The sequence below is a fragment of the Tenrec ecaudatus genome, chromosome 6 (genome assembly GCF_050624435.1).
Source record: "Tenrec ecaudatus isolate mTenEca1 chromosome 6, mTenEca1.hap1, whole genome shotgun sequence".
NCBI classification, from domain to species: Eukaryota; Metazoa; Chordata; class Mammalia; order Afrosoricida; family Tenrecidae; genus Tenrec; species Tenrec ecaudatus.
The window spans coordinates 61,127,889-61,199,977 of NC_134535.1; the positions used below are offsets into that span (position 1 = coordinate 61,127,889).

Below are 72,089 nucleotides of genomic sequence, written 5' to 3' on the forward strand. Positions count from 1 at the left end.
CCAAGGTGTCACAGATCACGTCCTTTGCCTTTGTGAAGCCATGGAGAGCGGAACTGCTCCCTTAGGGGTTCCATCACCTTTCAGGGGTCCTCAAACTTTTAAAACAGGGGCCAGTTCACTGTCCTTCAGACCGTTGGAGGGCCGGCCTATAGTTAAAAAAAGAACATGAACAAATTCCTATGCACACTGCACATACCTTATTTTGAAGTAAAAAAAACGGCAAAAACACCTGGCGGGCCGGATAAATGTCCTCCGTGGGCTGCGTGTGGCCCGCAGGTGGTTTGAGGACACCTGTTAGTTACCCCTGAGGAGTGGCTGGTGGGGCTGGGGAGGAGGGTTCGAACCACTGGCCTTAGGTTAATGCATCAGAACTCCTGGTTTTCGTTATCAGTGCTGTAATAAATTAATGTTCTCCAATTTAACTGTAATCCTGGCTGTCGAGCAGAGCAGCAGCTCTGGTGTTTGGTTTTAAAGAGTTACAGTCTTGGGAACTCACAAGGGCAGTTCTACTCTGTCTTACAGGGTCTCTCACAAATGGTTGTCTATTTTGTTTTGTTTTTAAAACGTTTTATTAGGGGCTCATACAACTCATCACAATCCATACATACATCAATTGTGTAAAGCACATCTGTACATTCATTGCCCTCATCATTTTCAAAGCATTTACTCTCCACTTAAGCCCCTGGCATCAGCTGCTCATTTTCCCCTCTCCCTCCCCACTCCCCCCTTCCTTATGAGCCCTTGATAATTTATAAATTATTATTTTGTCATATCTTGCCCTGTCCGACGTCTCCCTTCACCCCCTTTTCTGTTGTCCGTCCCCCAGGGTGGAGGTCACATGTAGATCCTTGTAATCGGTTCCCTCTTTCCAAACCACTCACCCTCTATCCTCCCAGTATCGCCACTCACACCCCTGGTCCTGAAGGTATTACCCACCCTGGATTCCCTGTGCCTCCAGCTCCTCTCTGCACCAGTGTACATCCTCTGGTCTAGCCAGACTTAAAAGGTAGAATTCGGATCATGATAGTAGGTGACAGGTGTGTGTGGGGGGAAGCATTTAGGAACTGGAGGAAAGTTGTATTTTTCATCGGTGCTATATTGCACCTTGACTGACTCATCTCCCCCCGCCCCCACCCAGACCCCTCTGCAAGGGGATCTCCAGTGGCAGACAAATGGGCTTTGGGTCTCCACTCTGCACTTCCCCCTTCATTCACTATGGTAAGATTTTTTTGTTCTGATGATGCCTGATACCTGATCCCTTCAACACCTCGTGATCACACAGGCTGCTGTACTTCTTCCACGTGGGCTTTGTTGCTTCTGAGCTAGATGGCCGCTTGTTTACCTTCAAGCCTTTAAGACCCCAGATGCTATATACCTTTTGATAGGCGGGCACCATCAGCTTCCTTTGCCACGTTTGCTTATGCACCTACAGGGTCTCTTATGAGTCAGATTAGACTTGATGACAGTGAGTTTGGTTTGGTATTGATATTGACATAATTCATATATCAGACAATAGTTTAAACATTTAGAAGAGTTTTGCAATCAATTTTAGAATAGTCTTTCTTGAACTCGTTACTAGCTCCCCATTTCCCTGCCTCCCCCAACTCTGAGAAACTATTGGTTCTCACTTTTCTCTTTAGTAATTATTTAAAATTCCTTTCTACTCCCGAACCTCTGACATCAGCTCCTTCATTCTTATAACTTTGCAGCTTACTTGGCAAAGAAAAGTCCCATGCCATAAGGCAGATGAGCCACACTCCCTCTCTTCTTTTTCTCTTGAAGAGTCTTTCAGGTTTACAGTCCTCCGACTGTTCTTCAAAACAAAGCAAAACAGCTTTCTTATCACATAATTTACCTATCATAGAATTCACTGGATCACTCAATCATATCAAGGAAAATTGTACAATTATTTCCACCTCAATTATTGAACACCCCCTCCCCCAATGGATAAATTGCCTTTAAAATGAGTTGTGTAGTCACAATCAGTTCTAGTGTTCTCTCCCTCTACCCTGCCTTCATTTTTTTATTCCTGAAATCCCCTTTCCTCCTCTTCACACCCCACTCCTGTATCCCCTAGCAACCCTTGTATGGGTTATTATCCCGATTTATCTACTCCTCCTGTGCTTCATAGAATGGGAAAACAAACAGTAACAAAAAAAAATAGAAATAAGGTGGTAAGATAAAATAACAATAATATAAAGACAAAAATACAAATAGTGAATAAGAAAGAAAAGAACCCAATCAACATTCAAACATCCAGGGAAGAAATTTCTGTTATGGAACAAGAGATACTTGAACCCAGAACAAATTCAGGTCGGGTCTATAGGGAGGTCAGCTGGCCAATAATCAATCCAACATAATCAAGATGCCAGTGGTCTTTGCCTGATAGTGAGGCTGTGTGAAACTCGCTTGTGGCTAGCGTGGATCTGGCTGTGGCTCAGTCTGACTGAATACTCTGAAGATGGCTTTCCCCTCTGTCCTCCAGAGCCTTCTACAAATTGGGTGTTCGTAATTTTAGCTCTGATACTTTTCCCTTCACCATATGCTAGTTTTGTAGTTGTCATCTTTGGATCACACAAGCTGAAGTGCTTCTTCTGTGTGAATAGTTGACTCCTCTGGTAGATGGCTGCTTGTTTGAAGACAAGGAAGGCTTTAAGACTCCAGACATTATTCTGATTGATAGCTGGGCACCATCTACTTTATTCACAACACTTTGCTGTAGCACCCTTATCTCCAGTGATCATTTCATGAAAGTGAGTTTCCAGCAGGGCCATGTTATCAGAACTAACAACAAATGTAAACTATTTTTGCTACTCCAATAAAGGAAGATGCAGCGAACAGAACACAAGAACAGGGGGGAAAAAGAACCTCCAGAAAATGGGGGTGGGGGTGGAAGGGTTGTTTGAAATTCAAATGATGGCAGCAGAAGTAAAAAACCTTAGAAGATAAAATTAAGGAACTATCCTGGAAACTAGAACAAAAGTCAAAGAGATGGAAAGCAGGACACAAGGTCAGTGGACCAATCCAGGGGTTCTAGAAAGAGAGAAGGAGGACAACAGAAGGAAGCAACTCCTCAGTAAAGGATTGTGGAAAGCTTTCCAGAACTCACAGATAAGCTTCCAGACGGAAAGGCCCCACCATGTGTCAAGACAACGATGAAAACAAACATACCCCGAGCACAGCATTGAGAAGTGCCTTCCAGGTTATAAAGATTTAGAAACCCTACATCAGCATAGGCAAAGGGAACACCATCTTCTTGCTCTGAATGCAATTTCAAAGTACAAGTATGTAAAGGGTGAAGAGTCTTAAAACTAGAAATCCCTGAAATAAATTGATGAGGCAGAGAGTAAGCTTCTGAGTTAGTTAAGGTCTTCTAGATTTGAAGCAGATTCTTGGAATGCCAGAAGCTGTAGTGAGGGAATGATGTGGGCTTGGGGAGCATGAAAGCTATCTGAAGGAGCAACAGGGAGAAATAATACTCTAAAGAAGCCATAAGTGGTTCATTCAGCCAGCTTGTGTTTTATGAGGAGGGAACACTTTCAAAGCACTATGATAAGGTTTAGGATGTCTCCTTGGCTGCTGTCAGCCCTGACTCATGGTGCCCCCATGCGTTACAAAGGCGTGCTGCTCCATTGGGCTTTCTTTTTTTAATGATTTGATTGGGGGTTTATACAACTCATCAGATTTCATGCATCCATCCACTGTGTCAAGCACATTTGTACATATGTTGCCATCATCCTTTTCAAAACATTTTCTTTCTACTTGAGCCCTTGGTATCAGCTCCTCATTTTAAAAAATTCTTTCCCTCTTCTCCCTCCCTTCCTCATGAACCCTTGATAATTTATCAATTGTTTTTATTTTTTCATGTCTTACACTGACAAATGTCTCCCTTCACTCACTTTTCTGTTGTCCATCCCCCTAGGAGGGAGTTATAGATCCTTATGATCGGTTCTCCCTACTTTCCTCCACTTTCCCCTTACCCTCCTGGTATCAATACTCTCAATATTGGTCCTGAGGAGTTTATCTGTGTTGGATTCCATGTCCCTCCAGCTCTTATCTGTACCTGTGTACATGCTCTGGTCTAGCCAGATTTGTAAGGTAGAATTGGAGTCATGATAGTGGGGTAGGGGGGGAGAAGCATTAAAGAATTACAAGAAAGTTGTATGTTTAATTGGTGCTATATTGCACCCTGGCTGGCTCATCTCCTTCCAACTACCTTTCTGTAAGGGGATGTCCAGTTGTCTACAGATGGGCTTTGGGTCTCCACTCCCTACTCTCCCTGATTCACAAAGATATGATTTTTTTGTTCTGGGCCTTTGATGCCTGATACCTGATCCTATTGACACTTCGTGATCACAGAGGCTGATGTGCTTCTTCCATGTGGACTTTGTTGCTTCTCGGTTAGATGGCCACTTGTTTATCTTCAAGACCCCAGATACTATACCTTTTGATATCCAGGCACCATCAGCTTTCTTCACCATATTTGCTTATGCACCTGCTTTTTCTTCAGCGATCATGTCGGGAAGGTGAGCATCAAGTATTCGTGTGTTGAGGGAGTACTTGAGTAGAGGCCCAATGTCCTTCTACTAAACCTATAAATATATGCACATAGATCGATTTCCCCATCAGCATATATATATATATATATATATATATATATATTTACCTATGTACATGCCTGTATTTAGTCCTCTGTAGGTGCTGAGTCAGAATGGACTTGATGAGAGTTCAGTGTTATTGTTTCTAAAAATATATTTACTGAGGTGAAGCTATTCCCAGGTTTTTCTTGCACAGATCTACTAGGTGAATTTACCTTTGTATTAGTCTGGGTACTTTAAATAAACAAATCCACAGAAACTCACATATAAGAGAGAGTTTAAGCTTCAAGAAAACATCCCAACCCAGTACTGCCCAAGCCCACAAGTCCAACATTAACCCATTAGTCCAACACCAATCCACAAAGTCCTTCTCCATCTCCCAAAACACACACTCGGATGCCAACTGCAGGAGGAAAGCCAAGTCAGTGAATGTGTAATCATCTCAGTGCTGTCAGGGGTCTCCACACTGGTGCTCCAGCACCCAGGGCTGCATCAGGGTAGGTCCATGTGGCTTCTCCTCAGGGGTGTCTTGCAGGAAGTGAGCCTTGCCAGCTGACGCAGAGAACTGGCTAAGGCAGCTGCACCCTTGTCCAAACATCGGAAAGCAAGAGACCAGAGAGCTAGAAAGGCGAGGCTCGCCGAGCCATTTATCCTCCCCTGCCCTTCAGTTAACCCCACATGTATTTATCGGCCAGGTTGGCACAATAAACTAACCTCAGCCTTGCGAGCCTTTAAGTTAGGAGCCCTGGAGGCTCATTGCATTGCTTACTGCAAGGTCAGCAGTTTGAAACCACCAGCTGCTCCCCAGGAGAAAGACGAGGCTTTCTCCTCCCGAAAGGAGTTACAGTCACAAACCCACAAGGGCAGTTGTGTCCTGCGCTACAGGTTCACTGGGAGTTGGCACCGACTCACCGCTGGCAGTGAGTGAGCTTTTTGTAACCTCTCAGGCAGCATATTCCGTATGCTACCCAGGTGACAGTGAGCAAAAGGCTAAAACTCATTCCTGCCCTGCTCCTAAGGGAACAGTGGTTCAGCATGGTGCACCGGAGCTGTAACAGTGATAGTGCTGGTGGAGAGGGGCTGCGGCAGTCGAAAGAGAAGTACTGGAGTCTGAATGGGTGAACAAGCTATCTAGGCTCCCAGGGCAATGCCAGGCTGGAGGGGGCATGGGAGACTGGAGGTGTGAGGGGAAAGCACAGGGACGCTGAAGGAGAAGGAGGAGGAGAAGTAGCTAGTCAAAGCTGCATTGGAGAGTGAGAACGCCAAAGGAAGCAGTGCAGCGACATGACCGGGGTGGCCGGGCAACTGTGAGTGTTGGTTTGAGATTTGCACTTTTGCATTTAAAGTGAGCACTGCTGGCAGGCAGGCAGGCAGCCTGTGGATTCTTCCGCAGCCATACCCAGGTGCTTTGGGGCAAGTGAGGATACAGGAAATATATTCACAAGGTCAATTTTTAAACATTTTTCCTTCAGAGACTTTAGAGAGGTCTTAAAGAGACACACGTGTGATTTGCAAAGTCTTTATTCATCATCCTTCATTTCTTAACGACAGCATAATTTCACACTTGGGGCTAACTAGCAATAACCTCAGTACTTGCAAACTCATCTGCCTCCTGAATTTAGACTTGATGCTTGAATCTACACAATCAAAGTTAAAGAGTGGCAACACTGTCTACTCTTTCCGATTGTTCTTCGTGATCAGTGGGATGCATGTGAGGATTTTTTAAAGGACTGTGGTAGACTGAAGTATAAGTCGTGGGTCTGCTTGTGAAGCTGCATTATTTTTGGGAAAATCTAAACCAGAGGCAACACGCTCCGTGGAAACAGCCTTCTTCATGCAGGCAGCCTTCCCCTCTGCTACCTGGCTGCCAACGGTGGAAGGTAGCACAGTACTGCATGACGGGGTCCTGTCTGAGGTCAGTCTGTCTTAATGCACTTTTATTACATTTTCATCTCGTATTGTGGCTTAAGGATCCTACTCAAGATTTAGCCTGGGTTGAAGAACCGAATCTACCGAAGATGTGTTTGTTAACCAAGATTTTAGGTTCATTTTTATCAGCATGAGTTCTTTGACGCAAACTGGAAAAGGCTGTGGGCCTCATATCAATGAATACACTCATTATGAATCATTAAGCGGCTTAGGGTGACGCACTGCTTCCTTGTTTGATGAGGAGAGAATAGTGGTGTGGCCTTTTAGTTATTATTCACGACTTCCTTCACTGGAAAAGGAGGCAGCGTGCAGGGTAGCAACAATGAAACATACAACTTTCCTCTAGTTCTTAAATGCTTCCTCCCCCCCCCCCCCACTATCATGATCCCCATTCCACCTTACAAATCCAGCTAGACCAGAATAGGAACCAGAAACACAGGGAATCCAGGACAGATGATCCCTTCAGGACCAGTGGTGAGAGTGGCAATACAGGAGAATAGAGGGAAGGTGGGGTAGAAAAGGGGAATCGATTATAAGGATCAACGTATAACCTTTTCCTTGGGGGATGGACAACAGAAAGATAGGTGAAGGGAGTCGTCAGACAATGTAAGACATGACAAAATATTAATAATTTATAAATTATCAAAGGTTCATGAGGGAGGGGTGAGCGGGGAGGGAGGGGGGAAAGGAGTTGTTGATACTAAGGGCTTATGTGGAGAGCAAATATTTTGAGAATGATGAGGGCAATGAATATACAAATGTGCTTTACACAATTGATGTGTGTATGTATTGTGATAAGAGTTGTATGAGCTGTCAATAAAATGATTTAAAAGAGTTAGAAACCCACAGGGGCAGCTATAAGTTGGAAATGAGCCAATGGCAGTGAGTTTTTATGTACTATTTTTAAAAGTTCAGGAAAATTTGTTCTCTAAACCATGTAATTGCAAAGCTAACTTTTGTGTAAGAGAGGGACAATGATTTGCTTTGGAATTTTCACTCATACATCAGTTCAAATAGGTGTGCTTCTGTATTTGAGAAAATGATAGCCAATAAAATGAACATTCTGTTAAAAAGAAAGAAAAGAAAGGAGGCGAGGATGAACTGAAGTTGGAGAAGTGCACAGTTAAACTCCACAGCCTTCTACATATTGAGTGAGATCCCGGTTCTCACAACGGTTTCTCCATGCCACCCTGTAACAAAAGGGAAGACAAGCCGTGAAAGGGTTAAGGTCCCTTCATCATAGTACACACTCTTCAAATTTTGTCATTGAAAAAAGTACTTTTTTCCAATAAATAAAATATAGTCCATGCACAGAATCAGGTATTACTGTCTATTAGAGGTAGCTATGCATAGAAAGCACTCCAATCCCTCCCTGTCCCTCCCCAGAGCACGAGAATGTGGAATTCCCAGGTAGAGTTAGTTAAGGTGGATTATCTCTTCAAATATTGAGGTATTCAATTGTTCAGCATAAACCTAAAGGTGCAATTTTAATTCTCACTAGCATAGTTTGGCCTTTGAAATACAGCTCTATACCCACCCCACCCCCCAGAAAAACAACCCAAGCATCCATCCACTCCCTGGAGTCTTTTCGACTCATGGAGATCATACATAGAGTGTCTGAGGCTTTAATCTTTACAGGAGCAGACGGCCACATCTTCTCCCTTGGAGCGGCTCGGTGGGCATGCACAGCCCGCTTGTGCTTAGTAGTCCAATGCTTACCCGACATCATTCACCCCGTTAACACTTGAAAACATACCATGATTTAATGCCCTTTGGACGAATCACAACCTCCTTCGCACATGCTACAGCTTGAGTGATATCATCTTGTAACAAAACTGAAAAAGAAGAGATGAGACATAAAAACAACTTTGATAGAAATCTTGTTATATATGTATGTGTAGATAGCTTACTCTACTGGACCGAGGAAAGAACACCATATAGGTATAATTTGTCTGAGAATAGGGGAAAGATTTCTCTTCATACCATCCCATTTGACATAAACAAACAATTTTGTTGATTATTCACCAAAATTTTTAAAAGTTCTGAATTAATCATTAATTCAATTGTAGGTCCTGTGTAATAAAAAACACACACAAAACAAAACAATCCGGTAATTTTTTATTTAGAAATACAACTTCTAGGAAATCACTGAAGAAATAGTAGGGCCCCAAAGGCTCAAATAGAAAGTAAATGTCTAGAAAATGATTATGGCAACAAATGTACAAATATGCTTGATATAATTGATCGATGGAATGTTATAAAAGCTGTAATATTCCCCAAGAATGATTAAAAAAAAAAAAGAAAGAAATAGCAGACATAATCCTAAAGGTTTGGAGAAGGATTTTCATAGTAATTTACAAAAAGGAAATTATTTAAGTATCTCCAGGCTTTGAATGAGTAAATAGTGGATTATCTGTGTGATGAAATTCTATTCATCTTTCAAAAATGGTAATATGTGTTACCACAGAGATCACTTTAAACAATAGAAAGAGAAAAAGAAGCAAAACCATAGGCATCAAGTCCATTCAGACTCATAGCAACACCATCAAATGGAGCAGCCCTGCTCCACAGGGTCTGAGAGACTGTGAGTCTGCACTGTGCAGACAGTTCTTTGGGGTAGCAGCTCAGCACTCAACTCACGGTGCTACCACAGCTCGATAAACAATAAAAAGAATATTGTAAAGCAGTAGACAATTTCAAAAATTGTTGACATGTGTGTAACCATGTACATGATACAGCTTTGCCTTAATATACATGGATGGTACATAGTACAGAAAATTGCATACCCAAAGTAAATCATGTTTGACTATGCAGTTTTGTTTCTTACTATTTCCTAATATTTATTCAATGTCCACAGATGATTATATAATTCTAAAAGGTTAAAACTAGATTTAAAAGACTATTCTAAAAGAAATCCTCTCTAGTAGATATTTAAGATTTAAAAATATAATCATAACATTTTGTAGTACTTATTCACAATACTATGCATTAAACATCTGTATATTATTTTACATGAGATCAACCAAATATTTGTTAATCCACAAAAATCAGTAAATTCACTTGAATTTGAGCTGGAGTTCTTCTATGTCCCTGATTAGCCCTTCGAGTCTCTCGCATTGGCACTGAGTCTCTGGGAAGTGTAGCCAGATGTGTCCTGTGCCACCACTCACACCTTAATTTGTCTTACCATTGCAGGATATGCGGCAGGCATTATGTGCTTTTGGGGTTTTGCCATCATCGCAGAAGCGGCTATTGATCTGAAAAATTCCATAGTTTGAGCTTTTGCCTCGAGAATGTTTTATAATATGGGTGTTATAACCACTCTCCCATTTGATCAAGCACATCCCTGAAAAGTAATAAGGAAGCAATACCAAATCACTCACACTGTATGTATAAAGATGTATTCAACTTGCAAAATATCTTAATACTTCAGCATTTTTATTCTTTTAAATCATTTTATCAGGGGCTCATATAACTCTTATCACAACCCATACACACATCAATTGTGTAAAGCACATCTGTACATTGATTGCCTTCATCATTCTCAAAACATTTGCCCTCCACTTAAGCCCCTGGCACCAGGTCCTCATTTTTTCCCCTTTCCCCTCGCCCCCTCCCTCATGAGCCCTTGATAATTTATAAATTATTATTTTGTCATATCTTGCAAATACTTCAGCATTTTTCAAAGAGACTAACCCCAAATCCCCAATACAGGGTGGATTCTGTCCCATAATGACTCAGTGTAGGGGTTTCTGAGACTGTAATCTTTATCAGATAGCCTCATATTTCCCCTCCGCTTGGCTGGTTTATTTGAACCGATGAGTTTATTTTTCACAGTGTCACACTCAACACACGAAGACACCCCTGTTCCTCTTACTGTTAAATGGTCCTCTATCAAGATTCTTTATTGTCATTCAAGTAATTTTATAAGACTAATGGAACAAGAAAACATACTTTTAAAATGATAAAAGTTCTTCCATTATTTTTCTCCTCTGCAAAGTCCTCAGGCACCCTAGTGGTGCCATGGGTCAAGTGCCCGGCAGGGAACTCCAAAGTTTGCAGTTGGCACACACCAGATTCTCCTTGGGAGAAAGGCGAGGCTGTCTGCTCCTTGCAGGTTTACAGTCTCAGGAGCCCTGCGATGCACTACTACTTGGTCCTTATTGAGTCTCTCTGAGTTCGAATGGACTTGATCGCAGTGTATCCGGATCCCTCAGGCAATGGTCAGCCTAGAACAGAAGAGTCTAGGACAGAGTTGCTTAGGGGATTTCCTAAAATCTCCACTTCATGGTCACCCTGTGCATATCAGAGTCCAACTGTGTTCCGCAGGGCTCTGAACAACTGTGTTTTCTTCCAAGATACCTCTGAGCTGACCCCCACCGCCACCCTTTCAGTTAGCAGCTGAGGCCGTGACCCACGTGCACCACCCACGGATTCTTCAGTTGATGGAAAGATGCTTTAGAGTAAAGAAATGAAGTGTTTTCTGAGAGACAGACAGTTCCATAAAACACCAAAGGGATGTGAATGGCAAGTCAGACGATAGAAGAGGAATATTTCATTGATGAATTATTAATTCACTTAGTTAGTAAAAACTCATCACTGAGGGGAAATATGTGAATTCCAACTGAAAAGTATAAACTAACTTATTTTAGGGCATCTTTTGAAGTATCTGGAAGAAAATTAAAATTCATTAATCAGGTGAATAAGAAGAATAAAAAATAATATTAATGCTGGGTCCAGGGATTGTTATGTAATATAGTTCCTAAGGACAAATGGAATCAGCCTTTGTATTGAAGCTGAACATCATTTTTTAATGTTGTTATTATTAAAAATACTGTATCATGACTCACTCAAACTTGTAACATCGAGTCAATATTGAGTAATAGTGACCCTCTGTGTGTTTCTGAGTCTGTGGCTGAATAGGAAAGCCCAGTCTTTCTCCTTTAGAGGTGCTGGTGGTTTTGAACTGCCGACCATGTGGATCACAGCCCAACGAGTAACCAGAATACCACCAGGGCTCCTCATGTCAAAGCAGGGGAGTTATAACAATGTAATCCATCACTCCAGGCTCTCAGGAAGTAAATTACAAAATGGAAATGGCTAGAATCCATTGAGGGGTTGGCAGAGATGTTCCAGGTTCTCCACTGTCACTTTTAAGTCAGCTTGCCTGTGCTATGGAGCCTGAAGGAATGGGCAAATTCAGTGGAACTAATACAATGGGTGCTCTTACACAAAGCAAGGAAGGGATTTTGTCCTCTCAGACCCTTATTCCGGAATCTGCTGTCTCTCATTTTAAAGTAGCCAGTTTCTGTTTCAAGCCACTGGAAGTATATGAAAAGAAAAAAATCCATTTCACTAACAGCCCCTTGGTCATTGATTGAGTTACCCCGCCCCCTTCCGCAGTGTGTGTGTGTGTGTGTGTGTGTGTGTGTGTGTGTGTGTGTGTGTGTGTGTGTTAGCCTGGCCAGGCCATGGTTCCAAGTGTCATGTCCCACCTTTCCTCAAGTTAGCCCTTACTTGAGTCACACTTTTGAACTTATAAATGAGAATAGGAGAGAGAGAAGCCAAGTGGGGATTAGGGAGCTCTAAGAACCTAACAGCGTATCGAGAAACAAAGGTGGGAGAGTAGAGCGTGTCCTTTGGCCCCTAGGATCCCTGCACGGAGACTATGCTAGACTTTGAGGGCCACTGATGCCAAGACACATGGGGAGCTCCAAGGAATGCTGGCCCACAGATATCGAAAGGAGACAAAGACCTGTCCCTGGAGATGACACTTCAACTTGTCTTTGAAGCCTCCTAATCTGTGTTTTTCTTTTTTTTTTTTAATGCCCTTCCACATGTGGTATTTCTTTTATAGCAGCATTAGACATCTAAGACACTTTCTTCAGATACATCCTCTCCTACTGTTCTTCTCCCCACATATAACTACCGTATGTGGAAGTACAAAGGACAGCCAACTTACAGTTTGCCAAACTAATTCCCTCGTAGCCATCCATTCTAAGTTGTTTCAACTCTTTGGCCAGTTCACATCTTTTAAAGACCTTTCCCTGGACGGTGACTGAAAGGAAGAGAAACCCCAGAATAAGCAGAACCTTCATGATGACTGGAAAGTCAAACTGCTCAACTGAGCAGGAAGACCTAATTCCAGTGTTAAACATCTTTTAACTTCCTTCCTTGCCTTTGAGGGCCCCACCCTTTGACATATGCTGAAAACAGGATGGTTTATTGGTCAATAGACTTTAAAGGATTTCTTTTTGTGTTGGAATAAAGAGACCTAGTGTCCTAAGTATTACAGGCAAAAATGATGAAATAACTGTGTTTAAACACTTGGCTCAGGAATAATTGGGAGTTAAAATGTTTCCAAACTAGAAATGTTTCCTTTACTTTGAATTTGACCAATGCTAATGGGACAACAAACAAACAAACATTTATGCAACATAAAGTGAGCCCATTACATGAATAATAATGATTACTAGGAAGAAGACTACATTCCAGAATGGATTGTGTCATAATTGTACAACTCTTCTTGATATCATTGAATTATTGACTTGTATGACATATGGATGAATGCTAATAAAATGGTCAAAAATAATAAAAAATTGAGATGGTGGGAGAGGAGATGGTGCCCTGCTATTAAACGATGCAGTGTCTGGGGTCTTAGAAGCTTGAAGCCAAACAAGTGGCCATCTAGGAGGAAAGCAACAAAGCCCACAACAAAGACGCACACCAGCCTGTGTGATCCTGAGGTGTCCATGGGAACAGGCATCCGAAGTTGAAAAATAAACAACCTCATCAAGGTAATGGCAAGGGGTCAAGGTGGAGACCCAGAGCCCATCGTGGAAAATTAGACATTGCAGTACAGAGGGGCTGCACAGAGCAGAAAATTCATCCAGGCAGCAGTTTAGTGTCAAGGAAACACACAACACTCTGATTCTTTAACCCTTCCTCCTCCCACTATTATGATCTCAGCCCCACCTCACAAATCCTACACCAGAGAATGTACAGCAGCACAGATGAGAACTTTTAATATATGGAATTCAGGAAAGACAAACCCCCTCATGATCAGTTATGGGAGTAATAATTCCAGAGGGTTGCAGAAGGGAAGGGGCAGGGGGACAAATAGCAATGACAGTAGAATAAACCCTCTCGGGGATAAATACCAGGATAGGTGATGAGGGGATAGAATGGGTAGTGTAAGATATGTATAAGTAATAATAATACATACATATTAAGGGTTCCCAAGGGTGGCAGGGTGGGGAGGGAGGGGAAAAGAAAGAGGAGTTGATATTAAAGGGCTCAAGAAGAAAGATAATGTTTAGAAATTGTTGACTACAACAATTATACATACCCACTGGATATAATGGATGTTATAATATATGTAAGAGCCCCCAGTAAAATGAATTTTTTAAATAATAAAGGTAAACCCTAATTTTTATTAACATTCCTTTTCATGAAATTAAGGGCATTTATATTTTGTATCCATCTGTTTCTGAAACGATGAATACAAAGTAATACGTATTCATCATTTAAGAAGAACATTATATTCACTTTTCCATGAATGAACATGAAGACAAAAACCTATTCTCAAAACTCACGGTCATTGAGTCATTTCCTACTCACAGTCCTACAAGACAGTAGAACTGCCTCGAGAAGTGTTTGAGACTCTCAGTCATCCTGGGAGGAAAAACCTCATTTCTCTCCCAAAGAGCTACTGGTGGTTTTGTAATGCTGACCTTGCAGTTAGCAGCCCAACTTGTAACCTAACACACCACCAAGGCTCCTTTGTGAATATGTAATTTTAGTAGCTATATGTCATGATCTTATGTTGTTTTACCACTTCCCTATTGTAGATATTTCTTTGTTACTATTACAATTTTTAAAATTATTATAAATCCAATGATTTTTACAATTCTAAATAAAATTACTTAGAACAATGTTCTGATTTCCTTTTCACAAGGCTTTCACTCCCCTTTAATGTTAAAATATAAAGGACATTTGTGGGCCAGCCCCAATCCCAAATGTGTGGAAGCTCCCTCCCTCCACCCCACAACCCAGAATAATTCACCTCAGAGGGCAGCACCGAAGCTGCAGCTTGAGGGGAGGAGCAAGTCTGATCAGAGTACCCAGGAGCAAATGAAGAGGGAAGGAGAGTGAGTGGAACACATCCTGGACCACTAAGCCCTGAAGACGATATTCCTGCTCAGAGCAGCCAATGTACAGAGAGGACCATAGGACCAGGCCCACCATGAGACATGACATCCCTCACCAAACCATAGCTCTAGGGGGAACAACACTGGAGACACAGTGCAGTAATTGTGCATGATCTGACTCCATCACACTGGGGCGAACACTAAGGACATCCAACAGAGTAGTAAGGCAGCAAAGCAACAAAGTCCCCGGGAAAAACCAAAAATTGACTTTAGGGACAGACTGTGGCACCCCATCAGACTCGACTGGAAAACACTCCTAAAGGTCAAAAAAGAGACCTGGAACTACTTATAGGCTTTTCCTTTTTTTGTCATTGGCTTTCTTATTGTTGTTGTTTTCTTCCTTTGTTGTTTTGTTTGGCTTTGCCTTGTTTTTGCTCTTATAAATGTCTCTGCATTTATATCTAGATAAGATAGACGGGATAAACAATTCAGAGAAGAAATCAAAGGGACCACCAGTTTCGGGGGGACACTGAAGAAGGGGAAGTGGGAGAAAGGAAGGGGGGTGGTGTCAACCCAGTGACAAGGGAACAAGTGAACTAAAATTGATGGAGAGAAGGACGTAGGATGCTTAGTGGGGCTTCATCAAGGGCAATGTAACAGAGGAATTACTGAAACCCGAATGAAGGCCAAACATGATAGTGGGACAAGAGGAAAGTAAAAGGAAATAGAGGAAAAACTAGGAGGCAAAGGACATTTATAGAGGTCTAAATAGAGGCATGAACATATGTAAATATATACAATGATAGGGAAATATATCTATGTACTTATATGTTAAGTGTCAAGGTAGCAGCCAGACATTGGGCCTCTACTCAAGTATTCCCTCAAGGCAACAACACTTGATTCTAATAATCCGGCTTTCTGTGATGCTCACCTTCCTGAAACCATCACTGAAGACAAAATGGGTACGTAAGCAAATGTGGTGAAGAAAGCTGATGGTGACTGGCTGTCAAAAGATATAGCATCTGCGGTTTTAAAAACTTGAAGGTTAAACAAGCAGCCATCTAGATGACAAGCAACAAATCCCACATGGAGGAAGCACACCCACCTCTGTGATCATGAGGTGTTGATGGAATCAGGCATCAGAGACTCAGAACAAAAATCATATCCATGTGAATAAGTAGGGGGGTGCAGAGTGGAGACCCAAAGCCCATCTGTAGACAATTGGATATGCCCTTACAGAAGAGTCACAAGGAAGAGATGAGCCACTCAGGGTACAGTATAGCAATGATGAAACATACATCTTTTCTCTAGTTTTTTAATGCTTCCAAACCCCCTCCATCATGATCCCAATTCTACCTTATAAATCCAGCTGGACCAGAGCATGTTCATTGGTACAGATAAGAGCTGGAAACACAGGGAATCCAGGACAGATAAACCCCTCAGAACAAATAATCAGAGTATTGATACCAGGAGGCAAAGGGGAAGTTGGGTGGGGATGGGAAATCGATCACAATGATCTACATATAACCACCCCCTGGAGGATGGGTGACAGAAAAATAGGTGAATGGAGACATCAGTCAGTATAAGACATGGTAAAAGAATAATTTATATGTTATCAAGGGTTCATGAAGGAGGGAGCCTCAGAAAGGGAGGGGAAAAATTAGTTGATACCAAGGGTTCAAGTAGAAAGAAAATGTTTTGAAAATGGTGATGGCACAGGTGTACAAATGTGCTTGACACAATGGACACATGTGTGTTAGGGTTCTCTAGAGAAACAAAACCAGGACACTTATTATTATATATAGATATATAGATGTTTTTACTGCACAAAGGAATATAACAGCTAATTAGTCCACAAAGCAGTACAGAGGCTCAGTTCAATTCACTTTCATGAAACAGTTAATATACTGGAAGTCCTTCGACTCACAAGGCCACTGTCAAGGAAGCAAACAGCTGAGTTTTTTGTAAAGCAATGCAGGCATGCCTGCCAGCCACTGGCAGCAAACAGCAGGGCGGATCACCAACAGTCAGCCAGATCAAAGGATCTGACAGTCCCTAGCTTAAGGGATGCATACACCAGCGGTCTTGTGAATCAGGTCTCAAAAGAACCTAAAGCTCTAGAGACACTGTCCATGGGTTGGGTGTCCCTCAGGTAGTGAAACTCACAAGTTGAGGCAGAAAACTCGCTAAGGCAGCCATAAACTGGTCCAATCACCACAGAGCAAGAGAGAAGCATTCCTCACCAATCCATTTATCTCTTTGCCCTCCAATCAAACCTTAATAATCCCTCATATTCTTATTGGCCTGGTTGGCACAATAAACCTATCTATCATAGTATGTATGCATTGTGACAAGAGCTGTATGAGCCCCCAATAAACTGATTTTAAAATAAGTAAACAGTGATGACTGTTCAAAGGAAGCAAGTAGCAGAATTGTAAGTGAATGGATGTATTAGATGAGATAAGACCTGGCAAAATATATATACATATAATACAACTGTAATATATAAGTAAGAATAAGGGTTCCTGGGGGGGGAGGGGAAGAGGGAGAAGGGAAGAAAGGGGAGCTGATATCACACATTTCAAGAAGAAAGAAATGTTTTGAAACTGATTGTAGTAGCAATTGTACAATTATGCTTGATCCATTTGAATTATGGAATATTATGACAGATGTAAGAGCTCTCAATAAAATGATTCTTTTTAATTGGAAAAAAAATTGTCTTCCTGGACCAGCCTGGGAAGACAATGAAAACTACGAGCCATATGAAATGTCTTCACTAGGGTAGGGGAGAAAAGAGATCTCAAGTCCAATATGTTTTATTTTATTTTTTAAAGCTATAAAGTATAATTAAAAAAATCATTTTATTGGGGGCTCATACAATTCTTATCACAATCCATACATCTATCCATTGTGTCAAGCACATATGTACATTTGTTGCCATCATCATTCTCAAAACATTTGCCTTCTACTTGAGCCCCTAATATCTGCTGCTCATTTTCCCCCTCCCTCCCCATTTCCCCCACCTCATGAACCCTTCATCATTCATATATTATTATTATTATTTTGTCATATATTACACTGTCTGAGGTCTCCCCTTGTCCTCTTCTCTGCTGTCCCTCCCCCAGGGAGGAGGTTATATGTAGATTCCTGTAATCAGTTACCGCTTTCTACCCCACATTCTCTCCACCCTGCAGGTATCGCCACTCTCATCACTGGTTCTGGAGGAGTCATCTGTCCTGGAATCCCTGTGTTTCCAGTTGCTATCTGTACCAATGTACATCTTCTGGTCTAGCCAGATTTGCAAAGTAGTATTGGTATCATGATGGGGGGGGGAGGCGGGGGTTGAGAAGAAGCACTCGAGAACTAAAGGAAAGTAATATGTTTCATCATTGCTGCCCCGCACCCTGCCTGGTGCATCTCCTCCCCTCCAATATATATATATACACATATATATATATATATATTTAGTTTTTTTCCCTCCAATATATTTTATAGAGGCATATTTATTAGGTCTCAAACAAGACCAAGACAAATTAATTCATCCATATGAGGAAAAGCATAGGCAGGAGGCCACCATGGCATCTAGGGATTACAGAGACATGGCCACTTAGAGAGGACATGAGAGATAAGGGAAAGTGGTAGCAGATCAACATATCACAATTGGAGGAGGTTCCAACAATTTAATTGGCATATATTTCACATATTGTACAATTCAATCATTCTTATCACATCAAGAAGAATCCTACAATAATAACCACAATCAGTTTTAGAACATTTTCTTCATTCTTGTACTCATCGTTGTTAGTTCCCCATTTCTCCATATGCTCCTCTTGCCCTACCCGCAAGGTACCATTAATTCAGTTACTATTTCTATAGATTTGGCTTCCTAGATTTCACATACAGGAAAACACTAAAAAACAAACAAACAACTACAAAGTAAAACATACCACAATCAAAAAGTGAGCATATTAAAAAATAGAACAAATTTAAATAGATCACAAGGGAGATCAAATGATATGATACTAAATTTTAATGTAACAGTCTCGGCAATAATCCATTTTCAATCTATTCTGCATGACAGCAAGGCTATTCACAGCTCTGCCCAAGGTCAGGGGCATTCACCACGGGCTTCAATCCATGTGCACTTTCCCCTTTATTTTTTTTAATTGAAACAACCCATGAATGGATCAAAAGAGAGTTAGAATGATAAGGTATTACATTTTATTTTTTTATTTTTTTTTTAGCGCTTTAACTTTTATTATTTTAAACTTAATTTATTCCCGAGCCATGAGTTTTTGCTTCTTCAGTTTCTTCTGGGAAATCTTTTTCTTCTGTGCAACCTCCTCTTCTGGTTTGGGAACGATCTGTTCCTTCTCAGTCAGGGTCATCTCAGTGTGGCAGGGGGAGCTCATGGATGGGTTGATCCGACCATGGGCTCTGTAAGTCCGGCGGCGCATCTTGGGGGCTTTGTTCACCTGGATGTGCTCAATGACCAGAGAATCCACATCTAAACCCTTAAGTTCAGCATGACTCTCTGCATTTTTAAGCATGTGAAGCAAAAATTCAGCACTCTTTTTGGGCCACCGACCCTGGGTCCAACCCCATTGCTTGGCCTGGGCACACCTGCCAACACCACCATTGTACCGTCGGAAAGGCACACACTGCTTCTGCAGAGTGACGTTTTTCAAGTATTTGGTGGCTTTCCGGATGTGCATGCCTTTGATGGCCTGGGCAGTTTCACGGGTGTTCTTGAAGTGGACCCGGAGGTTCGACCCTCTTGATTTGCAGGATTTTGTAGGGTTTTCTGGGTCGAGTGAGTAGCGAACCATCTTGGCAGGTCACCTCAGGCTGCTACAGTTAGAGCGGTATTACATTTTAATCTAGTTACTTATGGCATAATTGACCTTATAATTCTCTGTGTCTGATGACAGGGCTATGATATCCCTGAACTTTGATCAGAGGGGATTCACCAGAGGCTTACTCCATGTTTCGATCCTGCAAATGGATTATAGGCTCCCACGGCCCTCCAAAGCCTTCTACAGATTGGGTGTTCATAATCTTAGCTCCGGTGCTTTTCCCTTCCACATATGCGGATTTGTAATAGTCACCTTCAGATCACACAAGCTGATGGGCTTCTTCCGTATGAACTTAGTTGATTCCGACTTAAGTGGCTGCTTGTTTGCAGACAAGCCTTTCATACCCAGGACACTATTCTGATGGATAGCCGGGCACCATCTACTTTCGTCACAATACTTTGCTGTAGCCCCCTTATCTCTAGTGATCATTTCTTAAAGGTGAGGGGCCTTTGAGCTGGGCCATGTTATCATAACTAAAAACAACACAAATGTAAACTATTTTTGCTACTCCAATAAAGGAAGATGCCGCCAACAGACCACAAGAACAGGAAAAACAGAACCTCCAGAAAAGAGGGAGGAAAAAGGAGTCGTTAGAAATTAAAATGATGGCAGCAGAAGTCAAAGACCTTAGAAGATAAAATTAAGGCAATATCCCAGAAACCAGAACAAAAGACAAAGAAATGGAAAACTGGACACAAAAAAATGTCAGAGGACCAATCCAGGGGCTCTAGAAAAAAGGAGGACAACAGAAGGAAGCAAACCATCAGTAAAGGATTGTGGAAAGCTTTCCAGAACTCAGAGATAAGCTTCCAGACTGAAAGGCCCCACCATGTATCAGGACAACGCTGAAAACAAACATAAGCAAGCACAGCATTGAGAAGTGTCAGGACATGAGGGGAAACAGAAGGTTTCACTACTTTCCAGGTTATACAGATTCAGAAATCCTGATGGCTTCAGATTTCTCAGGAGCAACAGCAATATGGGAATCATGGGAGTAATGCGGTCCCACCTGCAAACTTCTGTGGGAACACTACCTGTGAGCGTTGCGTCCTAAATTGGCTGTATTGATAGGCAACTATCAGGCAAGGGTATTAATAAAGGAAGCATACACAGGCCAACTTCTCAACAAAACAAACAAACACTTCTCTTGCATCCTCCTTTCTGAAGAGCCTGCAGAAAGGAAAGCCCATGAAAACGAGGAGATAAGCCAAACAAACAAGCAAACAAAACAGTGAAACACAGGGAACCATACATATCACACAGGGAGAGAAACAAAGAAGCTCAAATTGAGAGAAAAAGCATTGGGTGGCAGTTATGTCCTAGGCCTGCAGAGCAGCTAGTCCAGATCAGATTTGATCAGAATTCACTGGACTATATTACTTCAGGAAGATGATATTGATAAAATTTCACCCATATCTAAAGAATTGAGAGGAAACATATCAGGCTTAGAATTGGAGGTTGAATTAAGGACACATACAAAAAGCTAAGCAAATTTATAACCATGCAGTTTTTAATACTGAGGAAAACAAAATTTTGTGTAAAAATAAGAACTATATACGCCTATGTCAACGTCGAGTATGGATGTGAGAGCATAAAGTGCTACCCTCACACGAGACAGCTGGGCTTCGAGGAGCAGTGCACGTGCAGGGTAGTGGGGATGAGAGGGGGAGAGAGCTTCACTCTTAGCTTCCACAGTAGATAGAGGTCAGTATCCTGAAATGGAAAAATCCACAAGAGAATTATAAGCCTATTCAAAGTCATGGAAATAAGATTGTGAAGAGCTACATATAAGTAAGCTAGGAGAACCAAGTGTTTTCATCTGAAAAGGGAAAGGTGGTGGTGTGGGGGACCTTTATTTTAAGTCATATAGAAGGGATTTGACTCAAATATTGAGGCTTTATAATGTTATTAAAATAAAAATTAAAAGCAATTTTAAACATAATTTGTTTTAAATTATGCATTTAAGGTGGTTTTTGGAAAATGTTATATCTAGTGATGGCCATGTGTTTTCTAATGATTACAATATTTAGTAATTCCCTTTATCAGTTTATAAAATAATTTAAAGTGATTATGCACAAAGAAGTATAAGAGACATGCGCAGGGCTTAGCTCTAATTGGTGTCACACGAAGAACTCAGGTATTGCATAATATGCCTCTCTGAATTTCAAGTAATGCCAGGGGTGAAACTAAGCAACATAGAAATTGAGTTTGTTGATCTGATAGTGATAGTGATTTGTATTCTGTTTTTTGAATAAGAGTATAAATTTGGTTTAGGCACTGGGTTGTATGTAAACAAAAATATTTATTAAAACACTATAAAAACTCTCTAGCAACCACTGTTTTCCATTTTCAGCCAACTTCTGTGGTTTCCTCAGTCAGCTTGCCTCTTTGCAGATATGACTGACCCTTCTCTATTTCTTAACTGTCACTCTTCAAGTGTCCTTTAAACACCCCAGAGAATCCTTCCTGGGTTTGTTCATCTCTTGAGGGCCTCAGAGCCTAAATCTGCAACTGTTAGGGGCTCCTCTGCTGCCCATTCTTCAGAATCTTTATGCACCATATTGACATAGATTTCAGGCTTTTTCTTGGAATCACAGAAGCTATAGAAAGGGAATGATGTGGGCTTGAAGACTGTGAAAGATCTTGGAAGGAGCAACAGGTAGAAATAACACTCTAAAGAAGCAAAAAGTGATTCATTCAACTACCTGGTATTTTTTTGAGTAGGTAACACTTTCAGAGCACTATTTAAAAAAATCATTTTATACGAACTCTTACAGAGAATAACATTCCATAGTTCAATCGCATCAAGCAGCATTGTACAATTGGTACTACAGTCACTTTCAAACTGTTTTTTTCTTATCATTTTATTGGGGTATCGTTCAACTCTTATTGCAATCCATATACATTCCCATTGTGTCAGCACATTTGTACATTTGTTGCCCTCATCATCCTCAAAGCATTTGTTTTCCACTTGAGCCCCTGGCATCAGCTCCTCATTTTTTCCCTCCCTCCCCGTTTACCCCTCCCTTATGAACCCTTCATAATTTATAAATTATTATTATTTTATCATATCCTACACTGCCCGACGTCTCCCTTCATCCACTTTACTGTTGTCCATCCCCCATGGAGGAGGTTATATGTGGATCCTTGTAATTGGTTCCCCTTTCTACCTTACCTTCCCTCCACCCTCCTGGTATTGTCATTCTCATCATTGGTCCTGAGGGGTTCATCTGTCCTGGATTCCCTGTGTTCCTGTCTGCACCAGTGTATATCCTCTGGTATAGCCAAGTTTGTAAGGTAGAATTGGGATCATGATAGTGGGGGTGGGTGGGGGAGGAAGCATTTAAGAACTTAGAGAAAGTTGTATATTTTATCGATGCTACACTGCACCCTGAGTGACATGTCTCCTCCCCGCTACACCTCTGCAAAGGGATGTCCAGTTGCCTACAGATGGGCCTTGGGTCCCCACCCTGAACTCCCCCTTATTCACGATGATATGATTTTTTTGTTCTTTGTTGCTTGATACCTGATCCCTTTATCTTCTTGTGATCACACAGGTAGGTGTGCTTCTTCCCAGTAGGCTTTGTTGCTTCTAGGCTAGATGGCCACTTATTTACCTTCAATCCTTTAAGACCCCAGGCACTATGTCTTTTGATAGCCAGGCACCATCAGCTTTCTTCACCACATTTGCTTATGCACCCACTTTGTCTTCAGCAATCATGTCAGGAAGGTGAGTATCATGGAATGTCCGTTTAATAGAACAAAGTGTTTTTGTATTGAGGGAGTAATTGAGTAGAGGTCCAATGTCTATAAATATATGCACATAGGGGTGAACAAGTAAATGTGGTGAAGAAAGCTGATGGTGCCCAGCTATCAAAAGAGATAGTGACTGGGGTCTTAAAGGCTTGAAGATAAACAAGCAGCCATCTAGCTCAGAAGCAACAAAGTCCACATGGAAGAACACACCAGCCTGTGTGATCGAGTGGTCCCAAAGGGATCAGTTACCAGGCATCAAAGAACAAAAAATCATATCATTGACTGCACACCTCCATGATAGGATCGCTGAAGACAAATGGGTGCATAAGCAAATGTGGTGAAAAAGCTGATGGTGCCCGGCTATCAAAAGAGATAGTGTCTGGGGTCTTAAAGGCTTGAAGGTGAACAAGCGGCCATCTAGCTCAGAAGCAAATAAGCCCACACGGAAGAAGCACACCGGCCAGTGCGATCACGAGGTGCCCAAGGGACCAGGTATAAGGCATCATGCAAAATAAAAAAGATATAAGTGTGTGTATGTATGTGTATATATGTGTATATGTACATATGTATATATATATGTATATATATATCATATTAAATGAAGGGGGAAGTGCAGAGTGGAGACCCAAGGCCCAAGTGTCGACCAATGGAGATCCCCTCATAGAGGGGTTTAGAAGAGGAGATGGGTTAATTAGGGTGTGAGGTAGTATCGATGAAGAACACAGCTTTCCCCCAGATCCTGGATGCTTCCTCCCCCCAACTACCATGATCCGAATTCTACCTTGCAGGGCTGGATAGGACAGAGGCTGTACACTGGTACATATGAGGGTTGGAGGTACAGGGAATCCAGGGTGGATGATACCTTCAGGACCAAGGGTGTGAGGGACGATGCTGGGAGAGTGGAGGGTGAGTGGGTTGGAAAGGGGGAACTGATTACAAGGATCCACATGTGACCTCTTCCCTGGGAGAGGGACAGCAGAGAAGGGGGGAAGGGAGACTCCGGATAGGGAAAGATATGACAAAACAACGATGTATAAATTACCAAGGGCATATGAGGGAGCGGGGAATGGGGAGGGAGGGGGAAAAAAAAAGAGGACCTGATGCAAGGGGCTTAAGTGGAGAGCAAATGCCTTGAGAATGATTGGGGCAGGGAATGTATGGATGTGCTTTATACAATTGATGTATGTATATGTATGGATTGTGGTAAGAGTTGTATGAGTCCCTAATAAAATGTAAAAGAAGAAAAGAGAAAAAAATGATTAGGGCAAAGACTGTACAGATGTGCTTTATACAATTGATGTATGTATATGTATGAACTGTGAAAAGAATTGTATGAGCCCCAATAAATTGTTAAAATAAAAAAAATTTAAAAAAGACAAAAAAATATATGCACATAGATCTATTTCCCCATCATCATATATAAATATATTTACATATATACATGCCTATCTTTAGGCCTCTATATATGCTCTTTGCCTCCTAGTTCTTTCCTCTATTTCCTTTGACTTTCCTCTTGTCCCACTATCATGCTCAGCCTTCATCTGGGTTTCAGGAATTCCTTTTGGTTACATTTCCCTTGATCACTCCCTACCAGGTCTCCGACCTGCTCCTTGCCACTGGTTTTGCCTCACTTGTCCCTGGGCTTGTTAACACCACTTCTCCCCCCCACCTCACCCTCTCTCATGTCCCCCAGGAACCATCGGTCCCATTGTTTTCTTCTCCACAATGTTTATCCAGGCTATCTTATCTAGATAGACCTGCAGATATAATAACATGCACATAAAAACAAGATAGCGCTAAACAAAGTGACACAGAAAAACAAAACAATGATGGCAACAACAAAAAAGTCAATGGCATGCATAATCAAAAAGAAAGGAAAAAAACCTGTAAATATTTCAAGGTCTGTGTGTTGACCTTTAGAAGTGTTTTCTGGTAGTGTCTGATGGAATGCCATGCCTGCCCCCAAAGTCTAGTTTTGATACCCCCTCTGGACTTCCTTGTTCTGCTCCCCTTGCTGTTCTATTGCAGCCCGTAATGTTTTGCCTAGGTGTAGTGGGTTCAGCTCGTTCACATATCCTACACTGTGTTTCCAGTGTTTTCCCATGTAAGGCTATGGGTCAAGTGCGGGAAGTTGTGCTTCATATTGGGGCTGGCCATATGGTCCTCTCTGTGCTTTGGCTGGCTTGGCTGGGGCTATTGTCCTCAGGGCTTGACGGGCCAGTGTGTTCCACTCCTTTCCACCCCCTTCATTTGCTTCAGTTTCCATCTTTCCTCCACCAGAAGTTCTATTGTCCTTCTCTGTGTCACACCCTTCCAAGGTGGGGGTCAGGCTGGTTCTGGTTGGAGTCAGCCCTGTAGTCCAGTCTTTTATGGATTTGTCCACGTGTAACGGTGCCCTCCTGGTTTGGTGCATCATGGTGGGGTCTGTATGCACATTCTAATTCTGTGGAGACACAACCAATACGCTTCCCTGGGTAGGTTAGTGTCCTGTTTCCCCCATGTCATCATCTGAGTTTCTCCTCACCCCATTTTCCCTCCTCCTTCCCTTTCCCCTTCTTTATATTGGACTCACATGTATCTCCCTGGGTTTGGTCTGACCTCCCGACCGACTTCCTGTGCTTTATTGCGAGATAAGTGTCTATTCTTCTATTTCTGCTGTGCTGATTGTACTTACCTCAGGGGACTCATGTTATACCTGTCCTTTTGAGATTTCCTTACCTCGCTTAATATGATTCCTTCCAACTCTTCCCATGAAATGACATGTTTCATGTGATCACCTGGACTTTTCAGTGCTGCATAGTACTCCATTGTGTGCATGTGCCAGAGTTACTCATCTGTTCCCAGGTCTTTGTGATTGTGAATTGCATCACAATAAACATTGGAGCGCAGATGACTGGTCATGTTTTATTTGTGAACTCCTCTGGGTATATGCCCAGTAGTGAGATGACTGGGTCATAAGGTAGATCAATTTCCATTTTCTTTAAGTATCCCCAGATTGCTTTCCACAGTGGCTGTACAAATCTACACTGCCACCAGCAGTGGAGAAGGGTTCCTATTTCACCACAACCCCTCCAATACTTGTTGCTCTCTGATTTTCTGATTTGGGCTGGTCTCAGGGGTGTTAGGTGGTATCTCATGGTTGTTTTAATTTGCATTTATTTTTCTTATGGCTAATGACTGGGAACACTTTCTCATGTGCTTGTTAGCCATATGGGTCTCCTCCCTAGGGAAAATTCTTTTCAGTTCTTTTGCCCACTTCCTTAGAGGAGTAACTGTTTTCCTCTTTTTGCAGGCCATGAAGGTGTTGTAGATTTTAGTAATGAGCCCTTTGTCCAATGTGTCATTACTAAAAATCCTCTTCCAATATGTTGGTTGTTTTGTCACCCTCTTGGTGAAGTCTTTTGATGTACACAGGTGTTTTATTCTCATTAAATCCCATTTTTAGATTTCCATGTCACCTGTGTGTATACCCTTCCCTATTGCAGTGAGCCTGTGAATTCCTTGGGCCAATGATCTTAGGTTTGTCCCCGTTCCCTCCTTAATGGTCCTGATGGTTTAGGGGTTTTCCTGCTAGGTCTGTGATACACCTTGAGTTTATTCTTGTGCATTGGGTGAGATAAACATCTTGTTTCATTTTTCTACAAATGGATATCCATTGTTTCCCGCACCACTTGTTAAAAAGGGCATCCACTTTCAACTTGATGGTTTTGGGACCCTTGTCAAAGATCAGTTGTCTATATGCTGATGGCTTTATTCCTGGGCTTTCTGTTCTTTTCCACTGGTCTGAGCATCTGTCATTGTGCCAGTACCATGCTGTTCTGACCACTGTAGCTGTGTAATAGGCATTAAAATCGGGTAAGGTGAGTCCTCCAACTTTGTCCTTCTTCTTGAGGAGTTCTCTGCTAATTCTGGGCTTCTTCCCTCTCCATATGAAATTGGTGATTAGTTTTTCCAATTCTTTGAAGAAGGTTGCTTTTATTTGATTCGGAATAGTATTGAACTTGTAAAGTGCTTTGGGTAAGATTGTCATCTTTACTATGTTGAGCCTTCTAGTCGATGGGCATGGGATGTTCTTCCATTTGTGGAGGTCGCTTTTGGTTTCCTGTAGTAGGACCTTATAGTTTTCCTTGGTCCTTTCCGATGTGTAGAGAAAACCTAACAACTCCTGTTTGTTGATCTTGTATCCTACCACTCTTCCATATTCCTCTATTACTGTAGGTACTCCTATTATGGAGCTTTTGAGGTTTTCAATGTACAGGATCATGTCTGCAAATAGTAATAGTTTCACCTCATCCTCTCCCATTTGGATCCCTTTGATGCCCTTCTACTGTCTTTTGTTGTTAGCTAGACCCTCCAGTATGATATTGAATAGAAGTGGGGGCAAGGGGCACCCTTGTCTTGTACCCTTTTCAATGGGATTGTTTTAGTCTTTTCTCCATTAAATATGATGTTGTCTGTTGGCTTTTTGTAGATAGCCTGTATCAACTTGAGGAATTTACCTTTCATTATTCCTATCTTCGTGAGTGTCTTAATTAGGATTGAGTGTTGGATGTTGTCAAATAGTTTTTCTCCATCTATGGATATTATCATATGGGTTTTATCCTTTTTCTTATAGATGTGGTATATAATATTGATGGATTTTGGGATGTTAGACCATCCTTGCATCCCTGGGATTAATCCTACCTGATCGTGGTAGATGATATGTTTTTTATACTTTAATAATCTATTGGTCAGTATTTTGTTAAGGACTTTTCGATCTATGTTCATTAGAGATATCAGTCTGTAATTCTCTATACCTGTGGGGTCTTTGCCCTGTTTGGGTATCAAAGTTATGCTGGCTTCGTAGAATGAGTTTGGGAGTTTGCCATCCTGTTCTATGCTATGGAATACTTTGTGGAGGATCGGGGTCAACTCTTCCCTGAATGCCTGGTAGAATTCTGTTGTGAATCTATCTGGCCCAGGAGCTTTTATTGTTGGTAGCTTCTTTATGACTCTATTTCTTCTTTTGCTATGGGTTTGTTGAGGTTCTTCACCTCTGTCTGAGATAATCTAGGGAGGGACTGTTTTTCCAAATACCTATCCATGTCTTCCACGTTTCTGAATTCATTAGAATACAGACCTTCATAATACTTTGTGATTATCCTTTTAATCTAATTGGGGTCTGTTGTAATTACCCCTGTTTCATCCCTCATCCTGGCTATTGATGTTTGCTCCTTCCTATCCTTGGTCAGATTTCCAGTGATTCTGTTGATCCTTTCATAGAACCAGCTTTTAGCTGCATTTATCTTTTGCATCGTTCTCTTGTCTTCCCACTAGTTTAACTCTGCCTTGATTTTTATTATTTCTATTCTTTTGATATTGGAGGGGTTGTTCTGCTGACTTTGTTCTAGTTGTTGGAGGTTTTGTGATAGCGTGTCTGTCATAAGCCTCTTCTTTTTCATATATACATTTAATGATATCAAGCTACGTCTGATAACTGCCTTCGCAGTGTTACATAATTTTTGATATGCTGTATTCTCATTCTCATTAGTTTCTAGAAACTTCCTAAACTTCTCTCTAATCTGGGCCTGTACCCATTCATGTTGCAGGACATCGTTGTTCTTCCTCCAATTGATTGCCCTTGCTTTTCTGGGCATCCTTTTATTAATCTCCAGCTCTATGGCATGGTGATCCGAAAAAGATGTCTGAATAATATGTATGTGTTTGAATTTATTCAGGCTTAACTTGTGTTCCAGCATGTGCTCTATTCTTGAAAATGATCCACATGGGCTTGAGAAGAATGTGATTCTATTTTTGCGTTTGGATGGAAAGTTCTATAAATGTCTATCAGGCCCAGTTGCCTAATTACATTATTTAGCTCTATAGCCTCTTTGCTGAGCTTCTTTCCCAGTGATCTGTCTTTCTCTGGTAGTGGAGTGTTAAAGTCACCTACTATGATTGTTGAATCTGTGATTTCTTTTTTCATCTTTTTAATAGTTTGACAAAATTCACCACTCCATTGTTGGGTGTGTAAATATTCAATATGCTAACTGGTTCTTGGTTTACTGAGCCTTTGAGCATTATGTAGTGTCCTTCCTTGTCTCTTTTTATGGTTTGAACCTTGAGGTCCCTTTTGTTCGAGATTAAGATTGCCACCACTGCTTTTTTTAAGTTACCATTTTCCTGGTATACTTTTCGCCAGCCTTTTATTCTTAGTTTATTTTTGTCCATGAGCTTAAGATGTGTCTCTTCTAGGCAACAGATTAATGGGTTATGTTTTCTGAGCCAGTCCTCCAGCCTTTTTCTTTTAATGTATGAATTGAGTCCATTGGATTCAGAGTTATTATCACAATCTGTGAATTCATTGTTGTCATATCCTGTCTTGTGTTTTGGGTAATTTCCTGTCTCCCTTCATATCAGATTGCTGTGTTTGAGTGGGGAGTTTCTATCTTGTCTTCTTTTCCCTCTGAGGCCCTGCTGTCTTGGTAATTGTTGCTGGCATGTTGGCTTCTGGATGGAGATGGGCTATCTGCTGGTCTCCTGCATGTTCTTGATGGAGGTTGATCCTCTGACCTTAGTGAGTCAGCCAGCATCTTCCGCAGGGTCGAGTGTCTTGCAATGTATTTTTTGAGTCTCTCCTTGTCCTGAAAGACCCTTATCTTACCATATATCTTAATGGATAACTTGGCAGAGTAAAGGATTCTGGGGGAAGCATTGTTTTCTTTCAGCTTTTGGAAGTTGTTGCTCCACTCTCTCCTCCTCTTCATGGTGTCTGCTGATAGGTCTGAGCATATTCTTACCTAAACTCCTTTGAATGTGGCTGTCTTCCTTTCACTTGGGGCTCTTAAAATTTTATTTTTCCTCGAAGTTGGATATTTTTACTATTATATGTCTTGGTAAGTTCTTCTTTGGGTATTGTCTAGTTGGTGTCCTTTCTGATTCCTGCATGAACGCCTGGTTCTCACTCATTAAGGTGGGAAAGTTTTCTTCCAGAAATTACTTCGCTATTTTGGCTATTGACTTGTCTGATGTGTTCTGCTCCAGTAGACTAATTATTTGAATATTATTCTTCTTCATAGCATCTGTCATTGATCTCAGGTTATCTTCTGCTTCTTTAATTTTCCTATCTGACTGTCTTTCCCACTTGCTTAGGTATGTTTGAGTGTCTTCGAGATCACCAATACAGTTCTCTGCCTCCTCAAGCCTAATCTTTCTTCCAGAACTCCTTGATACTTGATATCAGCTTGCCTTTATTCCCTCCTCCCAAGCAATGCCCCCTCCCCGACCCTTATTTTGGTGCATCTTACACATCCAACATGTCCATTTATGTACAATTCTGTTTATTATTCCCCTCAGGTGGGGTTATAAAGTCATCAGTGTTATCAAGTGCTCTCCCTCCCCAGCCACTCACTTCCCCTTCCCTCAGGGAACCATTACTCCTGTTACTGTTCTGAAGGCCTAGCTATCTTGGTTTTCATGTATCCAAGGATATTAATTATACAAACGAACATAGGAGATTCTAACATGATTAATGAGGTAAAAGAAATAAAAACCATAATAGTAAGGGGAGGAAATATTAAATAAGTATAGGAATAAAAAAATAAATAGAGGATAGTTATATGTTTCATCAGTGCTATACCGCACCCTGCACTTACATCCCTTCTGTGTGTCCCCTCTGAGAGGGACTGTCCAATTAACTGGCAGGTGTGTTTGGGGTGTTCACTACATCCCCAATCTTTCACATTGATTTGATTGCGTGTTTATGAACTTCTGATACTTTTCTCTGCCAACACCTCATGATCACACAGGCTGGTGTGCTTCTTCCATGTGGCTTTACTGCTTCCCTGCTAGATGGCTGGTTATTTGACTACAGACCTTTAAGACCCCAAAAGCCATATAATTTAATAGTCGGGCACCATCAGCTTTTTCACCACATTTCTTAGTCACCCATTAGTCTTCAGCAATCAATCATGTCAGGAAGGCAAGTATCATACAGTAAGTACCACATTATTGGAACAAACCATCTTTCTACTAAGGTCAGATTTAAGTAAAGGCCCAAAGTCCATCTGCTTCCTTGTTGTATTTGCATTTATATACATATATGAAGAAATATACCAATATTAAAATAATTGTATATTTATATTTTTGCATATAAACATATATGTGTATACCTCTATATATGTTTTATTTCTTCTTCTTTTTTTTCCCTCCTGCCCCACTATGATGCTTACCCGTGGTTCACCTCTCAGTAATTTATCTCAAATACAATTCTATTGATCAGACACAACCAGAAAAGCTACACTCTCCCCACCATCAATATTAGAGAGGAACTCCAAAGGAAGCAGTGCAGAGAAATGACCGGCGGGGCCGGGCACCTGTGAGTGTTGGTTTGAGATTTGCACTTTTGCATTTAAAGTGAGCACTGCTGGCAGGCAGGCAGGCAGCCTGTGGATTCTTCCGCAGCCATACCCAGGTGCTTTGGGGCAAGTGAGGATACAGGAAATATATTCACAAAGTCAATTTTTAAACATTTTTCCTTCAGAGACTTTAGAGAGGTCTTAAAGAGACACACGTGTGATTTGCAAAGTCTTTATTCATCATCCTTCATTTCTTAACGACAGCATAATTTCACACTTGGGGTTAACTAGCAATAACCTCAGTACTTGCAAACTCATCTGCCTCCTGAATTTAGACTTGATGCTTGAATCTACACAATCAAAGTTAAAGAGTGGCAACACTGTCTACTCTTTCCGATTGTCCATGATCAGTGGGATGCATGTGAGGATTTTTTAAAGGACTGTGGGAGACTGAAGTATAAGTCGTGGGTCTGCTTGTGAAGCTGCATTATTTTTGGGAAAATCTAAACCAGAGGCAACACGCTCCGTGGAAACAGCCTTCTTCATGCAGGCAGCCTTCCCCTCTGTTACCTGGCTGCCAACGGTGGAAGGCAGCACAGCACTGCACGACGGGGTCCTGTCTGAGGTCAGTTTGTCTTAATGCACTTTTGTTACATTTTCATCTCGTATTGTACCTTAATGATCCTACTCAAGATTTAGCCTGGGTTGAAGAACTGAATCTATCGAAGATGTGTTTGTTAACCAAGATTTTAGGTTCATTTTTATCAGTGAGTTCTTTCAAGCAAACTGGAAAAGGCTGTGGGCCTCATATCAGTGAATACACTCATTATGAATCATTAAGTGGCTTAGGGTGACACACTGCTTCCTTGTTTGATGAGGAGAGAATAGTGGTGTGGCCTTTTACTTATTATTCACGACTTCCTTCACTGGAAAAGGAGGCAAGGATGAGCTGAAGACGGAGAAGTGCACGGTTAAACTCCACAGCCTCGTACATATTGAGTGAGATCCCGGTTCTGGCAACGGTTTCTCCATGCCACCCTGTAACAAAAGAAGACAAGCCGTGAAAGGTTAAGGTCCCTTCATCGTAGTACACAAATTTTGTCATCCCTTCAAATATTTCATCAAAATAATAATTTTCCAATAAATAAAATATAGTCTGCACAGAATCAGGTATTACTGTCTATTAGAGGTAGCTATGCATAGAAAGCACTCCACTCCCTCCCTGTCCCTCCCCAGAGCACGAGAATGTGGAATTCCCAGGTAGAGTTAGTTAAGGTAGATTATCTCTTCAAATATTGAGGTATTCAATTGTTCAGCGGAAACCTAAAGGTGCAATTTTAATTCTCAGTAGCATAGTTTAGCATTTGAAATTCAGCTCCCTGCACATATCAATAACCACTCCGCACCCCCACGCTCCTGAAATAAAACCCAAACACTCCACTCCCTGGAGTCTTTTCGACTCATGGAGATCATACATAGAGTGTCTGAGGCTTTAATCTTTACAGGAGCAGACGGCCACATCTTCTCCCTTGGAGCGGCTCGGTGGGCATGCACAGCCCGCTTGTGCTTAGTAGTCCAATGCTTACCCGACATCATTCACCCCTTTAACACCTGAAAACATACCATGCTCTAATGCCCTGTGGATCACGGACAACCCTCTTCGCACAAGCTACAGCTTGAGTGATGTCATCTTGTAGCAAAACTGAAAAAGAAGAGATGAGACATAAAACCACTTTGATGGAAATTTTATAATATGCTCATGTGTAGACAGCTTACTCTCCCGGGCTGAGGAAAGGACACCATAAAGGATTCATTTATCTGAGAATAGGGGTGCGATTTCTCTTCGTACCATCCCATTTGGCATAAATAAAGCATTCTGTTTATCATTTACCAAAGTTTTAGAAAGTTCTGAATTATTCATTAAACAATCATAGGTCCTATGTGACTTGTGCAATATTTAATAAAAAAAACAGCCTGGTAATTTTGTTATTTAGAAATACAACATCTAGGAAATCACTGAAGAAATAGTAGGGCCCCAAGGGCTAAAATATAAAGTAAATGTCTAGAAAATGATTATGGCAGCAAATGTACAAATCTGCTTGATGTAATTTATGGATGGAATGTTTTAAAGCTATAATAGCCCCCAATAATATTATTTTTAAAAAAGAAAGATATAAGAGGAGTAAATCCAAAGCTTTTTCATAGTAGGATTTTCATAGTAATGTATAAAAAGGAAAACTGAAATTATTTAAGTATCTCCAAAGGAGTTGAATGAATAAATAGTGGAATATCTATGTGAATAAATTCTATTCATCCTGTACAGATGTGCTTTATACAATTGATGTATGTATATGTATGGATTGTGAAAAGAGTTGTATGATCCCTTAATAAAATGTTAAAAAAATTCTATTCATCCTTCAAAAATGGTAATATGTGTTGTGACATATATCACTTTAAACAATAAAAAGAGATACAGAGAGCAAAACCGTAGGCATCAAGTCCATTCAGCCTCATAGCAACCCCACCGAATGGAGCAGCTGTGCTCCACCGGGTCTGAGAGACTGTGAGTCTGTTCAGGTGCACACAGCTCTTCTGATTAGCAGCTCAGCACTCAACTCACGGTGCCACCACAGCTCCGTAAACAATTAAAAGCATATTGTAACACAGCAGACATTTTTATTTTCACAAAACCCAAACATTGCAGACATATAAATGTGGGTAACCAACCACAAGATACACTTTGCATTCATATATATGAATGATACATCGTACAGAAAAATATATACCCAAAGTAAATCATGTTTGATTATGTAATTTTGTTTCTTGGTATTTCCTAATGTTTATTCAATGGCCACAGATGATTATATAAGCCAAAGAACCAAAACTAGATTTGAAAACCTATTCTAAAAGTAATCTTCTCTATTAGAGATTTAAGATTTTAAAAGGCAATCATATCGATTTTGTAGTACTTATTCATTATATTATATATTAATGAGCTATATATTATTTTTATATGAGATCAACCAAATATTTTTTAATCCCCAAAAATCAGTAAATTCACTTGAATTTGAGCTGGAGTTCTTCTATGTCCCTGATAAGCCCTTCGAGTCTCTCGCATTGGCACTGAGTCTCTGGGAAGTGTAGCCAGATGTGTCCTGTGCCACCACTCACACCTTAACTTGTCTTACCATTGCAGGATATGCCACAGGCATTGCGTGCTCTTGGGGTTTTGCCATCATTGCACCAGTAGCGGCTATTGATCTGAAAAATTCCGTAGTCAGTGCTTTTGTCTCCACGATTGTAGTTTGTAACTCGGGTATTATAACCACTCTCCCATTTGATCAAGCACATCCCTGAAAAGTAATAAGGAAGCAATACCAAATCACTCACACTGTATGTATAAGGATGTATTCAACTTGCAAAATATCTTAATACTTCAGCATTTTCCAATGAGACAAAGCTCAATCCCCCCACTACAGGGTGGATTCTGTCCCATAATGACTCAGTGTAGCGGTTTCTGAGACTGTAAATCTTTATCAGATAGCCTCATATTCCCCCCTCAGCTTGGCTGGTTTATTTGAACCGATGAGTTTATTTTTCACAGTGTCACACTCAAACACGAAGACACCCCCATCCTTCTTACTGTTAAATGGTCCTCGATCAAGATTCTTTATTGTCATTCAAGTAATTTTATAAGACTAATGGAACAAGAAAACATACTTTTAAAACGATAAAAGTTCTTCCATTATTTTTCTCCTCTGCAAAGTCCTCAGGCACCCTAGTGGTGCCATGGGTCAAGTGCCCGGCAGGGAACTCCAAAGTTTGCAGTTGGCACACACCAGATTCTCCTTGGGAGAAAGGCGAGGCTGTCTGCTCCTTGCAGGTTTACAGTCTCAGGAGCCCTGCGATGCACTACTACTTGGTCCTTATTGAGTCTCTCTGAGTTCGAATGGACTTGATCGCAGTGTATCCGGATCCCTCAGGCAATGGTCAGCCTAGAACAGAAGAGTCTAGGACAGAGTTGCTTAGGGGATTTCCTAAAATCGCCACTTCATGGTCACCCTGTGCGTATCAGAGTCCAACTGTGTTCCGCAGGGCTCTGAACGACTGTGTTTTCTTCCAAGGCACCTCTGAGCTGACCCCCACTGCCACCCTTTCAGTTAGCAGCTGAGGCCGTGACCCACTTGCACCATCCACGGATTCTTCAGCTGATGGAAAAATGCTTTTGAGTAAAGAAATGGAGTGTTTTCTGAGAGACAGACAGTTCCATAAAATCCCCAAAGGGATGTTGAATGGCAAGTCAGACGATAGAACAAGAATATTTCATTGATGAATCATTAATTCACTTAATTAGTAAAACCTCACCACTGAGGGGAAATATATGAATTCCAACTGAAAAGTATAAACTAACTTATTTTAGGGCACCTTTTGAAGTATCTGGAAGAAAATTCAAATTCATTAATCAGGTGAATAACAATAATAAAAATAATATTAATGCTGGGTCCAGGTATTGTTATGTAATATAGTTCCTAAGGACAAATGGAATCAGCCTTTGTATTGAAGCTGAACATCATTTTTTATGTTATTATTAAAAATACCATATCATGACTCACTCAAACTCGTAGCATTGAGTCAATATTGAGTAATAGTGACCCTCTGTGCGTTTCTGAGTCTGTGGCTGAATAGGAAAGCCCAGTCTTTCTCCCTTAGAGCTGCTGGTGGTTTTGAACTGCCGACCATGTGGATCACAGCCCAACGAGTAACCAGGGCTCCTCATGTCAAAGCAGGGGAGTTATAACAATATAATCCATCACTCCAGGCTCTCAGGAAGTAAATTACAAAATGGAAATGGCTAGAATCCATTGAGGGGTTGGCAGAGATGTTCCAGGTTCTCCACTGTCACTTTTAAGTCAGCCTGCCTGTGCTATGGAGCCTGAAGGAATGGGCAAATTCAGTAGAACTAATACAATGGGTGCTCTTACACAAAGCAAGGAAGGAATTTTGTCCTCTCAGACCCTTATTCCGGAATCTGCTGTCTCTCATTTTAAAGTAGCCAGGTTCTGTTTCAAGCCACTGGAAGTATATGAAAAGAAAAAAATCCATTTCACTAACAGCCCTTTGGTCATTGATTGAGTTACCCCGCCCCCTTCCGCTGTGTGTATGTGTGTGTGTGTGTGTGTGTGTGTGTGTGTGTGTGTTAGCCTGGCCAGGCCATGGTTCCAAGTGTCATGTCCCACCTTTCCTAAAGTTAGCCCTTTCTTGAGTCACACTTTTGAACTTATAAATGAGAATAGGAGAGAGAGAAGCCAAGTGGGGATTAGGGAGCTCTAAGAACCTAACAGCGTATCGAGAAACAAAGATGGGAGAGTAGAGAGTATCCTTTGGCCCCTAGGATCCCTGCACGGAGACTATCCTAGACTTTAGGGGCCACTGATGCCAAGACACATGGGGAGCTCCAAGGAATGCTGGCCCACAGATGTCGAAAGGAGACAAAGACCTGTCCCTGGAGATGACCCCAATTTTAACTTGAAGCCTCCTAAACTGTGTTTTATCTGCAAATCAATTTCTGATTGTGATGGACTTCCATATGTGGTAAGTCCTTTATAGCAGAATTATGCATCTCAGATACCCTCTTAAGATCCATCCTCTCCTACTGTTCTTATCCACCCCCCCAAATAACTACATTATGTGGAAGCACAAAGCAGAGCCAACTTACAGTTTGCCAAGCTAATTCTCTTGTAGCCATCCATTCCAAGTTGTTTCAACCTTCTCGCCAGTGCACATCTTTCATAGACCTTTCCCTGGACAGTGATGGAAAGGAAGAGAAACCCCAGAATAAGGAGCGCCTTCATGGTGACTGGGAGGTCAAACCACTCAACTGAGCAGGAGGACCTAAACCCAGTATTTAACATCTTTTAACTTCCTTCTTTGCCTTTGAGGGCCCCACCCTTTGACATCTGCTGAAAGCAGGAATGGTTTATTGGTCAATAGACTTTAAAGGATTTCTTTTTGTGTTGGATTAAAGAGATCTGTTAAGTATTACCAACAAAAATGATGAAATCAATGTGTTTAAACACTTAGCTCAGGACAAATTTGGAATTTGAATTGTTTCCAAAGGAGAAATGTTATTCTTTACTTTGAATTTGACCAACACTAAAAAGAAAATAAACGAAGTATTTTATATAACAAACACTGAGCCATTTACATGAATAACAATGAGTACAAGGAAGAAGAATGTGTTATGGAATTGAATATGTAATAATTGTATACTTCTTAATATGGTTGAATTATTGAATTGTATGTCTATTACTGCTAATGAAATGGTCAAAAATAATAATAAAAATGTGATGGGTGGCAGGGCAGGAGATGTTGTCCGGCTCTTAAAAGTTATAGTGTCAAAGGGGAGGGAGGGGAAAAAAAAAAGAGGACCTGATGCAAGGGGCTTAAGTGGAGAGCAAATGCCTTGAGAATGATTGGGGCAGGGAATGTATGGATGTGCTTTATACAATTGATGTATGTATATGTATGGATGGTGATAAGAGTTGTATGAGTCCCTAATAAAATGTAAAAAAAAAGAAAAGAGGAGAAAAAAATGATTAGGGCAAAGACTGTACAGATGTGCTTTATACAATTGATGTATGTATATGTATGAACTGTGATAAGAATTGTATGAGCCCCTAATAAATTGTTAAAATTAAAAAAAATGAAATAAAAAAGTTATAGTGTCTGGGGTCTTTAAAGCTTGAAGCCAACAAGTAGCCATCTAGTTGGGAATCAACAAATCCCACATAGAAGAATCACTCCAATAGGTAGTGTAAGATATGTATAAATAATATATATATACATACACATATTAAGGGTTCACAGGGTGGCGGGGTGGGGATGGAGGGGAATGAAAGAGGAGCTGATATCAAAGACTAAAGAAAAAAGATATTGTTTAGACATGGTTGACGCCACCAAATGTACATGCTCGCTGGATATAATGGATATATATATAGATTGATATATATAAGAGCCCCCAGTAAAATGAATTTTTAAATAATAATAATAAAGTGAACCCTAATTTTTATTAGCATTCCTTTTCATGAAATTATGGGCATTTCACTATGGAAATCGATTTGGTGATTTCTAAAACAGATGGAAATTGAGCTACCATACGACCCAGCAATCCCCCTACTAACCAGAAGAGGCAAGAAACAAACCACAGCCAGACAGCTGTGCTCCAGTGTTCATTGTGGCACAGTTCACAATTGCAAGGACTTGGAAACAGATGAATGGATTAAAAAACTGTGGTGCATACATAACAATGGAGTACTATGCATTGATGAAAAAGCAGTGATGAATGCATGAAGCATATAGCCGCATGGGAAGAACTGGAGGAAACTATACTAAGTGAAGTAAGCCAAGCACAAAAGGACAAGTATAACATGAGCCCTCTGAGGTAAGTTTATATATATATATATATATATATATATATATATATATATATATATGCAGAAAAAAATGCAAAAGGGGCACAGGGGAAAAACTACTGTATTCAAACACTCCAAGGGTGAGGTCCAGGTAGTATGGTAGGGGCCAGGCAAAATCCAGGGGGTACATATGGTAGCCAACTAAAATGCTGGGGGGGTGTAGGGAGGAAAAAAGAAAAAAAAAGATGTGTGGCAGGGGAATAGGGCACTGACGCACCCAAAGGGAGGCTATTGTTTGTGTCTCCACAGGGAAAGAGGGACCAGACTTAAATCCAGTATTCTGGGATGTGAATGCAGTGTCTGGCAAGGAGTGGGGAGCATGTGGAGGGGCCTGAGGGCTTGGCCCCCATACCAGCTAGTAGACAACTGCCTCTCCACCCAGAAAAATTTACTTTAGAGGATGGCACTGAAGCTGCAGTTAGGGGAGAGGTGAATGTCTGATCAGAGCACATGGGAGCAAATGAAGGGGGAGGAGAGAGAGTGGAGCACATCCTGGCCCACCAGACCTGGAAGATGATATCCCAGCAGTGAACAGGCAAAGCACAGAGGGGACCATATGATTGATCCCACTATGAGACATACCATCCCCTGCTGGCCCAGGGCCCTAAAGGGGACAACACTGGAGACTCAGTGTCGGGACTGGCCTGGACTGACCCCGTGACACCGAAGCAAACAACTAAAGGCATGTGGCAGAGCAACTGTAGGAGAAGAGCAGGGAGCTCCCGAGGGAGTACAAAGGACAGACTCTGGGGCCAGAGCATGGTACCCCATTGGACCGGAGTGGAGGACACACCTAAAGTTCAAAAATCAGACCTTGAGCTATGTACAGGTTTTTCTTTCCCTTTACCTCCTTTTAATTAATTAATTCTTCTATGGGTCATTGGTTCTCTTTTTTGTTGTCATCACTGTGTTCTCATTCGTCACCTGTCTTGCTATGCCTTCATTTTGGGGGCATATTATTATCTCTACAGATCTATCTAGATAAGATAGACTGGGCGAATAGTCTGGAGGAGAAAACAACAGACCAATGGTTCTAGGGGCACATAGGAGAGGGGGAGGAAGGGGTAAGGTGCTGACCAACCCAGAGACAGGGGAGCAACAAGTGATCCAAAATCAGTGGTAAGGAGGGTGTGAGAGGCCTGGTAGGGATTCAGCAAGGTCAAGGTAACCAAGAGAAATTACTGAAACACAAATGAAGGCTGAGCATGATAGTGAGACAAGAGGAAAGTAAAAGGAAATAGAGGAAAGAACTAGATGACAAAGGGTATTTATAGAGGTCTAAATTCAGGCATGTACATATGTAAACATATTTACATAGGATGGTGGGGAAATAGATGTATGTGCATATATTTATAGGTTTAGTATTAAGGCAACAGATGGACATTGGGCCTCCACTCAAGTACTACACAATGCAAGAACACGTTGTTCTATTAAATTGGCATTCCATGATGTACATCTTCCCAACATGATCACTGAAGACAAATGTGTGCATAAGCAAATGTGGTGAAGAAAGCTAATGGTGCCCGGCTATCAAAAGATATAGCATTTGTGGTCTTAAAGGCTTCCACATAAACAAGCAGCCATTTAGCTGAGAAGCATAAAAGCCCACATGGAAGAAGCACACCAGCCTGTGTGACCATGAGCTTTAGAAGGGACCAGTTATCAGACATCAAAGAACTAAAAATCATATCAGTGGGTGCCCGCCCTGCTGATATGATCACTGAAGACAAATATGTACATAAGCAAAAGTAGTGAAGAGAGCTCATGGTGCCCAGCTATCAAAATATATAGCATCTGGGGTCTTAAAGGCTTGAAGATAAACAAGCATCCATCTAGCTCAGAAGCAACAAAGCCCACATGGAAGAAGCACACCAGCCTGCGTGACCATGAGCTGTCAAAGGGATCAGGTATCAAGCATCAAAGAACAAAAACATCATATCATTGTAAATGAGGGTGAGTGCAGAGTGGTGACTCAAAGCCCTTCGGTAGGCAACTGGACACCCTCTTACTGAAGGGTTGTGGGGAGGAGATGAGCCAGTCAGGGTGCAGGGTAGCAATGATGAAGCATATAACTTTCCTCTAGTTCTTAAATGCTTCATCACCCCCACTATCATGATCCAAATTCTACCTTACAAATCTGACTAGAGCAGAGGATGTACATTGGTACAGAGAGCAACTGGAAACAGGGAATCCAGGACAGATGACCCCTTCAGGACCGGTGGTGAGAGTGGTGATGCTGAAGGTTGGATGGAATGTGGGGTGGAAGAGGGGAACCAATAACAGAAACCCATGTATGGCCACGTATGGACAGCAGGGAATTGGACGGGGGGAGATGTCAGACAGGGTAACATGACAAAATAATAATAATTTATGAATTATAAAGGGTTCATGAGGAAGTGGGGAGACAGGGAGAAAAATGAGGAGCTGATATTAAGGGCTCAAGTAGTAGGCAAATGTTTTGAGCATGATGATGGCAACAAATGTACAAATTTGCTTGATAATGGATGCATATATGGATTGTGATTCAATGGATGCATATACGGATTGTGTACTAGCCCCCAATAAAATCATTAAAAATTTATGGACATTTATATATTGTATCCATCTTTTTCTGAAATGATGAATACAAAGTAATATGTATTCATCATTTAAGAAAAAGATTATATTCACTTTTCCATGAATGAATATGAAGACAAAAACCTATTCTCAAAACTCACGGTCATTGAGTCATTTCCCACTCAAAGCCCCTACAAGATAGAAGAACTGTCTCAAGAGGTGTTGAGACTATCAGTCATCCTGGGAGGAAAAACCCTCATTTCTCTCCCAAGGAGCTACTGGTGGTTTTGAACTACTGACCTTGCAGTTAGCAGCCCAACTTGTAACCTAACACACCACCAAGGCTCCTTTTTGACCTTGTAATTTCAGTGGCCATAGGGCATGATCTTATATTGCTTTACCACTGCCCTATTATTTCTTTGTCACTATTACAATTTTTTTAATTATTATAAATCTGATTATATTTACAGTTATAAATAAATAAGATTACTTGGAACAATGTTCTGACTTCCTTTTTCACAAGGCTCTTTCCCTTTTCCTATTAAAATGTAAGGGACTTTTGTGGGACCAGCCCCAATACGAACTATGTGGAAGCCCCCTCCTCCCCAGAAGAATGCACTTCAGAGGACAGCACTGAAGTTACAGCTTGGGGAGAGGAGCAAGTCTGATCAGAGTACCCAGGAGCAAATGAAGAGGGAAGGAGAGTGAGTGGAACACATCCTGGACCACTAAGCCCTGAGGACGATATTCCTGCTCAGAGCAGCCAATGTACAGAGAGGACCATAGGACCAGGCCCACCATGAGATATGACATCCCTCACCAAACCATAGCTCTAGGGGGAACAACACTGGAGACACAGTGCAGTAATTGTGCATGATCTTTCTCCATCACACTGGGGAGAACACTAAGGGCAGGCATCCAACAGAGTAGTAAGGCAGCAAAGCAACAAAGTCCCCGGGAAATACCAAAAATTGACTTTAGGGACAGACTGTGGCACCCCATCAGACTCAACTGGAAAACACTCCTAAAGGTCAAAAAAGAGACCTGGAACTACTTATAGGCTTTTCCTTTTTTTGTCATTGGCTTTCTTATTGTTGTTGTTTTCTTCCTTTGTTGTTTGTTTGGCTTTGCCTTGTTTTTGCTCTTATAAATGTCTCTGCATTTATATCTAGATAAGATAGACGGGATAAACAATTCAGAGAAGAAATCAAAGGGACCACCAGTTTCGGGGGACACTGAAGAAGGGAAAGTGGGAGAAAGGAAGGGGGGTGGTGTCAATCAACCCAGTGACAAGGGAACAAGTGAACTAAAATTGATGGAGAGAAGGATGTAGGATGCCTAGTGGGGCTTGATCAAGGGCAATGTAACAGAGGAATTACTGAAACCCGAATGAAGGCCAAACATGATAGTGGGACAAGAGGAAAGTAAAAGGAAATAGAGGAAAAACTAGGAGGCAAAGGACATTTATAGAGGTCTAAATAGAGGCATGAACATATGTAAATATATGTAATGATAGGGAAATACATCTATGTACTTATGTGTTAAGTGTCAGGGTAGCAGCCAGACATTGGGCCTCTACTCAAGTATTCCCTCAAGGCAACAACACTTGATTCTAATAATCCGGCTTTCTGTGATGCTCACCTTCCTGAAACCATCACTGAAGACAAAATGGGTACGTAAGCAAATATGGTGAAGAAAGCTGATGGTGACTGGCTGTCAAAAGATATAGCATCTGCGGTTTTAAAAACTTGAAGGTTAAACAAGCAGCCATGTAGATGACAAGCAACAAATCCCACATGGAAGAAGCAAACAAGTATGTGTGATCATGAGGTGTTGATGGGATCAGGTATCAGGCATCAAAGACCCAGAACAAAAATAATACCCAGTGTCAATGGAGGGAGTGCACAGTGGTGACCTGAGATAGTTAACATTTATTGTGCCAACATAGAAATGAACACATGTAGGATTAATGGAAGGGCAGAGAGATAAATGACTCAGGAGCCTCACCTCTCTTGTCTCTTGCTCTTTGATCATTGGACCAGTGTGCGGCTGCCTTGCTTGTTGGCATGCCCTTACAGAAGAGTCACAAGAGTTTAGCCAGTCAGGGTGCAGTATAGCAACAATGAAACATACAACTTTCCTCTAGATCTTCAATGTTTCCCCCCACACCCTCACCCCACTACCATGATCCCAATTCTACCTTACAAATCAGGCTAGACCAGAGTATGTACATGGATACAGATAAGAGCTGGCAACACAGGGAATTCAGGACAGATAAACACCTCAGGACAAATCATAAGAGTAGCGATACCAGGAGGGTAAGGGTAAGGTGGGGGCAGAAAGGGGGAACTGATCACAACGATCTACTTATAACCCCTCCTCCCCCCGGGCGATGGTTGACAGAAAAGTGGGTTAAGGGAGACATCAGTCAGTGTAAGAAATGGAAAAATAATAATTTATAAATTCTCAAGGGTTCATGAGGGATGGAGGGTAGGGGAGGGAGGAGAAAAAAATGAGCCGATACCAAAGTTTGAAGTAGAAAGAAAATGTTGCGCTTCCTATTGCATTGAGGCTCAGATTAACCAGAGACACATCAATACAGCACCTTCAGGGGACTTCCAGGAAGATGGCGACGGAGTGACATGTACCAGAGGGACTCCGCAAAATCCAGCCCAGGAGAGTTGCTTAGCTGGAAATTCAACGCTGTTGGAACACAGGAAGAGCACCATAAAGTTAAGTAGGCACAGACCCATGGGGATATGAGGGGCTTGGGGCTTTTGGCTTACCTCAGTGGAGGCGGGCTGGGGCTTGACCTTGGCCCCGCCACTGTATCTGCCAGAGCTGGGACCACTTGGAGCCCATAAGGGGGCTTGGTCTCAACACAGCCACAGGTTGTTCCTGCCTGCCTCAGATCAGAGACAGGACCCTTGGGGCTTCATCAGCAGGGACCAGGGTTCAGCTACATTGTTGCTTCTGTCTACGACTCTGCTCTCTGTTGTCCCACAGTCCTGGAGGGTTTTCTCCCTGCACAGCCACAGCTTGCCACCTCTGCAGCTGGGCAGGAACTAAACCCAAACCTTCACAGCTCCACGGGCAGGGATCAGGGGTCAGCTACATTGTTGCTTTTGTTTACATTTCTGCTCTCTGTCCCCCCACGGTCTTTCAGGGATGCTCAGCAGCTTTCTCTTGGCTTAGCATTGGCTTGCCACGCTGCCTTGGGGCAGGGACTAAACCCTTGCAGCTCCACAGTCAGGGAGTGGGACTCAGCTACATAGTTGCTTTTATTTCCCTCTCTTCCCTATATTCCCACCCACCACCCCCGCACAGTCTAAACGGTCTTACTTTTTAATTTTTTTCCTCCTCTTTGTCTCCTGTTCTCTCACACTCCACTGCTGAACTCCAGAACACTCCCTTTGGCACAGGGCATTTATGCCTGTACCACACCCAGCTAAGTGAGCTCCACACTGTGTAGCTAGCCAGAAGTACGAGAAAGCCCTGCTTTCCCTCCAGGGGATACTCTGCCCTGCTTCTCATTGGGGAATTCCTGCCTATGTACCTGGGGGCATAAGGCAGCTCAGCCAACACTTAACAACATTTAAAGCTTTTGCAGAAACCTTTGCCCAACCTCCGCAACACCAAAGCAGGCAACCGACCAGCCTTCTGGGGCACTCCCCTGATAGGAAAGCCACAGGAGCATAAAGTGGTAGGTTAATCCCATAGTACAATTAGCCATAAAATCCCATAGTAAAATACTCTACCCAGTTAAATTATTAATCTAGATAGATGGAGAAGTAAGAGTTTTCCCAGACAAGGAAAAACTCAAAGAATACGTTAGAAGATACCCAGCCCTACAAAAGATCCTTGCCGACTCAGTATGGGCAGAAGAACAACACTCACCAAGCATAAATGAGAGACCGCCACATAGAACAACCTACGAGAGGACAACAAAGAGAAAACAGACGCCAAGAGCATTGGCTTAAGGATGGAAAGAAGTCGAGAATGATACACACACCCACCCATGCACAACATACTAATGAAAAAGGAAAGTAGGAAAACTCACAACACAAAAGATATGACATAACAGAGTCCGCAGATGGAGATAATAAGCCTGAATATCAATGACGTGAACTCAGGTATTACAAGACTGAGACTAGCAGACTGACTTAGAAAACACAACCCATCAATCTGCTGCCTACAGGAAACACATCTCAAGGCTACAGACAAAGATAGGCTGAGAATCAAAGGCTGGCGACAGTCCTACCAAGCAAACAGCAATTAAAAAAAAAAAAAAGCAGGGGTTGCAATCCTAATCTTGGATAAAATTGACCTCAAAGTGCAAACCATAAAAAGAGATAAGGAGGGACACTATATAATGCTCAAGGGAATCATAGACAATAAACATATATTCCCCAAATGAGAGACCCGCTGAATACGTCAACCAAACACTCCAAAACAATAAAAAAGAAATGACAGCCTCAACACTGAGAGTTGGTGACTTCAACACACCACTGTCTGAGAAAGATAGATCACAGGGAAAAAACTCAACAAGGAGGCTAGAGAGCTAAACTCCACAATTAGACAATTTGAGCTGATAGATATTTACAGAGGTTTTCATCGAAATACAAAAAATTCAAATTCTTTTCAAGTCCACATGGCACATATTCAAAGATAGACCATATGCTGGGGCATAAGGAAAATCTACATAAATTTAAGCACATTGAAATAATACAGACCTCTCTCTCTGACCATTGTGCCATAAGGCTGGAAATCAACAAAAGGAAGACAAAGAAAATAAGAGCAAATAATTGGAGGATGAATAACTCTACTTCAAAAGGAGCACGTAATGGCACAGATCAGAGATGAAATTAGGATATTTCTAGAAACCAATGAGAATGAGCACACAACGTACCAAAACTTATGGGACACAGCAAAGGCAGTCATCAGAGGAAGGTTAATAGCAATACAAGCACACCTGAGAAAGGAGGAGACTCATCATGGATACGCTGACAGAAAATTTACAATTAGAGCAAAGTCAGCAGGACAACCCTACTAATAGCAAAAGAAATTATAAAAATCAGGGCTGAGATTCAAGAGAGGGAAAATTAAAAAACTATAGAAAAAATTAATACTGCTAACAGTTGGTTCTTTGAAAAGATGAACAGAATCATTAGACCATTGGCAAACCTAACCAAAGAAAGGAGGGAACAAATCTCAATAGCAAGAATAAGGGATGAAAAGAGGGGTCATTACAACAGACCCTAATGAAATCAAAAGGATAGTTACACAGTACTATGAAGGATTGTACTCCAATGAATTCAGCAATTGGGAAGACAAGGAAAAATTGTTGGAAAAACAATCCCTCCCTAGACTATCCTTGGTGGACATCAAGAATCTCAACAGACCCATAGCAATCAAACAAATAGAAAAGGTTATCAAGGGATTACTAACAAAAAAAAAATCCCCTGGACCAGATGGCTTCACTGGAGAATTCTACCAAGCATTTAGGACAAGAACTAATACCAATCCTACACAAACTCTTCCAGAACACAGAAAAAGACAGCAAACTCCCGAACTCCTTCTATGAAACTAGTATAACTCTGATACCAAAACTGGGCAAAGATCCCACAAGAATTGAGAACTACAGACCAATATCCCTACTGAACATTGATGCAAAAATCCATAACAAAATACTAGCCAACAGAATACAAAAGTATATAAAACAAATAATTTACCATGAAAGAGTGGGATTCATACAAGGGATGCAGGGATGGTTCAATATACGAAAGACCATTAGTATTATTTGTCACATTGACATGAAAAAGTATAAGAACCACATGATAATATCGATAGATGCAGAAAACACATTCGACAACATCCAACACCAATTCCTGTTTAAGACACTAGCGAAGATAGGAATGTAAGGAAAGTTCCTCAAGACAATACAAGCTATAAGTAAAAAACCAACAGCCAACGTGGTAGTCAATGGAGAAAAGACTAACACAATCCCACAGAAAAAGGGGACAAGACAAGGATGCCCCTTGTCCCCACTCTTAATTAATATCATGCTGGAACTAACAGCATAAAGCAAAGAGACATCAAAGGTATCTTCTGAGGAAGGAAGAGGTGAAACTACCGTTATTTGCAGATGGTATGATTTTTTTTCCTTTTCTTTTTTACATTTTATTAGGGGCTCATACAACTCTTATTACAATCCACACATATACATACATCAATTGTATAAAGCACATCTGTACATTCTTTGCCCTAATCACTCTCAAAGCATTTGCTCTCCACTTAAGCCCTCTGCATCAGGTCCTCTTTTTTCCCCCTCCCTCCCCGCTCCCCCCTCCTTCATGAGCCCTTGATAATCCACAGATTGTTATTTTGTCATATCTTGCTCTATCCAGAGTCTCTCTTCCCCCCTTCTCTGCCGTCCATCTCCCAGGGAGGAGGTCATATGTGGATCCTTGTAATCAGTTCCCCCTTTTCAACCCACTCACCCTCCACTCTCCCAGCATCACCCCTCACACCCTTGGTCCTGAAGGTATCTTCCACCCTGGATTCCCTGTGCCTCCAGCTCCCATATGCACCAGTGTACAACCTCTGCCCTATCCAGTCCTGCAAGGTAGGATTCGGATCATGGTAGTTGGGGGGAGAAAGCATCCAGGATCTGGGGGAAAGCTGTGTTCTTCATTGGTACTACGTCGCACCCTGACTGACCCATCTCCTCTCCTAAACCCTGTGAGGGGATCTCCAGTGGTCGACACTTGGGCCTTGGGTCTCCACTCTGCACTTCCCCCTTCATTCACACACACACACACACACACACACACACACATTCTTTTTTTGTGTGTGTGCATGATACCTTATACTTGGTCCCTTTGGCACCTCGTGATCGCACCAGCTGGTGTGCTTCTTCCATGTGGGCTTTATTGCTTCTGAGCTAGATGGCCGCTTGTTCACTTTCAAGCTTTTAAGACCCAAGACACTATCTCTTTCGACAACCGGGCACCATCAGCTTTCTTCACCATATTTGCTTGTGCACCCGTTTGTCTTCGGCGATCGTATCATGGAGGTGTGTAGCCAATGATATGATTTTTTGTTCTTTGATGCCTGATAACTGATCCCTTCGGGACCACGCGATCACACAGGTTGGTGTGCTCTTCCATGTGGGCTTTGTTGCTTCTGAGCTAGATGGCCGCTTGTTTATCTTCAAGCCTTTAAGACCCCAGTCACTATCTCTTTTGATAGCCGGGCACCATCAGCTTTCTTCACCACATTTACTTGTTCACCCGCTTTGGCTTCAGCAGTTGTGTTGGGAGGGTGAGCATCATAGAGTGCCAATTTAATAAAAGAAAGTATTCATGCATTGAGGGAGTACTTGAGTAGAGGCCCAAGGTCCTTCTGCCACCTTAATACTAAACCTATAAATATAGACACATAGATCTATTTCTCCATCCTCATATATATATTTGCATGTACATGTCTTTGTCTAGACCTCCATAAATGCCCCTTGACTCCCAGCTCCTTCCTCCATCTCCCTTGACTTTCCTCCTGCCCCACTACCATGCTCCGTCCCCACCTGAGCTACAACTATACCTCTTCTCTATGCAACCTTACCCTTGATCATTCCCCACCAGGCCTGCCACTCCCCCCTCACTACCATTTTGGGTCCCGTGTTGTTCCCTTGTCCCTGTGTTTGTTAACACTACTTCCTTACCCCCCCACCCCAATTCCCCCTGGAACTGTCGGTCCCGTTGTTTTTCCTCCAGATAGTTCATCCAGCCCGTCCTATTCAGACAGACCTGTGGAGACACTAACATGCACGAAAACAAGACAGAGGAAAACAAAGCAACAGTATACAACCAGACAACAAAACAACAAAAACAAACCACTGACAAAGAACAAAACAAAACACTTCACAAAAGAAAAGTTTGTAGTTAGTTCAAGGATCGTTTGCTGGCCCTTAGGAGCGTTTTCCAGTCCAGTCTGTTGGGGCACCACTCCCTGGCCCCAAAGTCCACTTTCAGCATTCCCTGGGGACCTTGCTACTCCATTCCCTTGCTGTTCCGCTGCACTCCCCCAGTGCTTTGCCTCGGTGTGGTGGGATCAGGTCAGGTGCAATTCCCACACTGTGTCTCCAGTGCTGTCACCTGTATCGCCCTTACTCACTGAGGGGCATCATTTCTCATAGTGGGGCCGGCCATGTTGTTCTCTCTGTGGCCTGGCTGCTCTACTCAGGAACATCATCCTCACGACCTGGTGGGCCAGGCTGTGTTCCACTCTCTCCTCCTGCCCCTTCATCTGCTCCCGTGTGCTCTGATCAGATATGTCCATATCCTGGAGCTGCAGAATCAATGTCATCCTTTGAAACAAATTCTTTTCAGGGGAGGGGCAGGAATCCACTTAATTTATGGTGCTGGGGCCAGCCTCCCAGACCTCTCCACTGGTTCCCTCCTCCACGCCGGGATATTACATTCACACCTTGCGTCACGGGGTTGAAGTCTGGTCCCACTTTCCCTGTGGAGATATAAACAATACCCTCCCCTTGGGTGGATTAGGGCCCCATGCCCCCACTCCCCTTTTCTTCCCTATATTCATCCTTTTATTTTCCTTTCCCCACCTCCTCCACCATTGTCTACCATGTGCATCCCTGGCTTTGGTCTGGTCTCTGCCATCTCAGCGGGCTCATGTTGTACTTGTCCTTTTGTGCCTGACTTACTTCACTTAGCATGATTTCCTCCAGTTCTTCCCATGCCGCTATGTGCCTCATACGTTCATCACTGCTTTTTAGTGATGCGTAGTACTCCATTGTATGTATATACCACAGTTTTTTAATCCAATCGTCAGTTGATGGAAATTTGGGTTGCTTCCAACTGCTTGCAATTGTGAACTGTGCCGCAATGAACATTGGAGCACAGATGTCTGGTCTTGGTTCGTTTCTTGCCTCTTCTGGGTATATGCCCAGTAGGGGGATTGCTGGGTCATATGGTAACTCTATTTCCATCTGTTTTAGGTATCGCCAGATGATTTCCATAGTGGCTGTACGTACTTCAGGCACATCAGCAGTGGATGAGAGATCCTGTCTCCCCACAGCCCCTCCAACACTTGTTGCTTTCTGATTTTTAGAATTGGGCTACCTTTGAGGGTGTCAGGTGGTACCTCATTGTTGTTTTAATTTGCATTTCTCTTATGGCTAAAGATCGGGAACATTTTCTCATATGTTTGTTGGCCATTTGGATTTTTGTCCCTGTGAAACTTATGTTCAAGTCCTTTGCCCACTTCCTCAGTGGGCAATTAGATCTTTTCTTTTTGGAAGCTAGCAGAGTATTGTACATTTTAGTAATAAGGCCTTTGTCTGATGTGTCATTGCTAAAGATGTTTTCTCAGTCTGTGGACTCTCTTATTACTCTCTTGGTGAATTCTTTAGATGTACACAAGTGTTTTATCTTCAGTATATCCCATTTGTCAATTTGTGCCTCCTCTGTGTTTGTGTCCTTCCGTATTTCTGATAGCCTGTGTATTCCCTGCACCAAAGTTTTCAACTTGGTCCCAGTTCCCTCAGTGATGGCCCTAATAGTTTGGGGTTTAACTTCAAGGTCTGTGATCCACCTGGAGTTTATTCTAGTGCATGGAGTGAGATGAGGGTCTTGCTTCATTTTTCTGCATGTTGTTATCCATTTTTTCCAGCACCGCTTGTTAAAGAGTGCATCGGCTTCCCATTTGATTTTTGGGGGGCCCTTATCGAAGATCAGCTGTGTGTATGCTGATGCTTTTATTTCTGGGTTTTCAGTTCTTTTCCATTGGTCTGAGTATCTGTCATTGTACCAATACCATGCAGTTTTGAGAACTGTGGCTGCATAGTATGTGCCAAAGTCAGGTAAAGCAAGCCCTCCCACGGTGTCCTTCTTCTTGAGGAGTTCTCTGCTAATCCTGGGCTTCTTCCCTCTCCATATGAAGTTGGTAATCAGTTTTTCCATTTCTTTGAAGAAAGATGATGGTAATTGTATCGGGATTGCATTAAACTTATATAGTGCTTTTGGCAGAACTGACATCTTAACTATATTAAGTCTCCCAATCCAAGAGCATGTGATATTCTTCCATTTGTTGAGGTGGCTCTTGGTTTCTTGTAATAGTGTTCTATAGTTTTCCCTATATAGATCTTTTGTTTTTTCAGTCAGGTGTAGCCCTAGATATTTTTATTTGTGTTTGGCTAATGTGAAGGGTAACACCTTTTTGATCTCTTCTTCTGTGGTCTTATCTGATGTGTATAACAGTCAGATGGACTTCTGTTTGTTGATCTTGTATCCTGCCACTCTGCCAAACTCCTCTATTGCTTCCAGTACTCCCCTTGTGGAACTTTTGGGATTTTCCATATATAAAATCATATTATCTGAAAATAACGATAGTTTCACCTCTTCCTTCCCCAGACGAATACCTTTGATGTCACTTCTTTGCCTTATGCTGTTAGCTAAAACCTCCAGCATGATATTAAATAGGAGTGGGGACAAGGGGCATCCTTGTCTTGTCCCCTTTTTCAGTGGGATTGTGTTAGTCTTTTCTCCATTGACTACCACTTTGGCTGTTGGTTTTTCATATATAGCTTGTATTGTCTTGAGGAACTTTCCTTACATTCCTATCTTCGCTAGTGTCTTAAACAAGAATTCGTGTTGGATGTTGTCGAATGTTTTTCTGCGTCTATTGATATTATCATGTGATTCTTATACTTTTTCATGTCAATGTGACGAATAATACTAATGGTCTTTCGTATATTGAACCATCCCTGCATCCCTTGTATGAATCCCACTCTTTCATGGTGAATTATTTGTTTTATATACTTTTGTATTCTGTTGGCTAGTATTTTGTTAAGGATTTTGCATCAATGTTCAGTAGGGATATTGGTCTGTAGTTCTCAATTCTTGTGGGATCTTTGCCCAGATTTGGTATCAGGGTTATACTAGCTTCATAGAAGGAGTTTGGGAGTTTGCTGTCTTTTTCTGTGTTCTGGAAGAGTTTGTGTAGGATTGGTATTAGTTCTTCCCTAAATGCTTGGTAGAATTCTCCAGTGTAGCCATCTGGTCCAGGGGATTTTTTTTGTTGTTAGTAATCCCTTGATAACCTTTTCTATTTGTTTGATTGCTATGGGTCTGTTGAGATTCTTGATGTCCACCAAGGATAGTCTAGGGAGGGGTTGTTTTTCCAACAATTTTTCCTTGTCTTCCCAATTGCTGAATTCATTAGAGTACAATCCTTCATAGTACTGGTTAACTATCCTTTTGATTTCATTAGGGTCTGTTGTAATGACCCCTCTTTTCATCCCTTATTCTTGCTATTGAGATTTGTTCCCTCCTTTCTTTGGTTAGGTTTGCCAATCGTCTATCGATCTTTATCCTTTCAAAGAACCAACTTTTAGCGATATTATTTTCCATAGTTTTCTTATTTTCCCTCTCCTGAATCTCAGCCCTGATTTTTATAATTTCTTTTCTTTTGCTATTAGTAGGGTTGTCCTGCTGACTTTGCTCTAATTGTAAATTTTCTGTCAGCGTATCCATGATGAGTCTCCTCCTTTCTCAGGTGTGCTTGTATTGCTATTAACCTTCCTCTGATGACTGCCTTTGCTGTGTCCCATAAGTTTTGGTACATTGTGTGTTCATTCTCATTGGTTTCTAGAAATTTCCTGGTTTCATCTGTGATATGCACCTGTATGCACTCCTTTTGCAGTAGATAGTTATTCATCCTCCAATTATTTGCTCTTATTTTCTTTGTCTTCCTTTTGTTGATTTCCAGTCTTATGGCACAATGGTCAGAGAGAGAGGTCTGTATTATTTCAATGTGCTTAAATTTATGTAGATTTTCCTTATGCCCCAGCATGTGGTCTATCTTCAAATATGTGCCATGGGGACTTGAAAAGAATGTGAAATTTTGTATATTTGGATGAAAACCTCTGTAAATATCTATTAGATCAAATTGTCTAATTGTGGAGTTTAGCTCTCTAGTCTCCTTGTTGAGTTTCTTTCCCTGTGATCTATCTTTCTCAGTGAGTGGTGTGTTGAAGTCACCCACTATAATTGTTGAGTGTGTGATTTCTTTCTTAATCTTTTGGAGTGTTTGGTTGAGCTGGTCTCTCATTCGGGGAATATATGTTTACAATGCTTAGTGATTCATTGTCTATGATTTCCTTGAGTATTATATAGTGTCCCTCCTTACCTCTTTTTATCGTTTGCACTTTGAGGTCAATTTTATCCGAGATTAGGATTGCAACCCCTGCTTTTTTTGTATTGCTGTTTGCTTGGTAGGTCCTTCTCCAGCCTTTGATTCTCAGCCTATTTTTGTCTGTAGCCTTGAGATGTGTCTCCTGTAGGCAGCAGATTGATGGGATGTGTTTTCTAAGCCATTCTGCAAGTCTTAGTCTTTTAATGCCCGAGTTCAGGCCATTGATATTCAGGGTTATTATCTCCATGTGCGGACTCTGTGATGCCATTTTATACTTTTTTTGTTGGGAGTTTTCCTACTTTCCTTTCTCATTAGTGTGTGTTTTGTGCATGTATCATTCTTGACTTCTTTCCATCCTTAAGCCATTGCCACCTTGGGGTCTGTTTTCTCTTTGTTGTGCTATGGGTGAGGTTGTTCTATGTGTTGGTCTCTTATTTGTGCTTGGTGAGGGTTGTTCTTCTGCCCATACTGAGTCGGAGAGGGTTTGTTGTAATGTATTTTTTGAGTTTTTCCTTGTCTGGGAAGACTTTTACTTCTCCATCGATCTTGATCGATAATTTGGCTGGGTAGAGTATTCTTGGATTTGCGTTGTTTTCCTTCAATTTTTGGAATATGTTACTCCATTCTCTTCTTTTTTTCATAGTTTCTGCTGATAGGTCTGAGCATATCCTTATGTGGAAACCTTTATATGTGATTGCTTGTTTTTCCCTAGCTGCTCTCATGATTTTCTCCTTTTCCTCAAAGTTGGATAGTTTAACTATTATGTGCCTTGGTGATTTCTTCTTGGGGTCCCGTCATGCTGGTGTTCTTTCAGCCTCCTGGATGGTTGCCTGGTTTTCATTCATTAGGCTGGGGAAGTTTTCCTCCAAGAATTCTCTCGCTATTGTTGCAGATGACTTCTTTGTTGTGTCTTCCTCCGGTAGGCCAATAATTCTAATGTTGTTCTGCTTCATAGCATCAGACATAGCTCTTAGGTTTTCTTCGGCTTCTCTGATGCTCTTATTAGATTTTTGTTCACGTTTATTAAAGTCTGCTTGGCTGTCCTCCAAGACACTGATGCGTTTCTCTGATTCCTCCAATCGATTCTCAAGGAACATGATTCTGCTATTGTTTTTCGTTATCTCCTCACTAAGCTCCTCTATTTCCCTTTGGTGTATGGCTTTTTTATCTCCTCTATCGTTTCATCCCTTTTCTGTATTGTTTCCCTCATATCATGCATGGCTCCAAGCAGCATTCTGAGAGTTTCTTTGTATGGCATCTCAATGTCTGCTTCTTCTATGTATGTTGCTATGTTCAGGACATCTTCTGTCTTTGTCTTTTGTTTCTCTTGTTTTTTCGTTGAGGTCGTTGGGGCTGATGGCTGTTTGCGTTGAGTTGTTTTTGAGGGACCAGGTGCCATTTTCTAGTCTCTCTCTGGAAGACTTATAGGAATGCTTCTTCGAACTGCCTACAGCTGATTTTGCTACGGGATTAACCTACCACTTTATCTTCCTGTGGCTTCCTTATCAGGGGAGTGCCCCAGAGGGCAGGTCGGCTGCCTGCCCCAGTGTTGCAGAGGCTGGGCTGAAGTTCCTGCTATTGGTTTGAATATTGATAAGTGTTGGCTGAGCTGCCTTATGTCCCCAGGTACACAGGCAGGAACTCCCTGGTGATAAGTCCAAGGAGTATCCCCTGGAGAGCAAGCAGGCCTTTCCCTAGCCTTGGGCTATCTATGCAGGGTGGAGCTCTCCTAGCTGGGTGTGGCCCAGGCGCAAATGCCCTAGGGCAATGGGAGTGCCCCGTAAGTCCGCAATGGAGTATGAGAGAGCAAGGTAGGAATAAGATGGAGAGGAAAATTAAAAATTGAGACTAGACTGTGCAGGGGTATAGGGAAGTGAGGGAAGCAAAAGCAACTATGTAGCTGAGTCCCACTCCCTGCCTGTGAACCTGTAAGGACTTACTCCCTGCCCCAAGCCCCAGTGGCAATCCACAGCTGAGCCCCAAGAAGAGTCGCAACAAAGCTGCTGAGCAGCCCCCAGAGAGGTGGGGGGACAGAGAGCAGAGATGTTAACAGACGTCGCAGTGTAGCTGAAACTTTATCCCTGCCTGTGGAGCTGTGGGGGTTTGGGTTTAGTCCCTGCTCAGACCACGCGGCGCGGCTGTGGCTGTGCCTTGAAAAAGCCCCTGCGCAGCCCTCCAAGGCTGAGTGGCAATAGAGAGCAGAGACGCAAACAGAAGCAACAATGTAGCTGAACCCCAATCCCTGCCAGTGGAGCCACAAGGGCCCTGTCCCTGCTCTGAGGCAGGTAGGGGAAAACTGTGGCTGGGCTGAGACCAAGCCCCGCTACAGGCTCCAAATGGTCCCAGCTCTGGCAGAAACAGCGGCTGGGCTAGGGTCAAGCTCCAGCCGGCTTCCACTGAGGTAAGCCAAAAGCCCCAACCCCTCAAAACCCCGTGGATCTGTGCCTACTTATCTTTATGATGCGCCTCCTGCGATCCAGTGACGTTGAATTTCCCTATAAGAAACTCTCCTGGGCTGGATTCTGCGGAGTCCCTCTGGTATGTGTCACTCCGTCGCCATCTTCCCGGAAGTCTCAGCGCAGATGGTATGATTTTATATACGGAAAATCCCAAAAGTTCCACAAGGGGAGTAGTGGAAGCAATAGAGGAGTTTCACAGAGTGGCAGGATACAAGATCAACAAACAGAAGTCCATCAGACTGTTATATACATCGGATAAGACCACAGAAGAAGAGATAAAAAAGGTGGTACCCTTCACAATAGCCAAATACAAATCAAAATATCTAGGGATATACCTGACTAAAACAACATAAGATCTATATGGGCAAAACTACAGAACACAATTATAAGAAACCAAGAGCAACTTCAACAAATGGAAGAATATCCCATGCTCATGGATTGGAAGACTCAAAATAGTCAAGCTGTCAGTTCTACCAAAGGCACTATATGAGTTTAATGCAATCCCGATACAATTACCCTCATCTTTCTTCAAAGAAATGGAAAAACTGATTACCAATTTCAGATGTAGAGGGAAGAAACCCAGAATTAGCAGAGAACTCCTCAAGAAGAAGGACGCCGTGGGAGGGCTTGCTTTACCTGACTTTAGCACATACTATACAGTCACAGTTGTCAAAACCACATGGTATTGGTACAATGACAGATACTCAGACCAATGATAAAGAACTGAAAACCCAGAAATAAAATCACCACATACAGAAAACTGATCTTTGATAAGGGCCCCCCAAAAATCCAATGGGAAGCAGATGCCCTCTTTAACAAGTGGTGCTGGAAAAAAAATGGATATTTACCTGCAGAAAAATGAAGCAAGACCTTTATCTCTCTCCATGTACAAGAATACACACAAGGTGGATCACAGACCTTGAAGTTAAACCCCAACCTATTAGGGCCATCAATGAAGGAATTGGAACCAACTTTAGAACTTTGGCACAGTGAATACAAAGGCTATCAAAAATAGGGAAGGATACAAAGACAGAGGAGGCACAAATTGACAAATGGGATATATTGAAGATAAAACACTTGTGTACAGCAAAAGAATTCACCAAGAGAGCAATAAGAGAGTCCATGGTCTGGGAAAACATCTTTAGCAATGACACATCAGACAAAGGCCTTATTACTAAAATGTACAATACTCTGCTAGCTTCCAAAAAGAAAAGATCTAATTGCCCACTGAGGAAGTGGGCAAAGGACTTGAACATAAGTTTCACAGGGACAAAAATCCAAATGGCTAACAAACATATGAGAAAATGTTCCCGATCTTTAGCCATAAGAGAAATGCAAATTAAAACAACAATGAGGTACCACCTGACACCCTCAAAGGTAGCCCAATTCTAAAAATCAGAAAGCAACAAGTGTTGGAGGGGCTGTGGGGAGACAGGATCTCTCATCCACTGCTGATGTGCCTGAAGTACGTACAGCCACTATGGAAATCAATCTGGCGATACCTAAAACAGATGGAAATAGAGTTACCATATGACCCAGCAATCCCCCTACTGGGCATATACCCAGAAGAGGCAAGAAACAAACCAAGACCAGACATCTGTGCTCCAATGTTCATTGCGGCACAGTTCACAATTGCAAGCAGTTGGAAGCAACCCAAATTTCCATCAACTGACGATTGGATTAAAAAACTGTGGTATATACATACAATGGAGTACTACGCATCACTAAATAGCAGTGATGAACATATGAAGCACCCACCAGGCCTTCAGGACGATGACCCCAAATAGAGCAGCCAGTCCACAGAGAGGACCACATGGCCAGCCCCACTATGAGACATGATATTCCTGACTGACCCATGGCCCTGCGGGGGACTGCACCATAGACACAGTGTCGGAATTGCAACCGACTTGATCCCACCACACCGAGGCAAAGCACTGGGGGAGTGCAGTGAAACAGCAAGGGAATGGAGCAGCAAGGTCCCCAGGGAATGCTGAAGGTGGGCTCTGGGGCCAGGGCATGGTACCCCTGCAGACTGGACTTGAAAACACTCCTAAAGGCCAACAAACGAATCTTGAACTAACTACAAGCCTTTCTTTGTTGTTGTTTTTTGTTTTGTTCTTTGTCAGTGTGTGTTGTGGTTTTGTTGTATATTGTTCCTTGGTTTTGCTCTGTCTTGTTTTTGTGCATGTTATTATCTCCGTAGGTCTGTCTAAATAAGATAGCCTGGATGAACTTTCTGGAGTAAAAACAATGGTACCGACAGTTCTGGGGGAAATGGGATAGGGGAAGGTGGTGGGTAAGGCAGCGGTGTTGACAAACCCAAGGACAAGGGAACAACAAGTGGTCCAAATTGGTGGTGAGGTGGGTGTGGGAGCCCTGGTAGGCAAGATTAAGGGTAATGTAATGAAGACGTATTGCTGAAACCCAGGTGGGAATGGAGCATGATAGTGGGACAGGAGGAACATCAAGGGAAATAGAGGAAAGAGCTGGGAGGCAAAGGGCATTTGTAGAGGTCTAGACAAAGACATGTGCATGCAAATATATATGAGGATGGGGAAATAGATCTATGTGCCTATATTTATAGATTTAGTATTAAGGTGGAGGGAGGACATTAGGCCTCCACTCAAGTACTCTCTCAATGCAAGAATACTTTCTTTTATTAAAATGGCATTCTATGATGTTCACCCTCCCGACACAACCGCTGAAGACAAAGCGGGTGAACAAGCAAATGTGGTGAAGAAAGCTGATGGTGCCTGGCTATCAAAAGATATAGCGTCTGGGGTGTTAAAGGCTTGAAGATAAACAAGCGGCCATCTAGCTCAGAAGCAACAAAGCCAACATGGAAGAAACACACCAGCCTGTGTGATCACGAGGTTCCGAAGGGATCATTTATCAGGCATCAAAGAACAAAAAAATCATATCATTGGGTGCACACCTCCATGATACGATCGCTGAGGACAAACGGGTACATAAAGAAATGTGGTGAAGGAAGCTGATGGTGCCTGGCTATCAAAAGGCATAACATCTGGGGTCTTAAAGGCTTGAAGGTAAACAAGCGGCCACTAGCTCAGAAGCAACAAAGTCCACATGGAAGAAGCACACCAGCCTGTGCGATCACGAGGTGTTGAAGGGATCAGGTATAAAGTATCATCAGAACAAAAAAATCTTACCACAGTGAATGAAGGGGGAAGTGCAGAGTGGAGACTCAAAGCCCATTTGTCGGCCACTGGAGATCCCCTTGCAGAGGGGTCTAGAAGAGAAGATGAGTCAGTCAGGGTGCAATGTAGCACCGATGTAGAATACAGCTTTCCTCTAGTTCCTAAATGCTTCCTTTGCCTCCCCCCCCCCCACCCCCCGACTATCATGATCTGAATTCTCCCTTGCAAATCTGGCTAGACCCGAGGATGTGTATAGTGGTGCAGAAAGGAGCTGGAGGCACAGGGAATTCAGGGCCGATGATACCTTCAGGACCAGGGGTTTGAGTGGTGATACTGGAAGGGTAGAGGGAGAGTGGATTGGAAAGAGGGAACCGATTACAAGGATCTACAAGTGACCTCCTCCCTGGGGGACGGACAACAGAAAAGTGGGTGAAGGGAGATGTCGGACAGGTCAAGATATGACAAAATAATACTTTATAAAGTATTAAGGGCTCATGAGGGAGGGGAAAGCAGGGAGGGAGGGGAAAACAAGAGGACCTGATGCCAAGGGCTTAAGTGGAGAGCAAATGCTTTGAAAATGATGAGGGCAATGAATGTACAGATGTACTTTACACAATTGATGTATGTATGGATTGTGATAAGAGTTGTATGACCCCCTAATAAAGCATTTTTTAAAAAATGGAAAGAAAAATGTTATGAAAATGGTATTAGCTCCGGTGTACAAATATACTTGACATAATGGATGAATGTGTGTTGGGGTTCTCTACAAAACCAGGACATTTATGACTTTATATCTATATCTATATATACATATACACAGCATGAAGGAATATAACAGCTAATTAGTCCACATAGCAGTACGGAGGGCTCAGTTCAATTCACTTTCATGAAACAGTTAATACACTGGAAGTCCTTCAACTCCCAACACAGCTGGGACTACGGTCAAGGAAGCAAACACCTGAGTCTTCTGTAGAGCAATCGCGGGCATGCCGGCCAGCCACAGGCAGCAAACACAGCACGGTGTGTCACTAGTAGTAGCCAGATCACAGGATCTGAGTTCCCAGCTCAAGTGATGTATACAGCAACAATGTTGTGAAGCAGGTCTCAAAGGAACCTAAAGCTCTAGAGACATGGTCCGCGGGTTAGGTGTCCTATAGGTAGTGTAACTCACAAGTTGAGGCAGAAAACTCGCTAAGGCAGCTGCAAACTGGTCCAATCATCAGAGAGCAAGAAAGAGAAGCAGGCCTCACTGAGCCATTTGTAATGCTCTTACCCCTCCAATCAAATCTTATTAATCCCATATTTTCTTATTGGCCAGGTTGGCACAATAAACCTACCTATCAGTGCATGTATGTATTATGGAAAAAGCTGTATGGGCCCCAATAAACTGATTTTTTAAATAAATAAACAAACAATGATGACTGTATAACCCCCTCAAAGAAAGCAAGTAAAAGAATTGTAAGTGAATGGATATATTAGATGGGATAAAACCTGGCAAAGTATATGTATATATAATACAACTATAATATATAACAATAACAATAATGGTTCCTGGGGGGAAGAGGTAGAAGGGAATAAAGAGGAGCTGATGTCAAAGATTTCAAGAAAAAATAAATGTTTTGAAACTGATTGTAGTACCAATTGTACAATTATGCTTCATCCATTTGAATTATGGATTGTTATGACATATGTAAGAGCTTTCAATAAAATGATTTTTTTTAATTGGGAAAAAAAGGATTGTCTTCCTGGACCAGCCTTGGATACAATGAAAACTATGAGCCATATGAAATGTCTTCACTAGGGTAGGGGAGAAAAGAGACCTCATCCAATATGTTTTATAGAGGCATATTTATTAGGTCTCAAACAAGACCAAGACAAATCAATTCATCCATATGAGGAAAAGCATAGGCAGGAGGCCACCATGGCATCTAGGGATTACAGAGACATGGCCACTTAGAGAGGACATGAGAGATAAGGGAAAGTGGTAGCAGATCAACATATCACAATTGGAGGAGGTTCCAACAATTTAATTGGCATATATGTCACATATCGTACAATTCAATCATTCTATCACATCAAGAAGAGTCCTACAATCATAACCACAATCAGTTTTAGAACATTTTCTTCATTCTTGTACTCATCGTTGTTAGTTCCCCATTTCTACCTGTGCTTCCCTTGCCTTAACCCCAAGGTACCATGAATTCAGTTACTATTTCTATAGATTTAGTTTGCTAAATGTCACATACAGAAAAACACTAAAAAACAAACAAACAAACAACAATAACAAATTAAAACAGATAAAACTTCAATCAAACAGTGAACATATTAAAAAATAGAACAAATTTAAATAAATCATAAGGGAGATCAAATGATAAGGTACTAAATTTTAACATAACAGCCTCGGCAATGATCCATTTTCCAATCTATTCTGCATGACAGCAAGGCTATTCACAGCTCTGCTCAAGGTCAGGGGCTTTCACCACGGGCTTCAATCCGTGTGTATTTTCCCTTCCTTTTATTTTTTTTAACTGAAACGACCCTTGAATGGATCAAAAGGGAGTTAACTTGATAAGATATTACATATTAATCTAATTACTTATGGCATAATTAACCTTTTAATTCTCTGTGTCTGATGACAGGGCTATGATATCCCTGAACTTTGATCAGAGGGGATTCACCAGAGGCTTACTCCATGTTTCGATCCTGCAAATGGATCTTAGGCTCCCACGGTCCTCCAAAGCCTTCTACAGATTGGGTGTTCATAATCTTAGCTCCGGTGCTTTTCCCTTCCACATATGCGAATTTGTAATAGTCACCTTCAGATCACACAAGCTGATGGGCTTCTTCCGTATGAACTTAGTTGATTCCGACTTAAGTGGCTGCTTGTTTGCAGACAAGCCTTTCATACCCAGGACACTATTCTGATGGATAGCCGGGCACCATCTACTTTCGTCACAATACTTTGCTGTAGCCCCCTTATCTCTAGTGATCATTTCTTAAAGGTGAGGGGCCTTTGAGCTGGGCCATGTTATCATAACTAAAAACAACACAAATGTAAACTATTTTTGCTACTCCAATATAGAAAGATGCCGCTAACAGAACTCAATAACTGGAAAAACAGAACCTCCCTAAAACAGGAAGGAAAAAAGAGTTGTTAAAAATTAAAATGATGGCAGCAGAAGTCAAAGACCTTAGAAGATAAAATTAAGGCAATATCCCAGAAACCAGAACAAAAGACAAAGAAATGGAAAACTGGACACAAAAAAATGTCAGAGGACCAATCCAGGGGCTCTAGAAAAAAGGAGGACAACAGAAGGAAGCAAACCATCAGTAAAGGATTGTGGAAAGCTTTCCAGAACTCAGAGATAAGCTTCCAGACTGAAAGGCCCCACCATGTATCAGGACAACGCTGAAAACAAACATAAGCAAGCACAGCATTGAGAAGTGTCAGGACATGAGGGGAAACAGAAGGTTTCACTACTTTCCAGGTTATACAGATTCAGAAATCCTGATGGCTTCAGATTTCTCAGGAGCAACAGCAATATGGGAATCATGGGAGTAATGCGGTCCCACCTGCAAACTTCTGTGGGAACACTACCTGTGAGCGTTGCGTCCTAAATTGGCTGTATTGATAGGCAACTATCAGGCAAGGGTATTAATAAAGGAAGCATACACAGGCCAACTTCTCAACAAAACAAACACTTCTCGTGCATCCTCCTTTCTGAAGAGCCTGCAGAAAGGAAAGCCCATGAAAACGAGGAGATAAGCCAAACAAACAAGCAAACAAAACAGTGAAACACAGGGAACCATACATATCACACAGGGAGAGAAACAAAGAAGCTCAAATTGAGAGAAAAAGCATTGGGTGGCAGTTATGTCCTAGGCCTGCAGAGCAGCTAGTCCAGATCAGATTTGATCAGAATTCACTGGACTATATTACTTCAGGAAGATGATATTGATAAAATTTCACCCATATCTAAAGAATTGAGAGGAGACATATATTAGGCTTAGAATTTGGAGGTTGAATTAAGGACACATACAAAGAGCTAAGCAAAAAAATTTTTAATCATTTTATTGGGGCTCCTACAACTCTTATCACAACCCATATATACATCAATTGAGTAAAGCACCCTTATACATTTGTTGCCCTCATCATTCTCAAAATTCGCCTTCTGCTTGGATTCCTGGAATCAACTCATTTTCCTTTTTTTCCTCCCCTTCCCTTCCTGCTCTCCCATCCCTCATGAACCCTTAATAATTTATAAATTATTATTTTATCTTACCCTGCCCGGAATCTCCCTTCACCCACTGTGCTGTTGCCTAGGCCCCATAGAGGAGGTTATATGTAGATGAGCTAAGCAAATTTATAACCATTGAGCTCTTAAGACTGAGGAAAACAAAATCTTGTGGAAGAAAAGAAAGGAACTATATACGCCTATGTCAAGGTCGAGTATGGATGTGAGAACATAAAGTGCTACCCTCACATGAGACAGCTGGGCTTCGAGGAGCAGTGCACGTGCAGGGTAGTGGGGATGAGAGGGGGAGAGAGCTTAACTCTTAGCTTCCACAGTAGATAGAGGTCAGTATCCTCAAATGGAAAAATCCACAAGAGAATTATAAGCCTATTCAAAGTCATGGAAATTAGATTTTGAAGAGCTAAATATAAATAAGCCTGGAGAACCAAGTGTTTTCATCTGAAAAGGGAAAGGTGGTGGTGTGGGGGACCTTTATTTTAAGTCATATAGAAAGGATTTGACTCTCAAATATTGAGGCTTTATAATGTTATTAAAATAAAAATTAAAAGCAATTTAAAACATAATTTGTTTTAAATTATGCATGTAAGGTGATTTTTGGAAAATGTTATATCTAGTGATGGCCATGTGTTTTCTAGTAATCACAATATTTAGTAATTCCCTTTATCATCTTACAAAAATAATTAAAAATGATTATGCTAAATTGTGGTACAAGAAACATGCGCAGGGTTTAGCTATAATTGGTGTCTCACGAAGAACTCGGGTATTGCATAATATGCCTCTCTAAATTTCAAGTAATGCCAGGGGTGAAACTAAGCAACATAGTAAATTTAGTTTCCATATCACGACCCCAGTTCTACCTTACAAATTCATCTAGACCAGAGAACATACCCTGGTACAGATAAATCTCCCGGCACATGGAATCAAACACTGACAAATCCCTCAGGAACAGTTAGGAGAATAGTACAATGATGAGGCTAGGGAAAGGTGAGGGGAGAAGAGGGATAAAGGGGGAACCTATCTCAATGATTGACATATATCTCCTGCCCCAGGGAATGAGTAACAGAAATGTGGGTAATAGGAGACAGTGGGCAGTGTAAGACATGAAAATAATAAAAAATTATAATTTATCAAGACTTAATGATGGTGGGTGGGTGGGGGAGGGAGGGAAAAAGGAGCTGATACCAAGTGTTCAAGTAGAAGGAAAATGTTTTGAAAATGATGATGGCAACATATGCACAAATGTGCATAATATAATTGATATATGGATTGTTACGAGGCCTCTAAGAGCCCCAATAAACTGGTCTCTAAAAAAAGAAAAGAAAAGAAAAAAAGAAATTGAGTTTGTTGATCTGATAGTGATCTGTATTCTGTTTTTTGAATAAGAGTACAAATTTGGTTTAGGCACTGGATTGTATGTAAGCAAAAATATTTATTAAAACACTATAAAAACTCTCTGTTTTCCATTTTCAGCCAACTTCTGTGGTTTCTTCAGTCAGCTTGCCTCTTTGCAGATATGACTGACCCTTCTCTGTTTAAATGTCACCCTTCAAGTGTCCTTTACCCATACTTAAAACACCCCAGAGAATCCTTCCTGGGTTTGTTCATCTCTTGAGGGCCTCAGAGCCTAAACCTGCAACTGTTACAGGGGCTCCTCTGCTGCCCATCCTTCGGAGTCTTTATGCACCATATTGACATAGATTTCAGGCTTTTTCTTGGAATCCCAGAAGCTATAGAAAGGGAATGATGTGGGCTTTAAGACTGTGAAAGATCTTGGAAGGAGCAACAGGTAGAAATAACACTCTAAAGAAGCAAAAAGTGATTCATTCAACCACCTGGTATTGCTTTTTTTTCAGTAGGTAACACTTCCAAAGCACTATATAAATTTAAAAAAATCATTCTATATGGAACTCTAACAGATAATCATCACATTCCCTAGTTCAATCACATCAAGCAGCATTGTACAATTGCTATACAGTCAGTTTCAAAACTTTCTTTTTTCCAGAACTCCTTGATACTTGATATTAGCTTGCCTTTATTCCCTCCTCCCAAGCAATGCCCCCTCCCCGGACCTTATTTTGGTGCATCTTACACATCCATGTCCATTTATGTACAATTCTGTTTATTATTCCCCTCAAGTGGGGTTATAAAGTCATCAGTGTTATCAAGTGCTCTCCCTCCCCAGCCACTCACTTCCCCTTCCCTCAGGGAACCATTACCCCTGTTACTGTTCTGAAGGCCTAGCTGTCTTGGTTTTCATGTATCCAAGGATCTTAATTATACAAATGAACATAGGAGATTCTAACATGATTAATGAGGTAAAAGAAATAAAAACCATAATAGTAAGGGGAGGAAATATTAAATAAGTATAGGATTAAAAAAATAAATAGAGGATAGTTATATGTTTCATCAGTGCTATACCGCACCCTGCACTTACATCCCTTCTGTGTGTCCCCTCTGAGAGGGACTGTCCAATTAACTGGCAGGTGGGTTTGGGGTGTTGACTACATCCCCAACCTTTCACATTGATTTGATTGCATGTTTATGAACTTCTGATACTTTTCTCTGCCAACACCTCATGATCACACAGGCTGGTGTGCTTCTTCCATGTGGCTTTACTGCTTCCCTGCTAGATGGCTGGTTATTTGACTACAGACCTTTAAGACCCCAAAAGCCATATAATTTAATAGTCGGGCACCATCAGCTTTTTCACCACATTTCTTAGTCACCCATTAGTCTTCAGCAATCAATCATGTCAGGAAGGCAAGTATCATACAGTAAGTACCACATTATTGGAACAAACCATCTTTCTACTAAGGTCAGATTTAAGTAAAGGCCCAAAGTCCATCTGCTTCCTTGTTGTATTTGCATTTATATACATATATGAAGAAATATACCAATATTAAAATAATTTTATATTTTTGCATATAAACATATATGTGTATACCTCTATATATGTTTTCTTTCTTCTTTTTTTCCCTCCTGCCCCACTATGATGCTTACCCGTGGTTCACCTCTCAGTAATTTATCTCAAATACAATTCTATTGATCAGACACAACCAGAAAAGCTACACTCTCCCCACCATCAATTTTAGAGAGGAACTCCAAAGGAAGCAGTGCAGAGAAATGACCGGGGGGGCCGGGCACCTGTGAGTGTTGGTTTGAGATTTGCACTTTTGCATTTAAAGTGAGCACTGCTGGCAGGCAGGCAGGCAGCCTGTGGATTCTTCCGCAGCCATACCCAGGTGCTTTGGGGCAAGTGAGGATACAGGAAATATATTCACAAGGTCAATTTTTAAACATTTTTCCTTCAGAGACTTTAGAGAGGTCTTAAAGAGACACACGTGTGATTTGCAAAGTCTTTATTCATCATCCTTCATTTCTTAACGACAGCATAATTTCACACTTGGGGTTAACTAGCAATAACCTCAGTACTTGCAAACTCATCTGCCTCCTGAATTTAGACTTGATGCTTGAATCTACACAATCAAAGTTAAAGAGTGGCAACACTGTCTACTCTTTCCGATTGTTCTTCGTGATCAGTGGGATGCATGTGAGGATTTTTTAAAGGACTGTGGGAGACTGAAGTATAAGTCGTGAGTCTGCTTGTGAAGCTGCATTATTTTTGGGAAAATCTAAACCAGAGGCAACACGCTCCGTGGAAACAGCCTTCTGCATGCAGGCAGCCTTCCCCTCTGCTACCTGGCTGCCAACGGTGGAAGGCAGCACAGCACTGCACGACGGGGTCCTGTCTGAGGTCAGTCTGTCTTAATGCACTTTTATTACATTTTCATCTCGTATTGTGGCTTAAGGATCCTACTCAAGATTTAGCCTGGGTTGAAGAACCGAATCTATCGAAGATGTGTTTGTTAACCAAGATTTTAGGTTCATTTTTATCAGCATGAGTTCTTTGACGCAAACTGGAAAAGGCTGTGGGCCTCATATCAATGAATACACTCATGAATCATTAAGCGGCTTAGGGTGACGCACTGCTTCCTTGTTTGATGAGGAGAGAATAGTGGTGTGGCCTTTTAGTTATTATTCACGACTTCCTTCACTGGAAAAGGAGGCAAGGATGAGCTGAAGACGGAGAAGTGCACGGTTAAACTCCACAGCCTCGAATATATTGAGTGACATCCTGGTTCTGGCAACGGTTTCTCCATGCCACCCTGTAACAAAAGAAGACAGGCCCTGAAAGGTTAAGGTCTCTTCATCGTAATACACACCCTGCAAATTTTTCATGGAAAAAAAGTATTTTTTTCAATAAATAAAATATAGTCTAGGCACAGAATCACGTATTACTGTCTACTGAAGGCAGCTAGCTCACAAAGCACTCTTCCTTCGCCAGCCCTCCCCAGAGCACGAGAATGGGGAATTCCCAGGGGAGCTCTGTGCTTTCCCCATCAGCCTGTGCAAGGACAACACCCATCCTCTTTGTCTGAAAGCAATTTTAAGGTTCGACAAGTATGTAGAGGGTGAAGAGTCATAAAAAATCTAGAACTCCCCAAAATACATTGATGAGGCAGAGAGTACGATTCTGAGTTTGTTATGGTAGATAATTTTTCTAAATATTGAGGTATTCAATTGTTCAGCAGAAACCTAAAGCACTCTCTGCAGCATAATTTGGCCTTTGAAACTCAGCTCCCTGCACATATCAATAACCATTCCGCGTGCGCACACACACACACACACACACACACACACACCAAAATAAACCCAAACACTCTACTCCCTGGAGTCTTTTCAACTCATGGAGATCATACATAGAGTGTCTGAGGCTTTAATCTTTACAGGAGCAGACGGCCACATCTTCTCCATTTGAGCGGCTCGGTGGGCATGCACAGCCCGCTTGTGCTTAGTAGTCCAATGCTTACCCGACATCATTCACCCCTTTAACACCTGAAAACATACCATGCTCTAATGCCCTGTGGATCACGGACAACCCTCTTCGCACAAGCTACAGCTTGAGTGATGTCATCTTGTAGCAAAACTGAAAAAGAAGAGATGAGACATAAAACCACTTTGATGGAAATCTTATTATATGCTCATGTGTAGACAGCTTACTCTACTGGACTGAGGGAAAACAGATATCAAGGGTTCATTTATCTTCATATATTCCCATTTGGCAAAAAACAAAGTGTTCTGTTTATCATTTACCAAAGTCTTACTACATTCTGAATTATTCATTAATAACAATCATAGGTCCTGTGTGTCCTATGCAATGTTGAAAACTGAAGGGGCTGGTAATATTTTATTTAGAAATCCTACTTCTAGGGAGTTACTCTAAAGAAATAGCAGGAGTAATCCCAAAAGTTTGGAGAAGGATTTCCATAATAATTTACCAAAAGGAAAAATGAAATTATTTAAGTATCTCCAATAGGAGTTGAATGAATAAATTGTGGAATATCTATGTGAATAAATTCTATACATCCTTCAAAAATGGTAATATATGTTGTCACATATATCACTTTAAATAATAAAAAGAGAAAAAGAAACAAAACCATAGCCACGAAGTCCATTCAGACTCATAGCAACCCCACCGAATGGAGCAGGCCTGCTCCACAGGGTCTCAGAGACTGAGTCTGCAAGGTGCACACAGCTCTTCTGGGTACCAGCTCAGCACTCAACTCACAGTGCCACCACAATTCCATAAACAGTAAAAAGCATATTGGAAAGCAGTGGACAATACCCAAACATTGCTGACATATATATGTGTGTAACTGTACACATGAGGCAGCTTTGTATTCATATACATGAATGATACATAGTACAGAAAAATATATACCCAAAGTAAATCATGTGTTTTGTAATTTTGTTTCTTAGTATTTCCTACTGTTTATGTAATTTTGTTTCTTAGTATTTCCTAATATTTACTCAATGGCCACAGATGATTATATAATTCCAAAAAGTTAAAACTATATTAACTAGATTTTAAAAAGTATTCTAAAAGCAATCTTCTCTGTAAGAGATTCAAGAATTTAAAATGTAATCATATCAATTTTAGTACCTATTCATAATATTATGCATTAATGAGCTATATATTATTTTTATGAGTTCAACCAAATATTTTTTAATCCACAAAAACCAGTAAATTCACTTGAATTTGAGCTGGGGTTCTTCTATGTCCCTGATAAGCCCTTCGAGTCTCTTGCATTGGCACTGAGTCTCTAGGAAGTGTAGCCAGATGTGTCCTGTCTTACCATTGCAGGATATGCCGCAGCCATTAACTGCTCTTGGGGTTTTGCCATCATTGCACCAGTAGCGGCTATTGATCTGAAAAATTCCGTAGTCTGTGCTTTGGTCTCCAGGATTGTAGTTTGTAGCGCGGGTATTATAACTACTTTCCCATCTGGCCAAACACATCCCTGAAAAGTAATAAGGAAGCAATACCAAATCACTCACACTGTATGTATAAAGATGTATTCAACTTGCAAAATATCTTAATACTTCAGCATTTTTCAAAGAGACAAACTCAACCCCCCACTACAGGGTAGATTCTGTCCCATAATGACTCAGTTTAGAGGTTTCTGAGACTGTAATCTTTATCAGATAGCCTCATATTTCCTCCTCAGCTTTGCTGGTTTGTTTGAACCAATGAGTTTGTTGTTCGCAGTGTCACACTCAACACACGAAGACACCCCTGTTAAATGGTCCTCTATCAAGATTCTTTATTGTCATTCAAGTAATTTAATAAAACTAATGGAACATGAAAACATACTTTTAACAGTATAAAAGCTTATCCATTGTTTTTCTCCTCTGCAAAGTCCTCAGGCACCCTAGTGGTGCCATGGGTCAAGTGCCCGGCAGGGAACTCAAAGTTTGCAGTTGGCACACACCAGCTTCTCCTTGGGAGAAAGGCGAGGCTGTCTGCTCCTTGTAGGTTTACAGTCTCAGGAGCCCTGCGATGCACTACTATTTGGTCCTTATTGAGTCTCTCTGAGTTCGAATGGACTTGATCGCGGTGTATCCGGATCCCTCAGGCAATGGTCAGCCTAGAACAGAAGAGTCTAGGACAGAGTTGCTTAGGGGATTTCCTAAAATCGCCACTTCATGGTCACCCTGTGCGTATCAGAGTCCAACTGTGTTCCACAGGGCTCTGAATGACTGTGTTTTCTTCCAAGGCACCTCTGAACTGACCCCCACTGCCACCCTTTCAGTTAGCAGCTGAGGCCGTGACCCACTTGCACCATCCACGGATTCTTCAGCTGATGGAAAAATGCTTTTGAGTAAAGAAATGGAGTGTTTTCTGAGAGACAGACAGTTCTATAAAATCCCCAAAGGGATGTTGAATGGCAACTCAGACGATAGAACAGAAATATTTCATGGATGAATCATTAATTCACTTAATTCAAAACTTGTCCCTGAGGGGAAGTATGTGAATTCCAACTGAAAAGTTTAAAGTTACATTTATTTAGGGCACCTTTTGAAGTATTTGGAAGAAAATTAAAATTCATTAATCAGGTGAATAAGAATTAAAAACAAAAGAAAACATTCTTTCATGCTGGGTCCAGGGATTGTTATATAATACAGCTCCTTTGGACGAATGGAATCTGATTTCCTTTGTATTGGGAACTCAACATCATTTTTTATGTTATTATTAAAAATCCTATGTCATAACACTCTCCAAACTCAATGGCATTGAGTCAATACTGAGTAATAGTGACCGTCTGTGCCTTTCTCAGTCTGTGGCTGAATAGGAAAGCCCAATCTTTCTCCCTCAGAGCTGCTGGTCATTTTGTACAGCCGACCATGTGGATCACAGCCCTATGAATATCCACTACACCACCAGGGCTCCTCATGTCAAAGCAGGAGAGTTATAACAATATACTCCATCTCTCTAGGCTCTCAGAAACTAAATTACAAAATGAAAATGGCTAGATTTTGTTGAGGGGTTGACAGAAATGTTCTATGTTCTCCAGTGTCTCTTTTAAGTCAGCCGACTTGTGCCTTGGAGCCTGAAGTAATGGAAAAATTCGGTAGAACTAATACAGTGGGTGCTCTTATACAAAGAAAGGAAGGAATTCTGTCCTCTCATTCCTTTATTCCTGAACCTGCTGGTTTCTCATTTTAAAGTAGTCAGTTTGTGTTTTTAACACTTTTTTTAAGTATATGAAAAAGAAAAATCCATTCATTAATAGTCTCTTGGTCATTGACTATTTGAGTCACACTTTTGAACTTATAAATGAGAATAGGAGAGAGAGAGAAGCAAAGTGGGGATTAGGGAGATCTAAGAACCTAACAGCGTATCGAGAAACAAAGATGGGAGAGTAGAGAGTATCCTTTGGCCCCTAGAATCCCTGCACGGAGACTATCCTAGACTTTGAGGGCCACTGATGCCAAGACACATGGGGAG

The 72,089-nt window shown here is 41.7% G+C and overlaps 3 protein-coding genes across 3 annotated transcripts in view; all 3 read right to left on the reverse strand.

Moving 5' to 3' along the window:
• Positions 1–7,650: 7,650 nt before the first annotated feature.
• LOC142450833 (lysozyme C-like) lies at positions 7,651–12,634 on the reverse strand. The gene is made up of 4 exons (XM_075552780.1): positions 12,490–12,634; positions 9,715–9,873; positions 8,284–8,362; positions 7,651–7,717 (listed from the first exon to the last, which is right to left on the reverse strand). Exons 1-4 carry the CDS (start codon positions 12,623–12,625, stop codon positions 7,651–7,653), a joined length of 441 nt encoding a protein of 146 aa, XP_075408895.1. The 5' UTR covers positions 12,626–12,634.
• A 19,962-nt stretch (positions 12,635–32,596) lies between these two features.
• Positions 32,597–37,480, reverse strand: LOC142450834 (lysozyme C-like). Its single transcript, XM_075552781.1, has 4 exons — positions 37,342–37,480; positions 34,814–34,978; positions 33,249–33,327; positions 32,597–32,663 (listed from the first exon to the last, which is right to left on the reverse strand). The coding sequence occupies exons 1-4, from the start codon at positions 37,475–37,477 to the stop codon at positions 32,597–32,599; spliced, it is 447 nt and encodes a 148-aa protein (XP_075408896.1). The 5' UTR covers positions 37,478–37,480.
• A 30,358-nt stretch (positions 37,481–67,838) lies between these two features.
• Positions 67,839–72,089, reverse strand: part of LOC142450835 (lysozyme C-like) — a 4,639-nt gene continuing 388 nt past the window's right edge. The window contains exons 2-4 of the mRNA XM_075552782.1: positions 69,937–70,101; positions 68,648–68,726; positions 67,839–67,905 (exon numbers count right to left, since the gene is read on the reverse strand). Of these exons, the coding sequence (XP_075408897.1) occupies positions 67,839–67,905; positions 68,648–68,726; positions 69,937–70,101 (311 nt within the window). The remainder of the gene's footprint in view (positions 67,906–68,647; positions 68,727–69,936; positions 70,102–72,089) is intronic.

Excerpts from the sequence above, each read along its gene's own strand:
- LOC142450834 (XM_075552781.1), bottom strand. The coding sequence starts at position 37,477 with ATGAAGGCGCTCCTTATTCTGGGGTTTCTCTTCCTTTCCATCACTGTC. Across the intron at positions 33,328-34,813 it reads CTGTGGCATATCCTGCAATG|TTTTGCTACAAGATGACATC; the intron begins GTAAGACAAGTT and ends CTTCTTTTTCAG. Across the intron at positions 32,664-33,248 it reads CCACAGGGCATTAGAGCATG|GGTGGCATGGAGAAACCGTT; the intron begins GTATGTTTTCAG and ends CTTTTGTTACAG.
- LOC142450833 (XM_075552780.1), bottom strand. The coding sequence starts at position 12,625 with ATGAAGGTTCTGCTTATTCTGGGGTTTCTCTTCCTTTCAGTCACCGTC. Across the intron at positions 9,874-12,489 it reads GGGAATTAGTTTGGCAAACT|GGATGTGCTTGATCAAATGG; the intron begins GTAAGTTGGCTG and ends ATTACTTTTCAG. Across the intron at positions 8,363-9,714 it reads CTGCCGCATATCCTGCAATG|TTTTGTTACAAGATGATATC; the intron begins GTAAGACAAATT and ends CTTCTTTTTCAG.